Source organism: Hemiscyllium ocellatum, chromosome 23 (genome assembly GCF_020745735.1).
Source record: "Hemiscyllium ocellatum isolate sHemOce1 chromosome 23, sHemOce1.pat.X.cur, whole genome shotgun sequence".
NCBI lineage: Eukaryota > Metazoa > Chordata > Chondrichthyes > Orectolobiformes > Hemiscylliidae > Hemiscyllium > Hemiscyllium ocellatum.
Genome location: NC_083423.1, coordinates 59,974,653 through 60,046,741, shown reverse-complemented (window position 1 = coordinate 60,046,741; position 72,089 = coordinate 59,974,653). Strand labels below are relative to the sequence as shown.

The following is a 72,089-nucleotide window of genomic DNA, read 5'->3' as shown; positions in this document are numbered from 1 at the left end:
TGGGTTTAAAATCTGATTGAAGATTTGTAGCTCGGGTATCCGTTGTTGTGGTTCTGCTCGCCGAGCTGGAAGTTTTTGCTGCAAACATTTCGTTCCCTGGCTAGGGAACATCATCAGTGCTGTTGGAGCCTCGTTTGAAGCACTGCTTTGATGTTTCTTCCGGTATTTATATTGGTTTGTTCTTGCCGCTTCCGGGTGTCAGTTTCAGCTGCAGTGATTTGTATGTGGGGTCCAGGTCGATCAGTACTGACACCCGGAAATGGCAAGAACATCCATCAACAGACACATCGACCTGGACCCCACATACAAATCACTGCAGCTGAAACTGACACCCGGAAGCGGCAAGAACAAACCAATATAAATACCGGAAGAACAATCAAAGCAGCGCTTCACACGAGGCTCCAACAGCACTGATGATGTTCCCTAGCCAGGGAACGAAACGTTTGCAGCAAAAACTTCCAGCTCGGCGAGCAGAACCACAACACAAAGCTGGGTGGCAAGGTGAAATGTGAGGAGGATGTTAGGAGAGTACAGGGTGACCTTGACAGGCTAGGTGAGTGGACGGATGCATGGCAGATGCAGTTTAATGTGGATAAATGTATGGTTATCCACTTTGGTGGCAAGAACAGGAAGGCAGATTACTATCTAAATGGAGTCAAGTTAGGCAAAGAGGAAGTAAAATGCGATCTAGGTGTTCTTGGCATCAGTCAATGAAAGCAAGTATGCAGGTACAGCAGGCAGTGAAGAAAGTTAATGGCCTTCATAACAAGAGGAATTGAGTGTAGGAGCAAAGAGGTCCTTCTGCAGCTGTACAGAGCCCTGGAGTATTGTGTGCAGTTTTGGTCTCCAAATTTGAGAAACAACATTCTGGCTATTGAGGGATGCAGCTTAGGTTCACAAGGTCAATGCCTGGAATGATGGGACTATCACATGTTGAAAGATTGGGGCACATGGGCTTGTATACACTTGGGGTTAGAAAGATGAGAGGGGAATCTGATTGAGACGTATAAGATTATTAAAGGACTAGATACTCTGGAGGCAGAAAGCATGTTTCCACTGATGTTGAGTCCAGAACCAGAGGACACAGCTTAAAAATAATGGGAGGGTCTTTTAGAACAGAGTTGAGGAGAAACTTCTTCACCCAGAGAGTGGTGGGTATATGGAATACTCTGCCCCAGAAGGCAGTGGAGGCCAAGTCTCTGGATGCTTTAAAGAAAGAGATGGGTAGAGCTCTTAAAGATAGTGGAATCAAGAGTTTTGGGGATCAGGCAGGAACAGGATACTGATTGTCGATGATCAGCCATGATCATAATGAATGGTGGTGCTGGCTCAAAGGGCTGAATGGCCTACTCCTGGATCTATTGTCTATTGTCCCTTTATACTCTATCTCTTCCAGACATACTCTCACTCATTCAGTGTCTCGACCTGGTTCCTGAGATATCAATGAGTTCAACATGCGGCGAGATATTGAACAATTCTTCCGCCGCCTTCGCCTCCGTGCCTACTTTTACAACCAAGACTCCCGCCCACCCTCTGACGACCCCTTCTCCCGCCTCCAACACACCCCATCCACCTGGACACCCCGTGCTGGCCTCTTACCCGCCCTCGATCTATTTATAGCCAACTGCCGCCGCGACATTAACCGACTCAACCTGTCCATCCCTCTCACCCACTCCAACCTCTCACCCTCAGAATGTGCAGCCCTCCATTCCCTCCGCTCCAATCCCAACCTCACCATCAAACTGGCAGACAAGGGAGACGCGGTAGTAGTTTGGCGCACCGACCTTTATACCGCTGAGGCCAAACGCCAGCTCGCGGACGCCTCCTCTTATCGCCCCCTTTACCACGACCCCACCTCCCATCACCAAACCATCATCTCCCAGACCATCCATAACCTCATCACCTCAGGGGATCTCCCATCCACCGCCTCCAACCTCATAGTCCCACAACCCCACACCGCCCGCTTCTACCTCCTGCCCAAAATCCACAAACCTGAATGCCCCAGCCGACCTATTGTCTCAGCCTGCTCCTGCCCCACCGAACTCATCTCCGCATACCTTGACACGGTTCTGTCCCTTTTAGTCCAAGAACTCCCCACCTACGTTCGGGACACCACCCACGCCCTCCACCTCCTCCATGATTTTCGCTTCCCCGGACCCCAACGCCTTATCTTCACGATGGACATCCAGTCCCTGTACACCTCCATCCCCCATCACGAAGGACTCAAAGCCCTCCACTTCTTCCTTTCCCGCCGCACCAACCAGTACCCTTCCACTGACACCCTCCTTCGACTGACTGAACTGGTCCTCACCCTGAATAACTTCTCTTTTCAATCCTCCCACTTCCTCCAAACTAAAGGAGTTGCCATGGACACCCGCATGGGCCCCAGCTATGCCTGCCTCTTCGTAGGATATGTGGAACAGTCCATCTTCCACAACTACACTGGCACCACCACCCACCTTTTCCTCCGCTACATCGATGACTGTATCGGCGCTGCCTCGTGCTCCCACGAGGAGGTTGAACAGTTCATCAACTTTACTAACACCTTCCATCCCGACCTCAAATTCACTTGGACTGTCTCAGACTGCTCCCTCCCCTTCCTAAACCTTTCCATTTCTATCTCGGGCGACCGACTCAACACAGACATCTACTATAAACCGACTGACTCCCACTGCTACCTGGACTACACCTCCTCCCAACCTACCCCCTGTAAAAACTCCATCCCATATTCCCAATTCCTTCGTCTCCGCTGCATCTGCTCCCAGGAGGACCAGTTCCAACACCGCACAGCCCAGATGGCCTCCTTCTTTAAGGACCGCAGATCCCCCCAGACGTGATCAACGATGCCCTCCACCACATCTCCTCCACTTCCCGCTCCCCAGCCCTTGAGCCCCGCTCCTCCAACCGCCACCAAGACAGAACCCCACTGGTTCTCACCTACCACCCCACCAACCTCCGTATACAATGTATCATCCGCCGTCATTTCCGCCACCTCCAAACGGACCCCACCACCAGGGATATATTTCCCTCCCCTCCCCTATCAGCGTTCCGCAAAGACCACTCCCTTTGTGACTCCCTCGTCAGGTCCACACCCCCCACCAACCCAACCTCCACTCCCGGCACCTTCCCCTGCAACCGCAGGAAATGTAAAACTTGCGCCCACACCTCCTCCCTCACTTCCCTCCAAGGTCCCAAGGGATCATTCCATTTCCGCCACAAGTTCACCTGCACCTCCACACACATCATCTATTGCATCCGCTGCACTCGATGTGGCCTCCTCTATATTGGGGAGACAGGCCGCTTACTTGCGGAACACTTCAGAGAACACCTCTGGGACGCCCGGACCAACCAACCCAACCATCCCGTGGCTCAACACTTTAACTCTCCCTCCCACTCCACCGAGGACATGCAGGTCCTTGGACTCCTCCACCGGCAGGACATAACAACACGACGGCTGGAGGAGGAGTGCCTCATCTTCCGCCTGGGAACCCTCCAACTACAAGGAATGAACTCAGATTTCTCCAGTTTCCTCATTTCCCCTCCCCCCACCTTGTCTCAGTCGGTTCCCTCAACTCAGCACCGCCTTCCTAACCTGCAATCTTCTTCCTGACCTCTCCACCCCCACCCCACTCCGGCCTATCACCCTCACCTTGACCTCCTTCCACCTATCACATCTCCATCACCCCTCCCCCAAGTCCCTCCTCCCTACCTTTTATCTTAGCCTGCTTGGCACACTCTCCTCATTCCTGATGAAGGGCTTATGCCCGAAACATCGAATTTCCTATTCCTTGGATGCTGCCTGACCTGCTGTGCTTTAACCAGCAACACATTTTCAGCTGGTTCCTGAGTAGCCAAGCCTAAGTCACTTAGCCCCTCTGACAGACCTTAGTCCCACTCTCACTGTTGTCAGTATTGCTCTTCCTTGACTGTCCTGCATGGGCAGCCATCCCAGTCTCTGTCCTGACTGTTCATTGTGTGCCAACATGCCAGTCTCTGCCCTGTCTGTCCTCCATCCCAATGACAAGAGGAGCTACAGACTTAGTGTTACTAAAGTCTACAGCACACAAAAACTCCCTTCAGCTCATCGCATCTGCACCAGCCAAAAACAACCACTTAACCATTGTCATCCAATTTTCTGGCTCTTTGCCCATGGTTTGTCAGCCTTGTGATCATCTAAATGCTTCTTAAATTTTGAGGTTTCAGAAAACAGCCAGCTTTACAGACAGTGAGTTCCAGATTTCCGTCACTGTCTGGGTGTAAAAGTTTTTCCTTACATCTCCCCTAACGTTTCTGTTCCTTTCCTTTTAATCTATGGTTGTGATCATTAATCTGTCCACAAAGGAGAAAAGTTCATTTCTTTTTTTCTCTGTCTATACCTGTTAATCTTTACATTTCAATGTCTTCTCAGTCCCCTTGACTCCATTGAAAACAATCCTAGTCTATCCAATCTCTCTTCATAACTGAAACTCTCCAGCCCAAGCAACATCCTGGTAAATCTACTCTGCACCCTCTCCAGTGCTATTGCATCCCTCCTATAATATGGATTTCAGACTGCAAACACCAGTCCAGATGTAATCTAACCAATGTTTTATACACTTGCAACATTCTAGTTAGTCTACAGGATATGGGACTTAAAGTGACTGCACTACAAAAAGTAACCCTTTAATTGTACAACCATTTAAGGGCACCAAAATGTTGATACTGCAGACGAGTACTTTCCTCCTTTATTTTATGTGCAGATATGGACTGCGATGCCACAGCCCACAGCACTCTGTAATAAAAGATATACCTGTTTGTTTATAGCATTCTGTGGAGAGAATTTGTGGAATAATTCAATGGTTTTGATAATTCATGTAATGGTTATGTCACAAACAAAATAGGGGGATATTCATTACAAACAACAATCTCTTTCTTTTTCAGATGGATGGTAGATGCGAGAAGTGTATAACTAACATGAAACTTGTTGCCAAGAAGGTGAAGGAAAGCTCTGGAGAGGTACCACTGAATATTCTTTGCAGTCAGCTTGGGCCGAAGTTCATTTATAGAAATTTGTAAACTGGAAAAGACCTTTAGGTGGTTCACAAATCCAACAAATTGATGCACTATCTTTTATGTTCGTTAGCCACTTCATCACTGAAAGTCTGTGTACTTTCCCTCAAATATCTTCGGTCCCGTGGTCTGTTCTACCTTATTTTCTGTTGTACCTTCATAACCACAGAGTATCAGGTCATTCACAATCCTTTGCATTCTGGCAGAGTGTGGATTATTTCAACATTAGAGTGGTGCTGGAAAAGTACAGCAGGTTCTTCTGATGAAGGGCATTTGCCCGATACATTGATTTTCCTGCTCCTCGGATGCTGCCTGACCTGCTGTGCTTTTCCAGCAACACTTTAATCTTGACTCTGATCTCCAGCATCTGCAGTCCTCTTGTTCACCCTGTGGATTATTTCATGCTGCCTGCATGATGCTCTTCCAGAACAATGAAAAGACGTATACAGTCATTTCTGTCCATACATGGCGTCCACTGTCTGTTTAGAAAGCAACTGCTTTCATCAAATTGGATTTCCCAGGTTCCATTCTTCATAGCTAAGAAATGAAGGCTTTAGCCTTGTCGAATTGCAATAAGGTTTGGACAGGACATACCTTCAATGTTGTGAACAGCAGTATATGGCAAGGATTGGGGCCGGGTCCACTACCTTTATTGGTTTGAGTGTGAACATAGGATGTATAGTTAGTAAGTTTCCTTTGAATCTAGAGAACTGTTTAAGTTTTCAAGGATTGCTATCATGCTGCCAATCCAAACTGTTTTTTACTTTACTCCTATCTTTCAAAGGTATTGTATTTTATCTTTTCAAGCTCTATTTGGGGCTGGTTGAAAGATGTCAGTCCCAGAAATTATCTCCCCATCTTCGGGATGACATTCACGGGAGTACAGCCAAGAACTGTAAAAACAACTTTGTAATTTGTCGGGATCTGTCTATAGAAGATGACTTGGTGCGATGCAAAGCATTGTAAATCTTTGCTGGTGCAAGGAGGGTTATCCATTCAAGTTTTTGACTTTGAGATGAGGCCAGTTTGCTTAGTGTCTCCTATCTGAACTATAGATCTTCCTTCTTCCCATTGTAGCAGCTTAGTTTGTCTTCTAGATGTGAGCACCATTCTATCATATAACCTCATTTTTACCTTTGTTCTCAGGTCATGGTACTGAGCAACTTCACACATATATATAGCATTGGCATCAATCTGGCTGTGTGTATTTACTTGTTTATCAATCACGGGTTTCAGATATTTTCTTGTCAACGTGTTCATACACACATCCCTGGAGCAGTGGATATTGTTTTTATGGATTTGAGTAAGGCGTTTGACAAGATTCTGCGAGGTTAGATCACTTGGAATACAGGGAGAATTAGCCATTTGGAAGTAAAAATGGCTCAAATGTAGATGTCATAAGGTGCTGACAGAGGACGGTTTCTTAGACTGGAGGACTGTGAACAGTAGAGTCTGCCAAGAATTGGTGCTGGGTCCACTGCTTTTTATCATTTGTATAAATGATTTGAATGTGAATATTGTTAGTAAGTTTGCAGATGATACCAAAATTAGTGGTGTAGTGGACAGCAAAGAAGGTTACCTCAGAGTAAATGGGACCTCGATCAGATGGATCAATGGGCTGAAGAGTGGCAGATGGAGTTATTCTAGATAAATGTGAGGTGCTTTATTTTGGTAGGACAAATCAGAGCAGGCTTTATTCACATAATGGTGAGGATCTGGGGAATGTTGCTAAACAGAGACACCTTGGAGTGCAGGTTCATAGTTCCTTGAAAATGGAGTCCCAGGTAGACAGGGTTGTGAAGAAGGTTTTTATAGCAGTTGCCTTTATTGGTCAATGCATTGATTGTAGGAGTTGGGCGGTCATGTTGCAGTTGTACACGACATTGGTTAGGCCACTTTTGGAATACTGCATTCAATTATGGTTTCCCTTATATAGGAAAGATATTGTGAAAAATGAAAGGGTTCAGAAAAGATTTACAAGGATGTTGCCAGTGTTGGAAGGTTGAGCTATAGGGAGAAGTTGAATAGGCTGGAGCTGTTTTCCCTGGAGTGTCGGAAGCTAAGGGGTAACCTTATAGAATTTTACTAATTATGAGGGACATGGATAGGTGAACAGTCAAGGTCTTTTCCCCAGGGTAGAGGAGTCCAAAACTAGAGGGCATAGGTTTAAGGTGAGAGAGGTAAGATTTTTAAAATATCTAAGGGGCAAATTTTTCAGAGGGTGGTATGTGTGTATGAAATGAGCTACCAGATGTAGTGATGGCTGGTATAATTATGACATTTTTAAGTCAGCTGGATGGATATATGAATAGGATATATACCAAATGCTGGCAAATGGGACAAAATTAATTTCGGATATCTTGTCAGCAGGATGTGTTGGACTGAAGGGTCTGTTTCCATGCTCTACATCTCTATGACACTATTTTTATTCTGGGATGGTCATCAGGACTGACAACTGCAGCACATAAGCAAAGACTACCCTCTGCAGATGTGGACTTGGTGTCTTTGTGGTCTGCATACTGGGATGGCATAGTCCGTGCTATGGCAATCACATTTCAGTGAAGGCAATTCATAATTTAAATGCCTAACTGGCCCCTTGAACATTAAATTAAATGCATCTTCAGTCCTCTGGAAACATGAGAAGTCCTGCATACTAAAGCAAGCTTCCAGGATTGAGCCGTATCTGCCATTTTATGCGACACAAATCTTGGCCCATGCTTCTTGTGGATAACATAATTTCCCCTTCATATACCAAATATGATTCCAGAGGGCATATCACTATAGCAAGCCACAAAATTTAGAAGGAAGCAGTGCACAATGATAGGTCAGTGTCGGTGAAATATCTATGAGAATTGAACTGCAAAAGAACAGGCAGTGTACACATGTTGTGATCAACTCTGAATCACTTCAGGCATTGCCCTAGTAAACTACAGGCTGCTCAGTGGTTAAACTCAATGATGTTTCTGGGTGGCTAACAACTTGTTTCTGCGCTGTTTATAAATTTTGGGATGGCATATCAAGTGAGAATCAGGGATAGTTTCAAAAAGAGAAACTCAATAGACCTGATCTCTTGTTGTAGAGGTGTTGCCAGGGAGCATTAACCAGTTCAATCTTTGTTTCAATTTTAAGCAGCTTGATTCTGGTAAAGGCATTTCCCCTGAGAAATTAAACCAGAGAATGGCAGTTATCATCTTTTGTTGAGCTAAACATGCGCAGTGTTTGTAAAAGTGGATTCTTTCTTGATTATGTGTTTTATTGAGATATGTCTCTTGATTAATGTAAGCCATAACTATTAATTTAACCTGGAGCATTTAACCTATTAATTTTGTGGAGGAATAAGATGGTATTATTTTCTGGGTCTGTAGATTGTGAAGGAGCAAAAATGGCCTTTATTCTCTTTATTCATCTTTATTCTCGTCTTGTCAGATGTGGGAGTTTAGGGAAAGTTACTGAGGATTATATCTGCAATAAATGCTGTTGGTTGAAAATCCTATCAGATCGAATGGATGAGTTGGAGAGACTGTTAGAGGCAATGAGGAATTTACAAGAGCAAGGGGTCTGATGGATGGCTGTAAAAGGAAGGGGAAAAGTCACAGACACAGCCACATAGGTGGGTTAACTCCAGGAAAGGTAAGAGAGGTAGGCAGCTAGTGCAGGAGTCTTCTCTGGCTATCCCATTTCAAACAAGTATGCTGTTTTGGAAAATGTAGGGGTGATGGATTGTCAGGGGAATGTAGCATGAACAGCCAAGTTTCTGGTATTGAGACTAGCCCTAATGCAGTGACGGGTATGTTGGGTTCCAAGAGATTAATTGTGTTAGGGGACTCTCTAGTCCGAGGTACAGACAAATGTTTCTGTGGCCAGCAGCAAAAAATCAGAATGGTGTATTGCTTACCTGGTGTCAGGATCAAGGATGTCTCAGAGAGTGTGCAGAATCTTCACAAGGGGGAGAGGGGCCAGCAAGAGGTCATTGTCCACATTGGAACCAATGACATAGAAAGGTAAAAGGGTGAGATTCTAAAGGGAGATTACAGAGACTTGGGCAGAATTTAAAAAGGGAGGTCCTCGAGAGTAGTAATACCTGGATTACTCCCGGTGCTACGAGCTAGTAAGGATGGAATAGGAGGACAGATCAGATGAATGCATGGCTGAGGAGCTGGTGTATGGGAGAAGGATTCACATTTTTGGATCATTGGAATCTCTTCTGGGGTAGAAGTGACCTGTACAAGAAGGACAGATTGCACTTAATTTGGCAGGGAGCTAATATACTGGCAGGGAGTTTGCTAGAGCTGTTTGGGAGGATTTAAACTAGTAAGGTGGAGGGTGGGACCCATGGAGATAGTGAGGAAAGAGATCAATCTGAGACTGGTACAGTTGAGAAAGGAAGCAAATCAAACAGTCAGGGTAGGACAAAGCAGAGAACAAGCTAGGGCAGATAAATTAAACTGAATTTATTTCAATGCAAGTGGCCTATCAAGGAACATAGAACATAGAACATAGAAGGATACAGCGCAGTACAGGCCCTTCGGCCCTCGATGTTGCGCCGACCGAATCCTACCTAACCTATACTAGCCCAATAACTTCCAAATGCCTATCCAATGCCCGCTTAAATGACCATAAAGAAGGAGAGTTCACCACTGATACGGGCAGGGCATTCCATGAACTCACAACCCGCTGTGTGAAGAATCTACCCCTAACATCTGTCCTATACCTACCACCCCTTAATTTAAAGCTATGTCCCCTAGTAACACCTGACTCCATTAGCGGTAAAAGGTTCTTAGTATCTACCCTATCTAAACCCCTAATCATCTTATACACTTCTATCAGATCTCCCCTAAACCTTCTCTTCTCCAATGAGAACAGCCCCAAGTGCCTCAGCCTTTCCTCATAAGATTTTCCTACCATTCCAGGCAACATCCTGGTAAACCTCCTCTGCACTCGTTCTAAAGCTTCCACATCCTTCCTATAGTATGGCGACCAAAACTGCACACAATACTCCAGATGAGGCCTCACCAGAGTCTTATACAACTGCAACATGACCTCAGGACTCCGGAACTCAATTCCTCTGCCAATAAAGCCCAGTACACCATATGCCTTCCTCACAGCACTATTTACCTGGGTGGCAACTTTCAGAGATCTGTGTACATGGACACCAAGATCCCTCTGCTCATCCACACTACCAAGTAGCCTACCATTAGCCCAGTAATCCATCATCTTGTTATTCCTACCAAAGTGAACGACTTCGCACTTAGCTACATTGAATTCCATTTGCCACATTTCCGCCCAGCTCTGCAACTTATCTATATCCCGCTGTAACCTACCACTTCCTTCCTCACTATCCACAACTCCACCGACTTTTGTGTCATCCGCAAACTTGCTTACCCAGCTTTCAAGTCCTTCCTCTAGATCATTTATAAAGATAACAAAAAGCAATGGTCCCAAAACAGATCCTTGTGGTACACCGCTAGTAACTGCGCTCCAAGATGAACATAATCCATCAACTACTACCCTCTGTCTCCTTCCAGCCAGCCAATTCCTAATCCAAACCTCTAATGTATCCTCAATGCCATACCTCCGTAGTTTTAGCATTAGCCTACCATGGGGAACCTTATCGAACGCCTTACTAAAATCCATATACACAACATCTACTGCTTTACCCTCGTCCACTTCCTTAGTCACCTTCTCAAAGAACTCAATAAGGTTTGTGAGGCACGACCTGCCCTTCACAAAACCATGCTGGCTATCCCTGATCACGTTATTCCTACCCAGATGTTCATAAATCTTATCCCTTACCATTCTCTCTAAGACTTTGCCCACCACTGAAGTCAGACTCACTGGCCTATAGTTACTAGGGCTATCCCTACTCCCTTTCTTGAACAATGGGACCACATTCGCTATCCTCCAGTCCTCTGGTACTATTCCCGTTGACAATGACGACATAAAAATCCAGGCCAATGGCTCTGCTATCTCCTCCCTAGCTTCCCATAGGATCCTGGGGTAAATGCCATCAGGCCCAGGAGACTTATCTATATTCATCCTTTCCAATATTCCCAAAACCTCTTCCCTGCATATTTCCAGGGCATCCATTCTAATTATTTGTGATTCCATATTCACATCAGCAACAGTGTCCTGTTCCTGAGTGAATACTGATGAAAAGTACTGATTTAATGTCTCTCCAATCTCCTCCGCCTCCACACACAACTTCCCACTACTATCCTTGACTGGACCGATACCTACCCTAGTCATCCTTTTATTCTTGACATACCTATAGAAAGCCTTTGGGTTTTCCCTAATCCTACCAGCTAAAGACTTTTCATGTCCCCTTCTCGCTTCTCTTAGCTCCCTCTTTAGCTCCTTCCTGGCTACCTTATAACTCTCAATCGCCCCTACTGAACCTTCACGCCTCATCTTTACATATGCCGCCTTCTTCCCTTTCACAAGGGACTCCAATTCCTTACTAAACCACGGCTGCCTCACAAGGCCCTTTACACCATGCCTGACTGGTACATACCTATCGAGGACACGCAGTAGCTGCTCCTTGAACAATCCCCACATCTCATTAGTGTTCTTCTCTTGAAGCCTGTTTTTCCAATCCACACATCCTAAGTCATGCCTCACAGCATCATAATTTCCCTGCCCCCAGCTATAGCTCTTGCCCTGCGGCGCACGATTATCCCTCTCCATCACTAAAGTAAAAGTCACCGAGTTGTGGTCACTGTCCCCGAAGTGCTCACCTACCTCCAAATCTAACACCTGGCCTGGTTCATTACCTAGAACCAAATCCAATATAGCCTCCCCTCTTGTTGGCCTGTCGACAGGAAGGCAGATGAACTCAGGGCATGGTTAGGAATATGGGATTGGGATATCATAGCAATTACAGAAATGTGGCTCAGGGATGGACAGGACTGGCGGCTTAATGTTCCAGGATACAAATGCTACAGGAAGACAGAAAGGGAGGCAAGAGAGGAGGGGAGTGGCATATTTGATAAGGGATAGCGTTACAGCTGTACTGAGAAATACATGCGGCGAAATTATTTGGGTAGAACTGAGAAATAAGAAAGGGTGGTCACCTGATTGGGATTGTATTATAGAACCACTAATAGTCAGAGGGAAATTGAGAAACAAATTTTTCAGTTGATCTCAGTTATCTGTGAGAATAATAGGGTGGTTATGGTAGGAGATTTTAACTTTCCAAACATAGACTGGGACTGTCATAGTATTAAGGGTTTGGATGGTGAGAAATTTGTTAAGTGTGTACAATTTTCGGATTCAGTATGTGGATGTAGATGCAAAACTTGGCCTATTCTTGGGAAATAAGGCAGGGCAGGTGACTGAGGTGTCAGTGGGGGAGCACACTGGGGCCAGCGACTATAATTCTATTAGTTTTAAAATAGTGATGGAAAAGGATAGACCAGATCCAAAAGTTGAAGTTCTAAATTGGAGGAAGGCTAATTTTGACGGTATCAGACAATAGCTTTCAAAACTTGATTGGGGGCAAATGTTCATAGGTAAAGGGATGACTGGAAAATGGGAAGCCTTCAGAAATGAGATAACGAGAGTCCAGAGACAATATATTCCTGTTAGGGTGAAAAGGAAGGTTTGTAGCTATAGGAAATGCTGGATGATTAAAGAAATTGAGGGTTTAGTTAAGAAAAAGAAGGAAGCATATGTCAGGTATAAACAGAATAGATCAAGTGAATCCTTAGAAGAGTATAAAGGAAGTAGGAGTATACTTAAGAGGGAAGTCAGGAGGGCAAAAAGGGGACATAAGATAGCTTTGGCAAATAGAATTAAGGAGAATCCAAAGGATTTTTACAAATACATTAAGGACAAAAGGGTAACTAGGGAGAGAATAGGTCCCCTCAAAGATCAGCAAGGCGACATTTGTGTGGAGCAGCAGAAAATGGGGGAGATACTAAACAAGTATTTTGCATCAGTGCATGGAAGATATAGAATGTAGGGAAATAGATGGTGACAACTTGAAAAATGTCCGTATTACAGAGGAGGAAATGCTGGATGTCTTGAAACACATAAAAGTGAATAATTCCCTCAGACCTGATTAGGTGTACCCTAGAACTCTGTGGGAAGCAAGAGAACTGATTGCTGGGCCTTTTGCTGAGGTATTTGGATCTTTGATAGTCACAGGTGAGGTGCCAAAAGACTGAAGGTTGGCTAACGTGGTGCCACTGTTTCAGAAAGGTGGTTAAGGACAAGCCAGGGAATTATAGATCAGTGAGCCTGACAACGGTGGTGGGCAAGTTGTTGGAGGGAATCCTGAGGGACAGGATGTAAATGTATTTGGAAAGGCAAGGACTGATTAGGGATAGTGAACATGGCTTTGTGAGTGGGAAATCATGTCTCACTAACTTTATTGAGTTTTTGAAGAAGTAACAAAGAGGATTAATGAGAGCACAGCGGTAGATGTGATCTATATTGACTTCAGTAAGGCTTCAACAAGGTTCCCCATGGGAGACTGGTTAGCAAGGTTAGATCTCACGAAATAAAGGGAGGACTAGTCATCTGGATACAAAACTGACTCAAAAGTAGAAGACAGAGGGTGGTGGTGGAGGCTTGTTTTTCAGACTGGAGGTCTGTGACCATTGGAGTGCCACAAGGATCAGTGCTGGGACCACTTCTTTTCATAATTTACATAAATGATCTAGATGTGAGAATAAGAAATATAGTTATAAATTTGCAGATGTCACCAAAATTGGAAGTGTAGTGGACAATGAAGAAGGTTACCTCAGATTACAACAGGATCTTGACTAGATGCGCCAATGGGCTGATAAGTGGCAGATGCAGTTTAATTTAGATAAATATGAGGTGCTGCATTTTGGGAGAGCAAACCTTAGCAGGATGTATATACTTAATGGTAAGGTCCTGGGAATGTTGCTGAACAAAGAGACCTTGGAGTGTAGGTTGATAGCTCCTTGAAAGTGGAGTCATAGGTAGATAGAATAGTAAACAAGGCATTTGGTATGCTTTTCTTTATTGGTCAGAGTATTGACTACAGGAGTTAGGAGGTCATGTTGTGGCTGTACAGGATATTGATTTGACCACTGTTGGAATATTGCATGCAATTCTGGTCTCCTTACTATCGGAAAGATGTGAAACTTGAAAGGGTTCAGAAAAGATTTACAACGATGTTGTCAGGACTGAATTTGGAGATGCCGGTGTTGGACTGGGGTGTACAAAATTAAAAATCACACAACACCAGGTTATAGTCCAACAGGTTTAATTGGAAGCACACTAGCTTTCGGAGTGACGCTCCTTCATCAGGTGATTGTGGAGGGCTCAATCATAACACAGAATTTATAGCAAAAATTTGCAGTGTGATGTAACTGAAATTATACATTGAAAAATCGATTATCTGTTAAGCGTTTCATAGAACATAGAACATAGAAAAACACAGCGCAGTACAGGCCCTTCAGCCCTCGATGTTGCGCCTATCCAAGCCCACCCAACCTACACTAGCCCACTATCCTCCATATGTCTATCCAATGCCCATTTAAATGTCCATAAAGAGGGAGAGTCCACCACTGCTACTGGCAGGGCATTCCATGAACTCACGACTCGCTGAGTAAAGAATCTACCCCTAAACTCTGTCCTATACCTACCACCCCTTAATTTAAGGCTCTCATCTGTTAGAATACAGTGATAGTTTCACTTCTTTCATCTGTAAATTACAAAACCCTTTTTTTAAAGTTGCATTCTCGGGTTAGCTGTTAACAATGGTGATAGCTAGACAATATGTTGAAGGTGTTAGCCCCCTGTGTTCTCTGTCTATGACCTGATGTTAAATTGATTCTAATCTAAAAAGTGAGATAACAGAGTTTTCTATTAATTCATGCAGTTTTTGAGCTCGGAGTTCTACATGAATGTATGCAGTTTTTGAGCAAAGTGCAAAGTAACTCTGCAAGTACAAATTCAATTGGGATTTTGTCTGTCTGTGTGTGTCTGTCTGTCTGTCTGGGGTGGGGGTTGTGAGTATGAGAGTGTGTGTGTGTGTGTGTGTAGTGAGTGCAGAGTGTCTTAAGTCTGTGAGGGGGTGCATGTGTGAGTGTGGGAGTGTGTGTGTCTATAAGGGTGTGTATGGGTGTCTGTGTGCGCGTCTGCGTGTACCTGTGTCCATGTGTATGTGAGAGTGTGCGTGTGTAGGAATATCTGTGTGTGTATATAGTGCAATGGTGATCACCTGTAATGTGACATGAACCCAAGGTCCCGGTTGAGGCCCTCCCTATGGGTACCAAACTTAGCTATCAGCCTCTGCTCGGCCACCTTCCTCTGCTGCCTGTCCCGAAATCCACCTTGGAGGAGGGTCACCCGAAGGTCCGAGGCTGAATGTCCTGGAACACTGAAGTGTTCCCCAATTGTGAGGGAACCCTCCTGTCTGCTGATTGTTGTGCGGTGCCCATTCATCCGTTGTTGTAGCCTTTGCTCAGTTTCCCCAATGTACCATGCCTCCGGGAATCCTTGTCTCAACGTATAAGATAGACAACGTTGGCTGAGTCACATGAGTACCTGCCATGTACAAGGTGGGAGGTGTTCCCATGCGTAATAGTGGTATCTATGTCCACAATCTGACACATCTTGCAGCGTCCACCGTGACAGGGTTGTATGGAGTTGTCCTGAGAACCGGGCAGTTTGCTATGAACAACGATCTGTTTGAGATTTGGTGGTTGTTTAAAGGCAAGTAGTGGAGGGTGTGGGGAAGGTCTTGGTGAGGTGCTCATCCTCATTGATAATGTGTTGCAGGTTCCGAAGAACATGGCGTAATTTTTCAGCCCCTGGGAAGTACTGAACAACGAAGGGTACCCTGTCAGTTGCAGCACGTGTTTGTCTCCTGAGGAGTTCATAGAACATAGAACATAGAACAATACAGCACAGAACAGGCCCTTCGGCCCACGATGTTGTGCCGAACATCTATCCTAGATTAAGCACCCATCCATGTACCTATCCAATTGCCGCTTAAAGGTCGCCAATGATTCTGACTCTACCACTCCCACGGGCAGCACATTCCATGCCCCCACCACTCTCTGGGTCAAGAACCCACCCCTGACATCTCCCCATACCTTCCACCCTTCACCTTAAATTTATGTCCCCTTGTAACACTCTGTTGTACCCGGGAAAAAGTTTCTGACTGTCTACTCTATCTATTCCTCTGATCATCTTATAAACCTCTATCAAGTCACCCCTCATCCTTTGCCGTTCCAACGAGAAAAGGCGGAGAACTCTCAACCTATCCTCGTACGACCTATTCTCCATTCCAGGCAACATCCTGGTAAATCTTCTCTGCACCCTCTCCAAAGCTTCCACATCTTTCCTAAAGTGAGGCGACCAGAACTGCACACAGTACTCCAAATGTGGCCTAACCAAAGTTCTGTACAGCTGCAACATCACTTCACGACTCTTGAATTCAATCCCTCTTCAGTTCATTACGGTTCCTTGCTGTGGCACATCGGAACTGGCGGTCGATGAGTTGAACATCGTACCCCGTTCTTGTGAGGGCACCCTTGAGTACTTCCAGGTGTCCATCACATTCCTCCTCATCTGAGCAGATCCGGTGTATGCGTAGGGCTTGTCCATAGGGAATGGCTGTTTTAATATGTTTTGGGTGGAAGCTGGAGGAGTGTAGCATTGTGAGGTTGTCTGTGGGTTTGTGGAAGAGTGTGGTGCTGAGGTGTCCATCCTTGATGGATTTGCACGTGTCCAAGAATGAGACAGATACTCGAGAGTAGTCCATGGTGAGTTTGATGGTGGGATGAAACTTGTTGATGTCACTGTATAGTTTTATCAGTGACTCCTCGCCATGGGTCCAGAGGAAGAAAATGTCATCAATGTACATGGTGTACAAAGTTGGTTGGAAATCCTGCATAGAGAAGAAATCTTGTTCGTACCTGTTGTTCCATGGGGACCAAGTTTGTACCCCAATATGCCAGCATTTTTATGCACAGGTTCAAACAAGATTTCTTCTCTGTGCAGGATCTCCAACCAACATTGTACACCAGGTACATTGATCTCACTTTTTAGATTAGAATCAATTTAACATCAGGTCATAGACAGAGAACACAGGGGGCTAACACCTTCAACATATTGTCTAGCTATCACCATTGTTAACAGCTAACCTGAGAATGCAACTTAAAAAAAAAGGGTTTTGTGATTTACAATGAAAGAAGTGAAACTATCACTGTATTCTAACAGATGGAAGGCTTAACAGACAATCAATTTTTCAATGTATAATTTCAGTTACATCATACTGCAAATTTTTGCTATAAATTCTGTGTTACGATCGAGCCCTCCACAATCACCTGATGAAGGAACGTCGCTCCGAAAGCTAGTGTGCTTCCAGTCAGGGCTGAAGGATTTGAACTATAGGGGGAGGCTGAACAGGCTGGGGCTGTTTTCCCTGGAGCGTCAGAGACTTGAGGGGTGACCTTATAGAGGTTTACAAAGTCATGAGGGGCATGGATAGGATAAATGGACAAAGTCCATTTCCCTGGGGTTTGGGGAGTCCAGAACTAGAGGGCATAGGTTCAGGGTGAGAGGGGAAAGATATAAAAAAGACCTACGGGGCAAGTTTTTCATGCAGAGGGTGGTACGTGTATGGAACAAGCTGCCAGACAAAATGGTAGAGGCTAGTACAATTGCAACATTTAAGAGGCATTTGGATGGGTATATGAATAGGAAGGGTTTGGGGGAATATGGGCCGGGTGCTTGCAGGTGTTACTAGATTAGGTTGGACCGAAGTGTCTGTGTCCGTGTTGTACATCTCTACGGCACTTTGACTCTATGTGCCCTTTCTTACAACGAATGGGATCCTGTGCAAGTTTGATGTCGATACATGAATGCATCAAAGCCATCCTACAGATTAAAAGCTTCTCTGATCTCCATGGCAACACTTTTCACTGACAATCCACTTGCCAATCAATCAACACTCCCTGCTCATACTGTCTGTTTTTGCCCTCAAATTGACATTCTTGTGAATTTTCATCATGAGTGCAAGATTAAAAGCTTTGACAAAATTTGTAATTTTTCAGCAATTTTTTATTTCTGTCCAATTGAACCACTATATGTGAATTGATGGAATGTATGCTGTTCAAATGCAAATATAAAAACAAACCGGTGTTTGTATTTTAGTATGTGTACTGTACTATACTTTGCTATTGCACATCATATGCTCTCTACTGTGCCTTGCCTACAGTTCAGCTGGCTTTTGTTTTTACAGGAACAGATAAAAAATGCTTTGTGGGAAGGCTGTGGAAAGATCAGTCATCAAGAGCTGAAAGAGCAAGGTAATAAGTTTGTTAATTCTAACTGGAGTATAGCAGTTGAATTCATCAAGGCAGATACGGTAGGTAGTTGACAATAAATATGCCACTTTGAGCTTGACGGATTAAGCCTGGAGTTTTATCCCACTTCTTCTTTTTATCTGGTTGTAAAACTCTGCGCTCTTTTTAATGCTGTACTTTTGATGTGAACCAGCACCTATCATTGCAATGTCACTGAAAGAACACAGTGTGAGCCTGGACTGATAAGGCTCCATCTCAAGACTGATCGCTTACTGTCTTAACACACTTTGAACATGCCTAGATGTTCACAACATCCCTGTCTTGCCTTGCCTTTCATTGCCTATTAATGAAGGAAGTTTGTCATACCTGTTAGCAGTCATCAGACTTGCTGTATGGCACTGTTACATCAGTTTCACACTCAGAACATGTATCAGCAGCTTATAGTTCAAACACAATGTACGTTTTTTATGTTCCTATATGCTTTGACCATAACATTTAAACAGTATTTAGATATTCAACAGCATTGCCACAGCCTCCAGGGCTAAGATCCAAGAGCCAGAAAATGAGATTATTGGAGTCAGATCTTTGTCGACCAACGCTGACACAATGGGCTGAATAAGCTCCTTCTGAGCTATGGATATGCTGCACCTTCCCATTCTCAGCCCCATTCAGATTTTAATAAAAGGCTCCAAAGAAGCCTCCTCCCCAAGCTCACAGATCTGATAGCCCAGGATCAGAGTATCCCTAGATCATAAATGATCCTCTTTTCAGGCAAAGACCTGGAGGTTCTGTTGGATAGGAATGTTGTAGATCAAAATGTTCTCTTCCCGCTATCTCCCAGGAGCAGTAATGGTTATCACAACATCAGGCCATGCCTGCCAGTCCAAGGTTGCAACCAAGGTCAGAGCAACCTGTCATCTGGAGGAATATGTAACAATTTGGGAAGAAAGTCTATGCTGTATCATTCTCAGTATTGCTTTCAACATCTTGCCCACTCGCTCTGGTCAACCCCTACACCCAGTATCACCAAGCCTGCATGCCTACTTACTTTCCCTATCTTCACCAATATAGTGACATCCATCTCTCATTCAGAAGCAAAGCTGCTCCAGTAAGGCAGAAAAAAGTCATATTGGTGGAGGGCAACTGAACATTTAGCATGCTAACCCTTCCTGTGGAGAGCATCCCGACTCTGAACATCCTCAGTGGCTAACTGAGGAAACCCCCTCAGTTGAAAACCCCAAACTAGTTTCAGGGACTGCACTTGATTTACTAATTGGGATATCCTGAGCAAAGGCTGCCCTCTTGACTTCTCTGAGATCTTCTAACAACTAGACAAGCTTCCTGGGTTGGGTTTGCATTAAAGGACAAGGAATGATGGAAGAACTGAGTGTGGTATCTTTGGCTCAGGGACAAAGCCCAAAAAAGGCAGACAGTAGAAAGCTGGAATTTTGTATGTCCATTAATGCAGCCTGGTCTAAATTATGAGCTGAATGCATGTCCCTGAGTTCACAGTACCTCTGTTATAGTGTTACAATGACAGCTGCCAATGCAATATACAATTGCAGAACCTTGCTGTCAGTGGATCAGACATGTGCCAGCCTGTGACAACCCTCATATGGCACATATCGGGTGCTCCTGTCCATGGATATGGGGTTGTGTATGTAATGTGCCCTGGAATGTGCCCTGAGATATTGGGGGTCTGCTGTTCACCAGGCAGCTCCTTCAGGGCAAGCAGTAGCTGAGGTCACCAGGTACTTACTCTTTGATCAACACCTCGTTTATTTAACACATTTGGTAAGATAGGAAGTTGAATAGGATATGAAGCACAATAACACATTATTGTGTTATTCCAATAATTAAGTGCTTAACAAGCTATGATTCCCTCATACTTTGTAACTGCCTCTGACTTGCCATTGATATGTAGCAACATAATCTGATGCCAAGTCTCATCAGACATCTCATCTGATTCTCCCATTAGTTCAAGCCCCCAAGATTCCAACCAATACAGTTCACCCTTCTCTCATTGTCTCTCTCAACTATCATAGTAGATTTAAGGACTATGTGACATACTATCTCTTCTTTGCACTGTAAGCTTCTCTTTAAAGGGAAAATTAATGACCAACAAAGATCAACAAATCTCTGCCATATTCATTTAACTAAAGCAACAGTGACTTCTCCATCATCCGAACACTTGCAATAATCTATTCAGCCCAATTTCCTCCGGGTGCTCCGGTTTCCTCCCACAGTCCAAAGATGTGCGGGTCAGGTGAATTGGCCATGCTAAATTGCCCGTAGTGTTAGGTAAGGGGTAATGTAGGGGTATGGGTGGGTTTCGCTTCGGCGGGTCGGTGTGGACTTGTTGGGCCGAAGGGCCTGTTTCCACACTGTAAGTCTAATCAAAAAAAATCTTGAGTTGAAAATAGAAATATCCGGGTCGTAAGGGAGAAATAAAGCTACAAAATCATTTTCTGAACACTCCTGTCCAACTCCTTAATGAAACAAACTTTTAAACTGAACCAATCTGTTGTCTGACCTGGAGGTGATGTCAAAAAAGGACAGATGTAGTTCTAAAGGAAATGGGAGAAGCTCTTTGGTGCGAAGTGTCTTTCATGCCCTAATCCCTCTCCTGTTTTATTTTCTCCCAGAAACCTGATGTGTTTTGTGCTTCCTTGAATTACTGCAAGGCTGCTTAGTAAGAACCTACCTCCAATGGCACCCCCAAAGACAAGTCAAGTTTGGTCAATTACTCATCCGTTTCCAATAAAATCAGGAATCATTACAATGGAGGCCTAATACAAAGACGACAGTCAAGAACTTCAGATTTTGTCAAACTTAGTGTGGGATATCAAATTTTGTTCTGCCATTAACTCATCAGCCATTTTGAAGAAGTCTAGAATGACAAATATACTCTAATGGAAATTTATTACAGACTCCTTTCTTAAACTTGATTGTTGACTTTCTCTTGAAGCCTGTACTGAAACTGAATGCAAATAAACCAATCTGTATGGAATAAACATGGATGTTGTAGATCTGAAACAAACAAAAAACAGAAAATGCTGGAGATATTCATCAAGTCTGGCAGTGTTTGGAGAAAGCGAAACAGAGTTATTGTCACAAATCCTAGTGACCCTTAACTATGTTTCTGTGTCTCCATATGTTGCCAGATCTGCTGATTTCCTCTGCCTACAGGTTTTGGTCTTTTCTAGAATGTAATGCAGTCATGTTACATTTGATCAAATTTATCTGACATTTTTGCACGGGTAACCATAATTTCCATCTATCTTTCAGGATGCTGGTGAGAAACATTTCAGATAAGTAAGTTCTTTTCCTAAGGTTTCATACACGAGATGCAATTCGCACACACCAATTTCTGCAAACTGTTAAAGTTTCATAAAGCTTGTACAAGCTAGGTAACCCCTCTTATACTCTTTGCAGGCATGCAAACTTGAGTCAGAAGAGAGACTCCAAACAAAGAAAACACATCCCCTTTACACAAGTCAGTTGGCAATGCTACAGATGACCTGGTCACTACTCCATGGTCATATGCCACTCAAGACAACCCTCAGTCACATGTTATCCCAGGTACAGTGGAAGGATGAGATCATCCTCAGAGATAAAGCGAATGTCATAATCCTGGGGAATCATTATGCAGACTATTTCCTGACTCAGTGATTCCCCAAGACAACGCAGGTCCGACATACCTCTACTCAGAAAGCATTCCTGGATGGAAGAGATTGAATGATAGTTTAACTTGACAATAGCAGGGGAGAAATAGCAAATGACTGTCTAAATGAAGTGTAAATTACAATGGATGGTCATCCACATTCTGCATGCTATTTGTGAGACAGAATGTTACTCCCACCCACTTCCAAAATGTTCAGCTTTGCAGTCTGACTCTTTAATATTACATTAATGTCCAGAGAGACATTTAATCTTTTAACATTACATTTCCTCCTTTCATCATTCCACGGCAGCACAGTGGATTAGTGGTTAGCACTGCAGCCTCACAGTGCCAGGGTCCCAGATTCGATTCCAACCTCGGGTGACTGTCTGTGTGGAGTTTGTACATTCTCCCCATGTCTGCATGGGCTTGCTCCGGTTTCCTCCCACAATCCAAAGATGTGCAGGTCAGGTGAATTACTCTCGGAGAGTTGGTGTGGACTTGTTGGGCTGAAGGGCCTGTTTCCACACTGTAGGGAATCTAATCTAATAACTCCCCTAAATGTGGACTGAGAAGGTCTTAGTAGCTTATTCATAATGATCCTGCAGCCAGTGTTTAAACAAGTCAATGAGATGCAACATCCAATGAGTAGGACAGAAAAAGTTACTAGCCTGTGAAATAAATAGGATCCCCCAAGCAGCCACCCCAGCCATCCTTGTACCTTCTGAGGGTTCTGACTGATATCATCTAGCTGATGCTGAATGAATTGAATGGTGTGTGTTATGTTGTAAAATTCATCCATAACGTGGGTAATACATTTATTTCCCACAATTGTACAGACATCTCCTTGTTGGGCTAGTAAATAGTCAACAGCGTATCTGGCCTGTTGTGTCAATTCGTGATTAACTGCATTTAATCCCCTTATGGTACTGTTTCTGAGAATGGTCAACCCACAAATGCAGTCATTTCCGTTCTTTACTGTGATCGTCCCCACCTCCCCTGGTGTTCCTAGTAACCTCTAGTCCAGAGAGGACCACAGAGTTACTGGGTCCCTCCAGTCCACATGGAATCTCTCAGTAACGGATGGGGCTCCTATCCTGCAGTGGATAGGAGCATTTTGTAGGCATGGGATAGTGAGCTATAGCAATGTATGCACGGACATTCAATTAAATCAAGCTGAATACATTCAAATGTACCCCTTGGCAAGGGAGATTTTCCTGTTGCATGCTACACCCCTTGACATATCAAGCATGATCTGACATGCTTTTGAATTGCCTTGGCCAGTCATGGGTGCCACCAGGTTTGCAACATGATACACACCTTGGGTGGAATGAGTAGTATCAGTACAAAGGCAGTGAAAGAGACAAGGTGCATGAATCTTTCTTCCTGGTGGTGGAAATTTGAATAAAAGAAACACCTGAGTGACCTGTGACAAGCAGTGCCGTTCACATCAAAGGGCAATACTGTGTGATCAAACAGTGAAGGGGAGGGCAGGGATTAAATCAAGATAGAGTCGGAGGGGGAAATAATGCACTCCACTCCCTGCGGCGCCCACCTCTCCCTGAACAACTCCAGGGTGTTGGTGGAGACCGCGTGCTCCTTCTCCAAGGACACACAGGCTCTAATGTAACTGGGGAAGAGGGGCAGGCAGTCGGCCCTAACGACCCCCTCCACGGCCCTGCTGCCTGGACCTGTTTATGGCCAGTTTGGACAGGCCCAGGAGCAGACCCACGAGGAGGTCTTCAGACCTGCCCTCTCTCCTCCCTGCCAGGTGTCCAAAGAACAGGAGTGTGGGACTGAAGTGTAACCAAAAGCAGAGGAGGAGGTTTTTGAGAAAATCAAAAAGGGAGTGCAAACTCTACAAAGGCAGTCAATAAGCATTGGTAACAAGGTATCAGGTATACATACTTGATTAACTGGAGTGATCCAGAGGCATCCTGACACAGATTGAGAGCTTTCATGCATTTTCCATATCTGTTTTCTGAATCAGGTGTGTCCCATGCCTTTGTTTTTGAGGCAGGGTTTCAGTTGGGTGCATGCCGGTTAATACGAGAGATGGGACGTTCCTCTGGAGAAGCACTGAGGAAAGTTACCAGGTTAACGGTCGAGCAGTAGAAAAAGGTCACAAGGGGGTTCTTAAGAAGGGCTACCTCATCAAGCTTGTGTAAGGTATTGGGTCTGGTGGGAAGTGAGGAGGGCTATGATAGGGTGTGATGAAAAGAAGGTCAAAGGTTTCTGCAGAGTCATATTGGACGTGGCTGTCACAAGGGAGTAGACAGCTGGCAGAATTTGTGAGCAAGGCAACAGGGTCAATGTGAGTTGAGTAATAAGCCACTGGTCTCTTGCGATCTCCATGCATCTGGGTTGAAACAACGGTTGCTCAATCCTCTAGATACTGGCATACAGCTGGAAAGGTTTTTCATACAGTGGTCTCCTGAAGGCCTGGGCACTGGCAAGGCTGCTTTTAATTTGTTGAAAGTTGACTTCTGGTCTTCCTCTAGGATGGAAGTCTGAAGGGGTTAGTTAGTTGGTAAATCAACATTACATTGCCACGAAGACAAAAAAATACCACAGCAGCTCCCCATATTTGAGGGAATGGCTGGTTAAGCCCTGGACTCAGTTACACATTGACTATGCAGGCCTTTCATGGGCTCAATGTTCTTCGTCATTGTGGGTGCTCACTCAAAATTGGATGTGCATAGAGTTCATTCATCAAACACAGGGAAAGTGTCTTCTGGAATACACGCACTGGATGTGTTGATCACAGATAACACATCACTCAATGGTGTACACTACGATATGTATGCACGGACCCACACGTGGACAAACAGATATCGTTCAGCGACAAACTCTCACTCACATTTTATTATTCCAAAGACATAGCTTATTCATAAAAAAAGTTTAAAAGCATGCATGGTCACTGGAGGAGGAGGAGGAGCTGCCAGACACATTGACAACTCTGGAGCTGCAGTTAGATTCACTTTGGAGTATCGGAGCTGAAAATGTGTTGCTGGTTAAAGCACAGCAGGTCAGGCAGCATCCAAGGAACAGGAAATTCGACGTTTCGGGCCAGAGCCCTTCATCAGGAATCCTGATGAAGGGCTCTGGCCCGAAACATCGAATTTCCTGTTCCTTGGATGCTGCCTGACCTGCTGTGCTTTAACCAGCAACACATTTTCAGCTCTGATCTCCAGCATCTGCAGACCTCACTTTTTACTCACTTTGGAGTATCCACAAATCTGAGGGAATCATGGCAGCAGGCAGGTTCATGGCACTGTGGCTCGCTCTGCTGCATAGGAGGCAGGAAGAAAGAGTGGCGGAGCTATATTGATCGCGAATTCAATTGTAAGTGGAATCGATAAGCATTTCTGTGGCCACAAACGAGAGTCCAGGATGGAATGTTACCTTCCTGGTCAAGGATATCTCAGAGCAGCTGCATGACGTTCTGGGGACGGAGGGTGAACAGCCAGCTGTCATGGTGCACCAACAATATAAATTTAAAAAAAGGGTGAGGTCCAACAAGCTGAATTTAGGGAGTTAGGAGTTAACCTAAAGTGTAAGAACTCAAAAGTAGCAATCTCAGGATTGATGCCAGTGCCACATGCTAGTCAGAGCAGGAATGTCAGGATAGCTAAGATGAATGTGTGGTTTGAAGGATAGTGCAAGAGGGAGGGATTCAAATTCCTGGAACATTGAAATCAGTTCTGGGGGAGATGGAACCAGCACAAACCGAATGGTGCGCACTTGGGCAAGACTACAAGCAAGATCCTAGGGGAAATGTTTGCTGGAGCTGTTGGGGAGAATTTAAACTGTTATGGCAGTGGCTTGGGAACCAATGCAGGAAGTCAGAGGGAAGTATAATGGGGACAGAAACAACGAGGAAAAGTGAAAGTTAAAAGCAGAGAAACCAAAAACAAAAATTTAAGAGGGTCACATTTCATTAAAGGGCAATAAATGTCAACAAAATGAGCCTGAAGGCTCTGTGTCTCAGTGAGAGGCGCATTTGCAATAAGGTGGATGAATTAACTGTGCAAACAGTTATTAATGGATATGATGTAATTGAGTTCACAGAGACCTGATTCCAGAGTGACCAAGGAGGGGAATTCAACACCCACGGTTATCCAATTTTCAGGAAAGACAGAAAGGAAAGTAAGGTAGGGTAACGTTACTGGTTAAGGAAGAGATTAACACAATAGTAAGGGAGGACATTAACCTGATGATGTGGAATCTGTGTGATTCCAAAGGGACACCAAAGGGAAAAAGGCATTAGTTAGAGTTGTGTACGGTCCACCAAACAGTAGCTGTGATAGAACATAGAACACAGAACATAGAACAGTACAGCACAGTGCAGGCCCTTTGGCCCACAATGTTGTGCCAAGCATTTATCTTAATGAAAGATCAACCTAAACTACACACAACTCAATTTACTGACATTTTTGTGCTTGTCCAGCAGACGCTTGAATGTTCCTAATGTCACTACCACCGCTGGCAATGCACCCACCACTCCCTGCGTAAAGAACCTTTCTCTGACATCTACCCTATACCTTCCTACAATCACCTTAAAATTATGTCTATTCATGATAGCCATTTTTGCCCTGGGGGAATGTCTCTGACCATCTATTCTATCTATGCCTCTCCTGCACTTCTATCAAGTCACCTCTCTTTGTTCGTCTCTCCAGTGTAAAAAGCTCTAGTTGGTTGGTCCGGGTGTCCCAGAGGTGTTCTCTGAAACGTTCCGCAAGTAGGCAGCCTGTCTCTTCAATATAGAGGAGGCCACATCGGGTGCAGTGGATGCAGTAAATGATGTGTGTGGAGGTGCAGGTGAATTTGTGGCGGATATGGAAGCTTCCCTTGGGGCCTTGGAGGGAAGTAAGGGGGGAGGTGTGGGCGCAAGTTTTGCATTTCTTGCAGTTGCAGGGGAAGGTGCCGGGAGTGGAGGTTGGGTTGCTGGGGGGTGTGGACCTGACAAGGGAGTCACGGAGGGAGTGGTCTTTTCGGAACGCTGATAGGGGAGGGGAGGGGAGGGAAATATATCCCTGGTGGTGGGGTCCGTTTGAAGGTGGCGGAAATAACGATGGATGACACGATGTATATGGAGGTTGGTGGGGTGGTAGGTGAGGACCAATGGGGTTCTGTCCTGGTGGCGACCGAATGGGCGGGGCTCAAGGGCAGGGGAGCGGGAAGTGGAGGAGATGCGGTGGAGAGCATCGTCAACCAACCAACCCAACTACCCCAGGCTCAACACTTCAACTCTCCCTTCCACTCCACCAAGGACATGCAGGTCCTTGGACTCCTCCATCGCCAGACCACAGCAACACAATGGCTGGAGGAAGAGCGCCTCATCTTCCACCTAGGAACCCTCCAACCACAAGGGATGAACTCAGATTTCTCCAGTCTCCTCATTTCCCCATCCCCCACCTTGTCTCAGTCCCAACCCTCGAACTCAGCACCACCTTCCTAACCGCAATCTTCTTCCTGACCTCTCCGCCCCCACCCCCACTCCAGCCTATCACCCTCACCTTAACCTCCTTCCACCTATCGCATTTCCAACGCTCCTCCCCCAGGTCCCTCCTCCTCCCTACCTTTTATCTTAGCCTGCCTGGCACACTTTCCTCATTCCTGAAGAAGGGCTCATGCCTGAAACATCGATTCTCCTGCTCCTTGGATGCTGCATGACCTGCTGCGCTTTTCCAGCAACACATTTTCAGCTCTGATAGCCAGCATCTGCAGTCCTCATTTTCTCCTCTCTTCATAAGACAAGCCTTCCAATCCAGACAGCATCCTGGTAAATCTCCTCTGCACCCTCTCTAAAGCAACTAAATCCTTCCTACAATGAGGCAACCAGAATTGGATACAATATTCCAAGTGTGGTCTAACCAGGGATTTTATACAGCTGCAGCAAAACCTCGAGGCTCTTAAATTCAATGCCCCTGTTGTTAAAAGCTAAAACACCACATGCCTTTTTAAAAACCCTATCAACTAGGGTGACAACTTTAAGGGATCTATGTACATGGATCCCAAGATCCTGCTGCTTCTCCTCACTGCCGAAAATGCTGTCTTTAACCCTGTATTCAACAGTCAAATTCGACCTTCCAAAATTAATCACTCCACATTTATCCAGGTTGAAGTCCATCTGCCACTTCTCAGCCCAGCACTGCATCCTGTTGTTGTCTTGTTGTAGCTGCAACAGCTCTCGACACTATCTACAAAACCATGAACCTTTGTGGCATTGGCAAACTTACTAACCCATCTTTCTTCATCCAAGTCATTTATAATAGCTACAAAGAGCTGAGGCCCAAGAACAGATCCCACCGCTGCTCACTGACCTCCACGTGGTATTATTTCCATCCACTACAAGTCCTGGTCTTCTTTCACCAGCCAATTCTACATCCAGACAACCATGTTTCCCTGTATCCCATACCTCCTAACTTTCTGAATGAGCCTATCATAAGGAACATTATCAAGTGCCTTACTGAAACCCATATACACCACATCCACTGCTTAACCTTCACCAACTTGTCTTGTCACATCCTTAAAAAACTCAATAAGGTGCGTGAGGCATAGCCTGCCCTTCACAAAGCTATGCTGATTATTTTTAATCAAACTATGCTTTCCCAAATAGTCATAAATCCTATCTCTCAGAATCTTTTCAAGTACCTTGCGTACCTTGGTCTGTAATTCCCAGGGATTTCCCTATTCCCTTTCTTGAATAGAGCAACAACATTCACCTCCCTCCAATCATCTGGTACTACTGCTGTGGAGAGTGAGGATGCCAGAAGTGCAGCAATCACATTCTTCACTTCCCACAGAAGTAACCTTAGATAAATCGGGTCTGTCCCTGGGGCCTTATCTATCGTGATGCTTCCCAGAATTTCTAGCACATCCATTTTCGTATTGTCAAAGTATTGTCACTATCAACCAGCTCCCCCATTCTAGTGAATACTGAAGCAATAAACTCATTTCAGGCCTTACCTATGTCCTCAGACTCCAGGCACAAGTTCCCTCCACTATCCACGATCAGCCCTAACCTTTCTCTGATCATTCTATTATTCTTCATGTAAGTGTAGAACGCTCTTGGCTTTTCACTAATCCTCCCCACCAGGGAAAACAGCCCCAGCCTGTTCAGCCTCTCCTTATAGGTCAAAACCTCCAACCCTGGCAACATCCTTCGAAATCTTTTCAAGTTTCACAGCATCTTTCCAATAGGAAGGAGACCAGAATCGCACGCAATATTCCAACAGTGGCCGAACCAATGATCTTTTTCGTGTCCCTTCCTAGCTCTCCTCAGTTACCATTTTGAGTTCTTTCCTAACTACCCATTAAAACTTGACTGCACCTTGGATATCCATGTCTCCATTGTGGCCACAACATCATAGCTCCAAGTACTGCTCTGAGTTGATCACTCCTATCCCTGAAACACACACACACTTTAACTCATCCCTTTGCCCTATCAAGTGTGTATCCTTTCTCCCCTCTCCTTCCTCCTCCTCTCCTCCCCTCCTCTCCCCCTCACCACCCTCTCACCCTCTCTCCATCCCCTCCCCCTCCTCTCCCCATCTCCTCCTCTCCCCTCCCCCTCTCCTCTCCCCCCTCTCCTCTCCCCTCCCCCTCTCCCCTCTCCCCCTCTCCCCTCCCCTCTCTCCCCTCTCCCCCCTCCTCTCTCCTCTCCCCTCCTCTCCCCCTCTCCTCTCCCCCCTCTCCTCTCCCCCTCCCCTCTCCTCTCCACTCTCTCCCCTCCCCCTCCCCTCTCTCCCCCCTCTCCTCTCCCCCTCCCCTCTCCTCTCCCCCTCCCCCTCTCTCCTCTCCCCCCTCCCCTCTCTCTCTCCCCTCTCTCCTCTCTCCCTCTCTCCCTCTCCTCTCCCCCCTCTCCTCTCCCCCTCCCCTCTCCTCTCCCCCCTCTCCTCTCCCCCTCCCCTCTCTCCCCTCTCCTCTCCCCCTCCCCTCTCCTCCCCTCTCCCTCCCCTCTCCTCTCTCCCCTCCCCTCTCTCCTCTCCCCCCTCTCCTCTCTCCTCTCCCCCCTCTCCTCTCCCCCTCCCCTCTCTCCTCTCCCCCTCCCCCCTCTCCTCTCCCACCTCTCCTCTCTCCTCTCCCCCTCCCCTCTCCTCCCCTCCTCTCCCCTCTCCCCCTCCCCTCTCCCCCCCCCCTCCCCTCTCTCCTCTCCCCCTCCCCTCTCTCCTCTCCCCCCTCTCCTCTCCTCCCTGTCCTGTCCCCCCCCTCCCTCTCCCCCTCTCCTCTCCCCCTGTCCTCTCCTCTCCCCCTCTCCCTCCCCTGCTCTCCCCCCTCCCTCGCTCTCCCCCCCCTCTCCCTCGCTCTCCCCCCCCCCCCCTTCGCTCTCCCCCTCGCTCCCTCCCCCTCCCTCCCCTCGCTCTCCCCTCCCCCTCGCTCCCCCTCCCTCTCGCTCCCCCTCCCTCTCCCCCCTCCCCCACGCTCCCCCTCTCCCCTCCCCCTCGCTCGCTCCCTCCCCCACTCCCACTGCTCTCCCCCTCCCTCTCCCCCCGCTCTCCCCCCACGTTCTCCCCCCTCACCCCCTGCTCTCTCTCCCCCGCTCTCCCTCCCCCTCCCCCCCGCGCTCTCTCTCCCCCCCCCTCCCCCCCTCTCTCCCTCCCCCTCTCTCCCCACCTCTCCTTCCCCCTCTCTCCCCCTCCCCCCCCCTCCCCCCCGCTCTTCCTCCCCCTCTCTCCCTCTCCCCCCTCCCCCCGCTCTCCCCCCCTCCCTCCCCCCGCTCGCCCTTTCCCCCAGCTGTCCCCCTCCCCCGCTCTCCCCCCTCCCCCTCCCCCCGCTCTCCCCCCCAGCTCTCCCTCTCCCCCCCCGCTCTCCCTCTCCCCCCCCCCCCCGCTCTCCCTCTCCCCCCCCGCTCTCCCTCTCCCCCCCTCTCCATCTCCCCCCCCTCTCCCTCTCCCCCCCCCCCCCCGCTCTCCCCCTCCCCCAGCTCTCCCTCTCCCCCTCGCTCTCCCTCTCCCCCCACCTCGCTCTCCCCCCCGCTCTCCCTCTCCCCCCCGCTCTCCCTCTCCCCCTCGCTCTCCCCCCGCTCTCCCTCCCCTCCCCTCCCTCTCCCCCCCGCTCTCCCTCTCCCCCTCCCTCTCCCCCCCGCTCTCCCCCCGCTCTCCCTCTCCCCCCGCTCTCCCTCTCCCCCTCGCTCTCCCCCCGCTCTCCCTCTCCCCCTCGCTCTCCCTCTCCCCCCCGCTCTCCCTCGCTCTCCCTCTCCCCCTCGCCCTCTCCTCCCCCCCGCTCCCCCTCACCCTCCCCCCCTCCCCCTCTCTCCCCCTCCTCCTCTCCCCCCTCCCCTTCCCCTTTCCTCCCCCTCTCGCCCTCTCTCTCCTCTCCCCTCCCCCTCTCCTCTCTCCCCTCCCCCTCTCCTCCCTCCCCCTCTCCTCTCCCCCTCCCCCTTTCCTCTCCCCCTCTCCTCTCCCCCTCCCCTCTCCTCTCCCCCCCTCCACCTCTCCTCTCCCCTTCCCCTCCCCTCTCCTCTCCCCTCCCCCTCTCCTCTCTCCCCCTCCACCTCTCCTCTCCCCTCCCCTCCCCTCTCCTCTCCCCTCTCGCCCTCCCCTCTCTCCCCCTCCCCTCCCCTCCCCTCCGCTCTCTCCCCCTCCCCTCTCTCCCCCTCCCCTCTCCCCTCCCCCTCCCCCCTGTCCTCTCCTCTCCCCGTCTCCCTCCCCCTGCTCTCCCCCCCACCCTCGCTCTCCCCCCCTCTCCCTCGCCCTCCCCCTCCCCTTCGCTCCCCCCCCTCCCCCTCCCCTTCGCTCTCCCCCTTGCTCCCTCCCCCTCCCCCTTGCTCCCTCCCCCACGCTCCCCCCTCTCCCTTCCCCCTCGCTCGCTCCCTCCCCCACTCCCACTGCTCTCCCCCTCCCTCCCCCCCCCGCTTTCCCCCCCCTCCCCCGCTCTCTCTCCCCCCTCACTCTCTCCCTCCTCCCCCCCCCGCTCTCTCTCCCTCCCCCCTCCCCCCCCCCCCCGCCCGCTCTCCCTCCCCCCCCCGCTCTCTCTCTCCCTCCCCCCCCCCCTCTCTCTCTCCCTCCCCCCCCCGCTCTCTCTCTCCCTCTCCCCCCTCTCCCTCTCTCTCTCTCCCTCTCCCCCCTCCCCCCCCTCCCCCCTCTCCCCCCCCTCCCCCTCCCTCTCTCTCCCCCACCCCCGCTCTCTCTCCTCTCCCCCACCCCCGCTCTCTCTCCTCTCCCCCCCCCCCCCCCCCCCCCCCCCCCCCCCCCCCCCCCCCCCCCCCCCCCCCCCCGCTCTCCCCTCCCCCCCCCCCCCCCCCCGCTCTCTCCTCCCCCCCCCCCCGCTCTGAGCCGTTGTCCTGGTGAGGAGGCCGCCCCCTCCTGTCCCACAATGCCCCGCTCACCATGGATCAGGGTAATGGTGGTTTTCTTCCCGCTCTCTCTCTGTCTCTCTCTCGGTTTTCTCTTGCTCTGGGCTCTGGCTGTGGGCCCGGCGGCTTCTCTCCGGCAGCCGCTGCGGCCGCGACTGTAAACGGTGCTGAATGTGTTCGACCTCCGGCCGAGCGGGACCGGAGCGGCTCAGGAGAACCGACCGCGGCCTAGACCGAGCCGAGTCCCCGCGGTAAAGTGCCTGTCGCAGTGCTTCCCGTCCTCCAGCACTGCAACCCCCACCCCTACCCTCACCCCCACCCCTACCCCTACACCCACCCTGATCCCTACCCCCACCCCTACACCCATCTCCACCCCCACCCCTACCCCTACCCCCACCCCTACCCCTACCTCCACCCTGATCTCCCCACCACCACCCTCACCCTGATCCCCCCTCACCCTGATCCCCCCCCACCCTCACCCTGATCCCCCCTCACCCTGATCCCCCCTCACCCTGACCCCCCCTCACCCTGATCCCCCCTCACCCTGATCCCCCCCCACCCTCACCCTGATCCCCCCCTCACCCTGATTGCCCCCCCTCACCCTGATTGCCCCCCCCATCCTGAACTCCTCTCTTCACCCTGATCTCCCCTTCTTCCCCCCCCCTTCTTTCCCCCCCCCTTCTTTCCCCCCCCCTTCTTCCCCCCCCTTCTTCCCCCCCCTCTTCTCCCCACCGTCTTCAACCCCCGGCTTCCCTCCCGTCTCCCCCCCCGTCTCCCCCCCCCATCTTCCTCCCTGCTGTCTTCCCCCCGTCATCCCTCCCTCCTGTCATTCCCCGTCTTCCCCCCCTCCCGTCTTCCCCTCCCCTCCCGTCTTCCCCTCCCCTCCCGTCTTCCCCTCCCCTCCCGTCTTCCCCTCCACCCGTCTCCACCCCCGTTCCCCCCTGTCTCCCCCCCGTCTTTCTTCCCCCCTCTTCTTTCTTCCCCCCCTCCCGTCTTCCCCCCCCTCCCGTCTTCCCCCCCCTCCCGTCTTCCCCCCCCTCCCGTCTTCCCCCCCTCCCGTCTTCCCCTCCCCTCCCGTCTTCCCCTCCCCTCCCGTCTTCCCCTCCCCTCCCGTCTTCCCCTCCCCTCCCGTCTTCCCCTCCCCTCCCGTCTCCCCCCCCGTCTTTCTTCCCCCCTCCGTCTTCCCCCACCTCCGTCTTCCCCTCCCCTCCCGTCTTCCCCTCCCCTCCCGTCTTCCCCTCCCTCCCGTCTTCCCCTCCCTCCCGTCTTCCCCCCCCTCCCGTCTTCCCCCCCCCATCTTCCCCCCCCCCGTCTCCCCCCCCCGTCCCGTCTCCCCCCCCCGTCTTCCCCCCCTCCCGTCTTCCCCCCCTCCCGTCTTCCCCCCCCTCCCGTCTTCCCCCCCCTCCCGTCTTCCCCCCCTCCCGTCTTCCCCCCCCTCCCGTCTTCCCCCCCACTCCCGTCTTCCCCCCCACTCCCGTCTTCCCCCCCACTCCCGTCTTCCCCCCCGTCTTCCCCCCCACTCCCGTCTTCCTCCCCTGCCGTCTTCCCTGTCTTCCCCCCCACATCTTTCCCCCCCTCCCGTCTTTTCCCCCCTCCCGTCTTCCCCCCCGTCTTTCCCCCCTCTCCCGTCTTTCCCCCCTCCCGTCTTCCCCCCATCTTTCCCCCCGTTTTCCCCCCTCCCGTCTTCCCCCCCTCCCGTCTTCCCCCCCGTCTTCCCCCCCGTCTTCCCCCCTCCCGTCTTTCCCCCCCCGTCTTCCCCCCCGTCTTCCCCCCCTCCCGTCTTCCCCCCCTCCCGTCTTCCCCCCCCGTCTTCCCCCCCCCCGTCTTCCCCCCCCCCCCGTCTTCCCCCCTCCCGTCTTCCCCCCTCCCGTCTTCCCCCCTCCCGTCTTCCCCCCTCCCGTCTTCCCCCCTCCCGTCTCCCCCCCTCCCGTCTCCCCCCCCCCCCCTCCCCCCCCTCCCGTCTCCCCCCCTCCCGTCTTCCCCCCTCCCGTCTTCCCCCCCTCCCGTCTTCCCCCCCTCCCGTCTTCCCCCCCTCCCGTCTTCCCCCCTCCCGTCTTCCCCCCCTCCCGTCTTCCCCCCGTCCCGTCTTCCCCCCGTCTTCCCCCCCTCCCGTCTTCCCCCCCTCCCGTCTTCCCCCCCTCCCGTCTTCCCCCCCTCCCGTCTTCCCCCCCTCCCGTCTTCCCCCCCTCCCGTCTTCCCCCCCTCCCGTCTTCCCCCCCTCCCGTCTTCCCCCCCTCCCGTCTTCCCCCCCCTCCCGTCTTCCCCCCCCTCCCGTCTTCCCCCCCTCCCGTCTTCCCCCCCCCCGTCTTCCCCCCCCCTCCCGTCTTCCCCCCCCCTCCCGTCTTCCCCCCCCTCCCGTCTTCCCCCCCTCCCGTCTTCCCCCCCCTCCCGTCTTACCCCCGCTCCCGTCTTCCCCCCCCCGTCTTCCCCCCCCCCCCGTCTTCCCCCCCCTCCCGTCTTCCCCCCCCCCCGTCTTCCCCCCGCTCCCGTCTTCCCCCCGCTCCCGTCTTCCCCCCGTTCCCGTCTTCCCCCCGTTCCCGTCTTCCCCCCGTTCTTGCCCTTCCTCCCCTCTCCATTCTTCTCCCTCCCCATGCACTTCCCTGTCCTCCAGGCTATGGTGTTGTGTTTAAACAAACATTCATTTATTTAAACATGTTTTATTTTATTTTCAAAAGATAAAGATCTGCAAGGCACAGATGGTTCTGGATGTCTGAGTGGTGTTGATGTTCGAAGACGTATCCCCATCAAGTTAATCTCTAAACAGTCTAACCGAAATAGGATCTCATCCCGCATTCAGAGAAATATGAGCAGAAATTCTACAAAGTCTCTAACTGCAGATGAAGGTGACAACACGATAGCTTCATTGCAAAATCAGGTTAAAAGGTGGTGTGGACCCTGTTAGATACACATGCCTGGGGAGAATTACAGAATAATTCAGCTCACCCCTTGCCCTCTCCCTGTGACTGAAAGGGCCACCTTATCCCTTTGGCAAAAATTGAATCTGCCTCCAAAATCTGTTAAGCCAGGGCATTCTAGATCCTAACCACTCACTATTCTTTCCCTATCCACTTTAAATTTTCTGTTCTTGAATCATTTCACCAATCAAACACGGATTATCAAACTGGATCATCAAACTCACCCAATTCCTGTAGCCCATGCCTAATCAACCTAGCCTACACATCCATGGACACTTTATCCAATTTAGCATGGCCAGTCCACCTAACTTACACATTTTATGGACTGTGGGAGGGGAACGGAGATATGAGAGAAAGTACAAAATTCCATACAGACAGTCTCCCAAGTGTGGAATTAAACTTGGCTCCCTGGCGTTGTGAGGCAGCAGTGCTAACTACTGAGCCATCGTGCCACCCTACTTGGAAAAGACCTTTTAAGAATGTTAACACCTCTGTCAAATGTCCTCAACTTTCTCCAGAAAAAGAAGCCCATTTTCATCAATCTGTTTGTGTTTTGAAGTCTTCAAACACATCCTGAAGTGTTGTACCCTGCATAAATTTGAATGCTCCATTTGAGGCCAAACCAATGTTTGTGATTATAAGAATCTTATCCAGTATTTCTGTATCAGATGATGTTAAGAGAACTGAATTTCTCCAGTATCAGTATTCTTTAGTTTTCTGTATTTTTTTCTGAAATTTTCCTTCTTTATATTTCCAATTAGTTAGTGATCTACAGAATACACCCATTGGAGTAATGGGGCACTGTCATTACTTAATTCCTGTACTTACTGATCTATACAGGCCAAGGGATGTCTTGATTTGAAAATTCTCAAACCTATATAATTCCAAAACTCTCCAGGATCTCTCTAGTTCTCTAATCTTGGGCTCTTATGCAATTGCAATTTTAATCAACTCACTGTTGGTGGTCTTACTGTCAGTTGCCTTAGTCTTTTAAACTGGAATTTCCACCTTGCAGTTCTATACCCCTCTTAGCTCTTTTCATAAACCCTTAATACCAACCACTTTGCCCAAGTCTTTAACCATATTGACGAAAATTATTTGCATGCCTCAGTATTTTGTTTCATAATGTTCCTTGAAGCACCTTGGAATGGTTGTGTGAAATGGGAGGTGCTGGATGAGTACAAGTTGATAAAGAATGTAGATAGAGTGGTGCTGGAATATTCCTGATGAAGGAATTTTGCCCGAAATGTTGATTTTCCTGCTCCTCGGATGCTGCCTGAACTGCTGTGCTTTTCCAGCACCACTCTAATCTAGAATCTGGTTTCCAGCATCTGCAACCCTTGTTTTTACCTCGTTGATAAAGAATGTAATTGTAACAACATCAGGTGGGTAAAATAAATGTGGATACAGGCTGAATATAATAAAATCAGTAATTGGCAGAAGATTGGCACTAATTGATGGGCAGAATAATATTTTCTGCACAGTAATAATTCTGTGACAGGATTGGTTTAAGGAAGAATGGGACCGATTAGGGACCAATGAGAGAAACACCACATGGAGATAAGAAGCACAGCTGAGATAATTGCATTTATATTTGTCAAGGAAGATGATGTTGCCCAATTGATGGCAAAATAGGCAGTAATTCAAATGCATTTGAAAGTTTTGAATATAAATTTGTCAAGGATTCTTTTTAAAAATGAGTATGTAATACCTTACTTTCCTTGTGTTACACTGTTTGAACTGGTGGGCAGTTTGCATCTTGTGTTTTCTACCACCTCTGGATGACCTCTGACCTCTCTCCAGGACCTCCTCACAGCAATGAGATAAGATTGGAGGGCATTCAGAAATGGAGAATCGATTATAAGACATAAGAGCTGAAATAGACCATTCAGCCAAATTTGTTCTACTATTCAGTGAGATTATGTCTGTTTTGATTGTCCTCAGCTACAGCTTCTTGCCTTTCACCCGTAACCTTTGATTTCCTTAGTGATTAAATATCTATCAATCTCAGCTTTGTATATACTTTGCAACCCAGAATTGACATCCCTCTGCAGTAAAGAATTTCATAACTTTGGTACCCTCAGAAGAACTTCCTTTTCTTCCCAGTCCGAAATGTGCGACCCCTTATTCTGAGATTATGCCCTCTGGTTTGAGATTGTCCTACAACAAGAAGTAACCTTTTAAGCATTTACCCTGTCAATTCCCCCAAGAATGTTTCAATAAAATCTCTTCTCTTGCTCCTAAATTCCAATAAGCATAGGTTGAGTAGGTTGGGCCTATCTTCCTAAGACTGTTCTCCATAAGAGGTCAAACTACTAAAATTATCTGGGTTGCCTTTATGCTAGTATACACTTCTTAGAAAAGTGGCCCAGTTTCACTATTCCAACTATGGTCTGACCAGTCCCTACCTTTACACTCCGTTTCCTTAAAATAATGAGCAATATTTCATTTACCTTCCCTGTTATCTGCTGAACTTGGATGCTAACTTCTTGTGACTAAAAGAACTCCCATATCCCTCTGTTATTTTGCTTTCTGCAGTTTTTCTCCATTTAAGGAATATCCTGTTGTCCAATCTTGCTGCCAAAGTGCGTAACCTCTCATTTTCCACATTATATTCCATTTGTTGAGTTTTTGCCCACTCTCTGTTAATCTGTATATATCCCTCTGCAGGTATATGGTTTTGTGTCATCCCAACCAATTGCCTTCCTTATTTTTGAGTTATTGGCAACCTTGGTTATACAAGATTCATTTTCCTCATCAAAATTATTGCGAGGTATTGTACATAATCGTGGCTATAACACTGTTTCCTGCTGCACTTGACTAGTTACAGATTGCCATCCTAAAGTGACCCCCTTATCCCAACTCTGTTTTCCATTAGTTAGCCAGTCTGTCCATGTTAATGTACAACCCCAACACCAAGGGCTCTTAGAAAGGGTGTGTGCACAGTACATTATCAAATATAATCTTAATGTGTGATGCATTATCAAATGCCTTTGAAAATTCAAATATGTTGCATCCACCGCTTCCCCTTTCACTTTATCTCCTTTATCTTTATCCCCTATTACCACTTCAAAGAATTCTGGTAAATTTATCAGGCATGATTTTCTCTTAGCTAAGCCATGCTGACGATTTGTTCGTGTGTATTTTGAAATGCTCTGCTATTTCAATTTATGTATTATAACTGACCTGCTTTCCTTTCATTCCTTATAGAATGATCTACTCTTTCTTCTATTTCTTACTTTCGTATTACTTAGTTAATCCAAAATTTGTTACTTTTTACGTATGGGGGTCATGTTCTATTGTGAAATGTTTGCTTTTGATATCATGTAGAAGGATTTGACTATAACGATGATGGGAGCTATGAATGCAAATCTGGAGAGGTGTTTGGAAGCCAGCATCGATTTCCTCTGCAGTTTTTCTGGGATTTTAAGGTAACTTTCTTAAAAAAAACTGTACATGTTGATTTTGAAATATTTTCATAAATCATGATGTTTAAACATGCTTTACAGATAAATTTGCTTGGAGAGAAAGATGACACTCCCATTCATTTCTGTGATAAATGTGGATTGCCAATTAAGATATATGGACGCATGGTGAGTGACATCCTCTGAATACTGTAGTAGATTTTTAGTTAAGAGAAATATGATTTTTTTTTTCCTTCTTCTTTCATATGTTGCATTTAACTAGTTACTTGGGAGCTGTTCATCGAGATTACAATTGTCTTGAAAAGTATGAACTCCAATTCTTTAATTTTATCTAGCAGGTTTAGACAGCTATTAGTTTTCCTGCAGATAAGCTTGTTTGTAAGCTAACACTTAAGCAATCTCATTTAACTATGAATTAATCTTCTGTCATAGGGTGAGTGTAGAGGAGATAATCTGCTCTCTTATTAGAGGGAGAGATGGTTGGTGATGATTTTAACCTGAAATTGTGTTGCTGGAAAGGCGCAGCAGGTCAGGCAGCATCCAAAGAGCAGGAGAATCGACGTTTCGGGCATGAACCTTTCTTCAGGAGAAGGGCTCATGCCCGAAACGTTGATTCTCCTGCTCCTTGGATGCTGCCTGACCTGCTGTGCCTTTCCAGCAACACATTTTCAGCTCTGATCTCCAGCATCTGCAGACCTCATTTTCTCCTAGATGAGTTTAACCTGACAGTCTCCATGCCTTGGTCAAGATTTAAAAAGTGCGGCTGTCACAATGGCCTCAGCAATATAGAAATTGAATGTGTGCTGTTGATGTCACTGCATCACAAACCAACCATCCAGCAAACAGAACTACTGAATGCCCAGACATTTCCCTCTCTGCCAAAATGTCTCTAATAAAATCTATCTGTCATTTAACTGCCCATTCTTTTAGCCTATCAGTGTCCTAAAAAAGTCAATTGCTATCATCTTCACTGCTACACCTCCAATATAGGTTAAGTGGTAAGTAAATGTCACCAGATTAGTATTCCAGAACCTCAGGTTAATATTCTAGCAATGTAGCTTCAAATTCCACCGAGACAAATGGTGAAATTTGAATACAATAAAATTATAGAATTAAAAATTAAACCGCTAGTGATGATGCAATTGTCAATTGCTGAACAAATCCATTTGTTCACTAATGTCCTGTAGAGAAGGAAATTTACCATCCTTTGTCAGGGTGAGACCTAGAGCAATTTGGTTGACTCAGTAACTATCTTTGGAATGACCAAACATATGCTCAGTTCAGAGGCAGTTAAACATTGGCAATAAATGCTGGCCCACTTCCCATGAAAACTTTTTTAAAGAATTTGTGTTATCAGCAAATATGACATCCTACTCTCTAAACCAATATTCAGTATGTCAGTTTAAAAACTTGTATTAAAGCTGAATTAGCTCTGACCATGGGACTGGAATTGCTATAAGCATTGCAGCAAAGGCAATGCAAGCTAAAGCTTTGGAAAATCTTGAGACCACAGACAATAGGCGGGAGAGTAATGATCACCAAGTTGTCACTGGAGCTGTAGGAACTAATTCAATCCTTACTGTAGAAAAAGCATTTTGATCTGTGTGAGATGTCTCACCATAAGAATTAGGGAAAATCAGTGATAGCCAAAGTGACACTTCCTGCAGGAGCAAAACTGACTTTGGACATAATAACTGAAGGTGGCAGAACTCAAAGGAGTTGAATCTGATAGCATCTATAAACTGAAGGGGAAGCAAGTTAAAGTCAACATAGATTCTGATGAATCAGTCACAGAAAACATTGAAAATTAAAGCAAGAAGTCCTAGGGTGTATACAGTTTAATCTTTAATTTATGTAATGGACTTTAATTGGGAAGAAATATCACCTTTACATGTGCACCAAATCAAAACTAAGTGCTTGTAAAAAGAAAAATCAAATCAATTGATTTGATGAGCTAAAGGGCCTTTTTCTGAGCTGTTGACACCTGCCTATGGGCATTGGAAAACACAATCTGCAGTCCTTCAGTCTGAAAAGCCACCAATTTCTATAACCTACCTTTTTTTGAGCTTAATCTTCTTTCTATCCAAGCTGATACTGATTCTTCTCTTCCATGAGCCTCAATGTTTTTAAACAGCCTTTTTTGAGATATTTTGCCAAATGGTCTCTTAAACCTGTGTTGACAAGTGTTGTTCAACAAATTTTGCTATTGCTAGTTCATTCTTTTCAAATTAGATGTGACAAATTGTTGCTTTCTAATTGAGTGAGAATTTTTAATCAGGTGGACATTAAGACTCTTACGCTGCAGTTCCAGCCCTGTCAGAACAGGAAAATTCTGCAAAAGAAGACAATTCCTAGCATTAGTTTTGTTTTAAGAAGCAAAATCAAACAAGACAAGTGAAATACTGTAGATGCTGGGAATCTGATATAAAATTAAAAATTGCTGCCAAAGTTCAGGTTCAGCAGCAGCATTTATGCCAAGAAAAACTGAGTTAATGCTTCAAGTTGCTCAGCTTTCAAATTAACATTGAAATGGCATTGTCTCAGGTACAGTTTTGGTATCCTTATTGACAGAAAGATATGGTTGCCATTGGGGAAATACAGCAAAGATTCATCAGGCAGGTTCCTGCAGTTGGAGACTGGGAAAGGATAATGGGTGTCCGATGAAGAACAGACTATGTGCACATTTTCGGGATTTATATGAAATGCATGTGATCTCATTCAAATATGCTACATTATTTTGCATGGGTCGATAGTGTAGATGTTTCGCCTGGCTGGGGATATCTAAATCTGGGGTGGGGGGGGCACTCTCAGAATGAGGGCAGATCATTTAGGGCTAAGATGAGAAACATCTTTACTCAGAGAGTGGTGAGTCTTTGAAGTTCTGTACCTCAGAGGATTGTAGAAGCTTAGTCGATGAATATGCTGAAGGAAGTGATAGGTTTCTGAAGTAATTGTACAGAGGCCAATATTTTGTCACAATGTCACCCCCCATTTAGACATGGGAAGTCCTTAAAACTGATCTAGCTTCCTCAGAGCTAGCTCTCAGAGTGAACAGAACTTCTGACATTCCTGTTTATGCCTGTCAGCCAGGCGCTCCCTGATTAGACCAGATTAGTAGCCTCAATCAGGAAACATATTCAATGAGGGGCCACTTGGCTGACCTCGTTATAATTACTGCAGCTTCTACATATTAAAAGCATCTCTGGATATTGCAAGATGGTGGTATTAAGACAGAAGATTAGCCAAGATTTCATTGAACGACAGGGTGAGCCTGAGGAGCTGAATAACCACTTGCTCCTTTTTCTTATGTTCTTAGGTCTAGCTCTATTCGTGGAACATGGTAAAAAAGGTTCCCATTGAAGAAAGTTAAACCATGTTGAAATTTTCTTTTCTAGTTACTCCATTACAACTGGCTTCTGTGATGACGAGTCACTGCAGCTAGAAGTATTTTCTGGCAGAATTGTTGTAATGTGTGGTGCCCAATTGTTTATCTCTGTTCTTATCCATCAATACCAGTGCATCTCTTGTAAATTGTTACAGGATTCTTCCATCATGTTTGGTAATTTTAACCATTTGATGAATGTGGTGAGCTGGTTGACTCCTGATCAGTCCATGTATAGTGCTACCAGTGTTGGGATAAAAGGGGGTTAGTCCTGGACTTCACTTGAACCATGCTGCAAAGTGGCGAATTGAAAAGCTGTTTAGGGGAAAACTCAGGAGAGGGGATACTCAGGTCAAAAGATATGGAGACTCTGCAGTTCATATTTCGAATGAGGCTCCAAGAGATAGAGCATTCAATGATTAGAAAACAGAAGCAAAGAGGATAAAAGAAGGGAAAGAAATAGTAAAAAGGCAAAATTAATAGCACTTAACTGTGCATAGTGTTCAAGACAAAATAAATGAATTAATGCTATAAATAGAAGTTAATGATTATGACCTTCTAGTTATTACAGTAGATTTGAGATACAATAATAGTGAAAGCTTGCTAGAACACCAGTCAAAGTACACCCGCATTTCAGTGAAAGTCTAAGGAAGGATAAACTGGCATTGGCAACAGTGTAAAGAAGATGCTCCATTCATTCAAGTTATGGAGGGATTTTCTTATGAGGGCGTGTTGAGTAGTTTGGGCTTGTACCCTTGCTAACAAAGACCACGAACACCACCATGTATCCTGATCAACATATTTACCCTCGGGCTTGCTGCAGTGTACCAGCAAAGCTCAGTGCAAGCTCGAACAGCACTTCATTTTCTGATTGGGAACCCTGGAGCCTTCTGGACTGAATATAGAGTTCAACAATTTTAGGGCCTGAACATCTCTTCCTATGTGCTTACCCTAACCTGGGCCTTGTCAATACATGAGCTACTTCCACAAACAACCCTATGTCAGCTACTGATGGTCCTCATTACCAGCTGCTGAATCTCCCAAGCTGACCTTTAGCCATTCCTTTGTCTACTCAGTCACTGTTCTCTTTCTCTCTGGGCTCCAACACGTTTTTTTGGAAGTCCTATCTTTCGGAGCACCACCCCTTCATCAGGTAACTAATGGGGCAGGATCATAAGACACAGAATTTATAGCAAAAGATCACAGTGTCATGCAATTAAAACAATATGTTGGGCAAACCTAGATTGCTGTTAAGTCTTTCATCTTTTAGAATGGGTTGCAGGCTTTGGTTTAATAATATTTAAATCCCAGAACTATTTTTAAGTCACATTCTCAAGAAAACCATTCTAAAAGATGAAAGACTTAAACAGCAAACTAGTTTGTTCATTATATCATTTTAATTGCATGACATTGTGATATTTTGCTATAAATTATGTGTGATATGATCCTGCCCCATTAGTTACCTGATGAAGGAGCAGCACTCCAAAAACTAGTACTTCCAAATAAATCAGTAAGGCTATAACCTGGTGTTGTGTGATTTTTAACTTTGTCCATCCCAGTCTCGTAAATCCATTATCTCTTCCCCCCCACCCCAACTCTTCATGCTTGAATCCTGCCATTCCTTCTTCCATGTCTCAATGAACATAGAACATAGAAAGATACAGCGCAGTACAGGCCCTTCGGCCCTCGATGTTGCGCCGACCGAATCCTACCTAACCTATACTAGCCCAATAACTTCCAAATGCCTATCCAATGCCCGCTTAAATGACCATAAAGAAGGAGAGTTCACCACTGCTACTGGCAGGGCATTCCATGAACTCACAACCCGCTGTGTAAAGAATCTACCCCTAACATCTGTCCTATACCTACCACCCCTTAATTTAAAGCTGTGTCCCCTAGTAACACCTGACTCCATTAGCGGTAAAAGGTTCTCAGTGTCGACCCTATCTAAACCCCTAATCATCTTATACACCTCTATCAAATCTCCCCTAAACCTTCTCTTCTCCAATGAGAACAGCCCCAAGTGCCTCAGCCTTTCCTCATAAGATTTTCCTACCATTCCAGGCAACACCCTGATAAACCTCCTCTGCACTCGTTCCAATGCCTCCACATCCTTCCTATAGTATGGCGACCAAAACTGCATACAATACTCCAGATGAGGCCGCACCAGAGTCCTATACAGTTGCAACATGACCTCAGGACTCCGGAACTCAATTCCTCTACCAATAAAGCCCAGTACACCATATGCCTTCCTCACAGCACTATTTACCTGGGTGGCAACTTTCAGACATCTGTGTACATGGACACCAAGATCCCTCTGCTCATCCACACTACCAAGTAGCCTACCATTAGCCCAGCAATCCATCTTCTTGTTACTCCTACCAAAGTGAATGACTTCACACTTAGCTACATTGAATTCCATTTGCCACATTTCTGCCCAGCTCTGCAACTTATCTATATCCCGCTGTAATCTACCACTTCCTTCCTCATTATCCACAACTCCACCGACTTTTGTGTCATCCGCAAACTTGCTTACCCAGCTTTCAAGCCCTTCCTCTAGATCATTTATAAAGATAACAAAAAGCAATGGTCCCAAAACAGATCCTTGTGGTACACCGCTAGTAACTGCACTCCAAGATGAACATAGTCCATCAACTACTACCCTCTGTCTCCTTCCAGCCAGCCAATTCCTAATCCAAACCTCTAATGTATCCTCAATGCCATACCTCCGTAGTTTTAGCATTAGCCTACCATGGGGAACCTTATCGAACGCCTTACTAAAATCCATATACACAACATCTACTGCTTTACCCTCGTCCACTTCCTTAGTCACCTTCTCAAAGAACTCAATAAGGTTTGTGAGGCACGACCTGCCCTTCACAAAACCATGCTGGCTATCCCTGATCACGTTATTCCTACCCAGATGTTCATAAATCTTATCCCTTACCATTCTCTCTAAGACTTTGCCCACCACTGAAGTCAGACTCACTGGCCTATAGTTACTAGGGCTATCCCTACTCCCTTTCTTGAACAACAATGCTTGCAACGATATTTCTTTTAGATTACTTACAGTGTGGAAACAGGCCCTTTGGCCCAACAAGTTCTCAGTGACCCTCCGAAGAGCAACCCACCCAGACCCATTCCACTACATTTGCCCCTTCACCTAACACTATGGGCAATTTAACATGGCCAATTCACCTAAACTGCACATTTTTGGATTGTGGAAGGAAACCGGAACACACGGAGTAAACCACGCAGACATGGGGAGAATATGCAAACTCCCCACAGACATTTACCTGAGGCAAATTTGTCTGGCGCTGTGAGGCAGCAGTGCTAACCACTGTGTCACAGTGCCACCGATATGACCTGCTGTTCAGTGTTCTAAGTTTATCAGTCTTACCAGTCAGGCTCCTTGCATTTAAATAGGTACAATTTAGCCTTCCAGTTCTCCCATATGCCTTATCATGCCTATGTCTTCTTTGTCTGCTGGTGTGTCCGAACATTTCTTCGACATCTTGCTCGCAGCTTTATATCAGCTGTGTTCCTACCCCCCTGCCAAATTAGTTTAAAACCAACAGCATGAGCAAAACTCATGCAAGGATATGAGGTTCATTCTGTTTCAGGTGCAACCCATCTGTCCCAATGATCAAAAATCCAAAGCTCTCCCTTCGACCTATGCCATCCATTTTTATGCATATTAATCTGACCTATCTGCCTAATCCTATACTCAGTAGCACGTTGCACTGGAAGTTATCTTGAGATTACAGCCATAGTAGGTCTCCTCTTTCATCTGTAAATTTTGGTTGCAGGACCTAATTTATTTTTTTATCCATGTCATTGGTATCCAACATTTACAGCAACTGTTGGCTGTTCACTCTTTCTGTCTTCAGAATGCTGCTATGAGACGTATCTGACCCGAGCACAGGGGGCAACATACCATTCGAGAGTCTCGTTTGTGGCCATATAACCACTCATAATCAGTTCCCCTGAGAATTAAGTCTCCCTTAGTAAAGCGGTCGCAGTTTCTTCCTCCCCTACTGCAAGAGTTTGCTGCATTCCCTTGAGAGGCAATCCCACTCCCCACCCCCAGTATCCAACTTAGTATATCAATTTGAAAGGGGGATGGCTGCAGGGGACCTCTGAACTACCTGCCCATGCCTACTGGTTTTCTTAGTGGTTACCTAAGCTTTTCTACCTGTCCAGCCCTTACATTTAGCAAGCTGGTCACATCACCTGAATTATCTATGATGTTCTTAACCTTGTAAATGCTCCATAGTGAGTCTGTCTGCTGCTGCATCTGCTCCATGCAATTGATTAGGGGTTGTGGCTGAATGCACTTCCCACATACGAGGTCACCGTGGAGACTGGGAGTGTCCCTGATTTCCTATAAATCACAGAAAGAGCATTCCACAGGACCGAATTCTCCTGCCATTATGATCCTTACCAACTACAAACGATAAACTGAACAAATTACTCAACCTTGCCCACTACTTACCAAAACAGATTTCTCTCTCTCCTTTTTGCACTAGAATTGTCATATAATCTCTGCAGTGTGGAAATAAGTCCACATCGACCACACGAAGAGTAACCCACCCAGACCCATTTCCCTCTGACTAAAGCACCAAACACAATGGTCAATTTAGTATGACCAATTCACCTAACCTGCACATCTTTGATTTGTGGGAGGAAGCCCATGCAGACAGTCACCCAAGGCTGGAATTGAACCCGGCTCCCTGGTGCTGTGAGGCACCAGTTCTAACCACTGAGCCACCGTGCCACCTGTAGCGGTAACCTGAATTTTCCTAATGAAGTATACAAAAATAAGGACTTTACACTTTGTCTCCCACCCTGTACTACTTACTCAGTCCTTAAAGCTGGTTCCAAATCAGCCAATCACTTCACCACTTCCCCTGATTGTTTCTATCTCACAAGTACGCCTCCTCTCACACGTACGCTCCCTCTCTTTCACACTGTCTCTCTCTCATGCACTCACAGCATTCTCACACATGCACGCGCACACCCCCTCTCTGACACCCGCACCCATGCTATCGCGTGCCCTCGCTCTCATGCGCCCTCGTACTCTCTTTCAAACTCAGTGTTTTGCTGTATCCCACTCTTCTGCTCTCGCTTTCACCCTTTCTCTGTTTCGCTCTCTCTCTGTCACTCTTCCGCTCTCTGTCTTTTACAGACAAGCTCACTCTGTTCCAAGTCTAGGATTAAGTTGAAACAGTGAACCCAAAACTGATTTTGCTGTAAAGTCTTGCCATTATATGATGTACGGAACAAATGGGTATTTAATGTGTTGCCTCAAATGTGTATTTCTTCACAGATTCCATGCAAACATGTGTTTTGTTTCACCTGTGCGAGTTTGCAAGAGAAAAAGGGTGACAAGATGTGTCCTGGGTAAGACGTATTCTGATTGTATTGAGCTTTTCACTGCACTGTGCCTTTCTTGGTATTGAAAATATTTTAAACTATTTTACTTCATAACACCTGGCCTTTAGCAGCACAATTCCTGGCTCAGTAATATTGCCAGTTATTTCTCAAATGTTTTGATCAATTCATGCTATATCATGTAGACTATCTGAGCAGTACACTTCATGTACAGCCATTGGCAGTCCATATTATTTTAATCAACCTGTTATGACACCCCTCTGGGACAAGTGAGAGCTGAACCCAGGCCCTCTAGCTCAAATGTGGAGGTGTTGGACTGGGGTGGGCAAAGTCAGAAGTCACAGGGCACCAAGTGTTAGATCTCATATTTTTCATTTAGAATCTGAGTCGTGGGGTGGTTTCAGGTAACATTTATTATGATTTACTGCTTCATTTCTCCAGAGCAATAAGGCACACAAACGCTTCAGAATGTCTTAATGATACATTTTAAACTTGGAATATGCATGCCACCCAACCTCCCTTTTATTACTATTGGTCAGCGGTATGAGTTATCCCTTTGTAATTGGCTGTCTGATACAGCATTTTATACAGGTCAAGCTTGCCTCAACTACTTACGTGCAGTACACAGTTTAACTGTTGTTAGTCCTTAACCCAATGGAAATATTGCCACACTCAGCAATTTCAGTGTATTTCCAATTAAGCAAATCATATCACTAAAGGACAAAGAGATTGACAGGCTTGTGGTCCACCCTTGGTCATTCCTGATGTTTCCCAAACTTGTTTCTCTTCCTTCTTGAGGTTTTTCATATTGGACACTGCATTCAAGTAACCTTTGCCAGCTGCACTGTGTCAACAATTGACTGGATACTTGCCTATCATTTCAGGACCATATTCATTTCTCCTGGCTGCTTTTAGTATCTCAAACTGGTGCGAATCTTTTCCTTTGATGCTTTTAGTGATTTTTTTTGTATATAGGTTGATCCACAACTACTTCAAAATCTATTTGAACTATCTTAACTAAAACTTACTCTTAGTGTTGTAATAGATTGATTACATAATTCAAGAGAAACAACTAATTAGTGTGAAATGTTCTTATATATGTCTTGTGTGAAATTTTCTTATGTATGTTATGTGCAAGCAACTGCAACTGCACAAACAGGAACTTTGAGTCTACAGAGTTGCTGTTCTACTTGCGAAGACTACATTGAGCTAATATAATCCCAAGTTCTCGAATTGCTGTCAGCCTGTTCTGTTGCATTAGCCATGGGCATATCTAGCATCAGGTTATAGTCCAACAGATTTTTAAAATAACAAACTTCTGAAGCACTGCTTTGTCAGGTGATGTTTCAGATCTGGGGCGATACAGTGGTTCACTGGTTAGCACTGCTGCCTCATAGCATCAGGGATCCAGGTTCAATTCCATCCTTGGCTGACTGTCTGTGTGGAATTTGCAAATTAGATTAGATTACTTACAGTGTAGAAACAAGCCCTTCCACCCAACAAGTCCACACCAACCCTCCGAAGAGCAACCCACCCAGACCCATTTTCCTACATTTACCCCTTCACCTAACACTACGGACAATTTAGCATGGCCAATTCAGCTAACCTGCACATTTTTGGACTGTGGGAGGAAACCAGAGCACCCAGAGGAAACCCACGCAGACACAGGGAGAATGTGCAAACACCACCCAGACAATTGCCTGAGGTGGGAATTGAACCTGGGCCTCTGGCGCTGTGAGGCACCGTGCCACTATGCCGTGTGTCTGCGTGGGTTTCTTCTGGGTGCTCCAGTTTTCCCCCAGAATCCAAAGATGTGCAGGTAGGTGGATTGGCCATGCTAAATTGCCTGTCTTGTCCAGACATGTGCTGGTTTAGGTGGGTTCATCATGGAAATGTTGGGTTGCAGCCATAGGGTAGAGGATGAGTCTGAGTGAGATGCTCTTCGGAGGGTCAGTGTGGACCCAATAGGCAAAATGGCTTGTTTCCACACTGAAGGGATTCTCTGATAAAAGGGGCGGCACTAGGTTGTTTCCAGAGTTGAAGGAGTTAATTTACAAGGGGAGGCTGAGAAGACTGTGATTATGTTCATTGGAATTTAGGAGAATGGGAGGGGGCGGAGGTTGGATCTTACAGGAACATATAAAATTATGAAGGGAATAGATAAGATAGAAGCAGGGAAGATGTTTTCACTGGCAGGTGAAACTAGAACAAGAAGGCTTAGCCTCAAAATTAGGGGCAGCAAATTTAGGACTGAATTGAGGAAAAGCTTCTTCACCCAAAGGTTTGTGAATCTGTGGAATTCCCTGCTCAGTTGAGGCTTCCTCATTGAACGATTGAATGTTTTTAAAGCTAAGATAGGTAATTTTTTAAACAGTAAAAGAATTAATGGTCATGGTGAGAAGATGTGTAGGTGGACCTGATGCCATTAAACGATCAGCCATGATCTTATTGAATGACAGAGCAGGCTCAAAGGTCCAGATGGCCTACTCCTGCTCCTGAGTTCTTATGTCTCAGTAGTTAGCACTGCTGCATGACAGTGCCAGGGACCCAGTTTCAATTCCAGCCTCAGAAGACTATAGAGTTTGCACATTCTCCCCATGTCTGTAAGGGTTTCCTCTGGGTGCTCTGCTTTCCTGCCACAGTGTAAAGGTGTGCAGGTTGGGTGGATTGGCCATACCAAATTGCCCTTAGTGTCCAGGGATGTGTAGGTTGGGTGAATTAGCCATAGGAAATCAGGTTTTATAGGGGCTGAGTCTGGATGGGACATTCTTCTGAGAGTCGGTGTAAATTTGTTGGGCCAAATGGCATGACTCCACACTGTAGGGATAATCTGATTCTGTGTTTATCTATAAAGAGATCTGGGTGTACATACACAGTGGTCACTGAAAGCAAGTATGTGGGTGCAGTAAACAGGAAGGATTATGTATGTTGGCCTTCATTGCAAGAGGGTTTGACTACTGGAGCAAGGAAGTCTTAGTTCAGATGTAAAATGCCTTGATGAGACCTACACCTAGAGTTTGTGTGCAGGTTTCCTTACTAAATAACAGATAAACTTCCCAAATGGGTAACCTTCGAGGTTTATAAAATCAAAGTTAAAAATCACACAACATCAGGTTATAGTCCAACAGGTTTAATTTGAAGCACACTAGCTTTCGGAGTGACGCTCCTTCATCAGATGATTGTGGAGGGCTCGATCGTAACACAGAATTTATCGCAAAATTTGCAGTGTGATGTATCTGAAATTATAAAATGAAAAATTGATTGTCTGTTAAGCCTTTCATCTGTTAGAATACAGTGATAGTTTCAGTTCTTTCATGTGTAAATCACAAAACCCTTTTTTTTAAAGTTGCATTCTCGGGTTAGCTGTTAACAATGGTGATAGCTAGACAATATGTTGAAGGTGTTAGCCCCCTGTGTTCTCTGTCTATGACCTGATGTTTAGATTGATTCTAATCTAAAAAGTGAGATAACAGAGTTTTACATAAATTCATGCAGCTTTTGAGCTCAGAGTTCTACATGAATGTATGCAGTTTTTCAGCAAAGTGCAATGTAACTCTGCAAGTACAAATTCACCACACAAAATATATGTGTGCATGTGGGTCTTTGTCTGTCAGTGTATGTGTGGGGGGGTTGTGAGTGTGAGAAAGTGGATGTGTAGTGAGTGCAGAGTGTCTTAAGTCTGTGAGGGGATGCATGTGGGAGTGTGTGTGTCTGTACGGGTGTGTGTGGGTGTCTGTGTGCGTGTCTTTGTGTACCTGTATCTGTGTGTGTGTGTGTGTGCGTGTGCGCGTGTGCGTGTGTGTGTGTGTGGTGTAATGTGACATGAACCCAAGGTCCCAGTTGAGGCCCTCCCTATCGGTACCGAACTTAGCTATCAGCCTCTGCTTGGCCACTTTCCTCTGCTGCCTGTCCTGAAGTTCATCTTGGAGAATGGTCACCCAAAGGTCCAAGGTTGAATGTCCTGGACCACTGAAGTGTTCCCCAACTGGGACGGAACCCTCCTGTCTATTGATTGTTGTGCGGTGCCCATTCATCCATTGTCGTAGCCTTTGCTCGGTTTCCACAATGTACCATGCCTCCGGGCATCCTTGCCTGCAACGTATAAGGTAGACAACATTGGCTGAGTCACATGAGTACCTGCCATGTACACCTCCCACCTTGTATCACCACTATAACAGCTAACCCGAGAATGCAACTTTAAGAAAAAGGGTTTTGTGATTTACACATGAAAGAAGTGAAACTGTATTCTAACAGATGAAAGGCTTAACAGACAATCAATTTTTCAATGTACAATTTCATTTACATCACACTGCAAATTTTTGCTATAAATTCTGTGTTACGATCGAGCCCTCCACAATCACCTGATGAAGGAGCGTCACTCCGAAAGTTAATGTGCTTCCAATTAAATCTGGTGTTGTGTGATTTTTAACTTTGTACACCCCAGTCCAACACCGGCATCTCCAAATCATGTATAAAGTCAAAAGCATGGAGAGGGTGAATATCCAAGGTCTTCTGGGAGTTTGGGGGAGCCCAAAATTATAGGTTTAAGGTGACGGGAAAGATTTAAAAAGTACATGAGGGGTAGCTATTTCATGCAGATGTTGGTGTGTGTATAGAACAAACTGCCAGTGGAGGCAGATACAATTATAACATTTAAAAAGCATCTGGATAGGTACATGAATAGGAAGTATTTAGAAGGATATGGACCAAATGCTGGCAAATGAGATTAGCTCAGATCGGGATGTCTGGTCGGTTTGGATGAGTTGGACTGAAAGGTCTATATCCATGATACACAGCTCTGAGTGCAGTATAAGTTTACCAGACTGATTATTGGGATGGCAGATTTGTCATACAGAGATCTATTGGATGGTTGACTTCAGAACAATGAGAGGAGATCTCAGTCAATGTGTAAAGTTCTGACAAGGCTAAACAGACTGAATGCAGACGTAATGCTTACCCTGACTACTGAATCCAGAATAAGAAGAGTGATCTCAGGGTACTCAGGCTATTTTGGACTGAAATAAGAAATTCCTTCACTTAGAAGATGGTGAACCTGTTGAATTCTGTACCACAGAAGGCTATGGATGTGGTTGATGAATATATTTGGGAAAGGAATAGATTTTTTGGAGACTAAAGGTGTTCAAGGAATTTGGGAAGCAAATAAATATAGCGTTGTTATAGAGGATCAGCTCAAATCATATCTAATAGCAAGTAGGCTTGATGGACCAAGTGTATCTTGGCATTTCTCTGGTCGTGTTTGGTAACAAAGACTTTGGCATTAATAGCTGTTGTATGTCTAAAGTTTCACTGTCTCTGGTAGGATTTCCTTAACAACAGGAGGTAGGTGATTTAGGCAGATCAGATTTTTTTCTGCTACAGACAACAGGAAAATACCTCTCATGGTCCCTTGTTGACAGTAGTTGCAATTCTATGTTCCTGATGATGGAGAATTTATTTTTCTTCCTAAATTCAATGGATGATTATCTTGCTGTGAGCAAAAGCCCACCATGTTCAAAGGCTGCCATAATGTTAAGGACCTGGATGGAGATGGATTTGTTAAGTATGTGCAAGAAAATGTTATTGTTCAATATGTGGATGTACCAACTGGAGAATGAGCAGAATTTGACCTTCTCTTAGGAAATAAGGCAGGCCAGTGACTGAGGTGTCAGTGGGGAGGCACTTTGGAGCAAGTTGTCAAAATTCTATTAGTTTTAAAATAGTTATGGAAAAGGATAGACCTCATCTATAAGTTAAAATTCTAAATTTATATGAGGCTAATTTTGATGTTATGAGGCAGGAACTTTCAAAAGTTGATTGGAGGCCTTTAAAAATAACATAACGAGAGTTCAGAGACAGTATATTCCAGTTAGTGTGAAGGACAAGGCTGGTAGGTGCAGGGAATGCTAAATGATCAGAAAAATTGAGGCTCTCATCAAGAAAGTGAAGGAGATATATGTTAGGTACAAACAGCTAGGATCAATTGGATCTCTTGTTGGGTATAAGGAGTCTACTTAGAGTAATAGAGTAATACAAGATGGAAACAGGCTCCTGGACCCACGTTGATGCATGGTGACTTAAGAGGGAAATCAGGCTGAAGGGAGAGCTATAGAGCAATAAGCCTAACATCTGTGGTAGGTAAGTCAAATTAAAATCCTGAGAGATAAAATATACGTGCATTTGGCAAGGCAGGGTTTGATTAGGACTGTCAGCATGACTTTGGGCATAGGAGATCATGCCTCACAAATTTGAAGAAGTTCTTTGAAGAAGTGACCAGAAGATTGATGAAGGGCGGGCAGTAGATATACCTATATGGATTTCAGTCTGGCCTTTGATAAGGTTTCACATGGTAGGCTGCTCTGAAACGTTAGATCGCATGGAATCCATGGAGCTGGCAAATTGGATACACAATTGGCTTGATGGTAGGACACAGATGGTAATAATGGAAGGATGCTTGTCGGACTGGAGGCCTGTGACTAGTAGAGGCCTTGGGCCGGTTGCTGTTTGTTATCATTGTCAGTGATTTGGATGAGAATGTACAAGGCACGATTAGTAAATTTGCACATTACACTAAAATAGGTGGTATCCAGGACGGTGAGGAAGGTTATCAGAAATTGCAGCAGGGCTTTGATCAGCTGGTGAAGTGGCCTGAGAAATGGCAAATGGAGTTTAATATGGATAAGTATTGCATTTTGGGAAGTCAAGTCAAGGTAGGAGTTTCATGGTGAATGGCAAGGCCTCAAGGAGTGTAGTGGGACAGAGTGAGTTTGGAGGTCAGGTACACAGTTCACAGGTAGAGGAGTCACAGGTAGAGAGGGCAGTGAAGAAGGCTTTTGGCACATCAGTCTAGGCATCGAATATAGAAATTGGGAAGTTATGTTGCAGTTATACAGAACATTGATGAGGTCGCACTTGGAGCATTTGTTCAGTTTTGGTCACCTTGCTATAAGAATGATGTTATTCAACTGGAAAGAGTGCAGAAGATATTTACAAGGCCAGGACTAAAGGGTCTGAATTATAGACAGAGGTTTGACAACCTCGGCCTTTTTTTTTAGAGTTTAGGAGACTGTGGGACAATCTTCTAGAAGTGTATAAGATCATGAGAGGCATGGATAGGGTGAATGCACTCAGTCTTTTTCCTAGGGTTGGGGAATTGAGGACTAGAGGGCATCAGTTAGAGGGGAAAGAATAAAAGGGAAGCTCAGGGGCAACGTTTTTACACAGAGGGTGGTACTCCTATGGAATGAGCTTCCAACAGGAGTGGTTGAGACAGGTACATTAACAACATTTGAAAGGCATTTGGACAAATACATGGATAGGAAAGGTTTAGAAGGATATGGGCTAAGTACAGGGAAATGGAGTTAGTGTAGATGGACATTTTGGTCAGCAGGGACCAGTTTGTGCTGAAGGTCCTGTTTCCGTGCTGTAGGACTCTGACTCTATGGGATTATGGAAATCCAGAGAGATTCTACTAATACGTTAAGGAAAAAAGAGTGACCAGGGAGAGAATAGGGTCCCTTAAAGATCATCAAGGCAGTTTACGTATGGAACCAATGGAGATTGGTGAGATACAAAAGACTGAAGGGTGGCTAATGGAACATAGAACGGTATAGGCCCTTCTGCCTTCGATGTTGTGCCAGCCTTTAATCCTACATTATCCTAACGTGGTGCTATTATTTGAGAAAGGTGGTAAAGAAAAGCTAGGGAATTGTAGACTGGTGAATGTGAGGTCAGTTGTCGATGGAGGATTCTGAGGGACAGGGTGTACTTGCATTTTGAAAGGCAAGGACTAATTATGGAGAGTCAGCTTGGCTTTGTGAATGGGAAATTTTGTCTCACTAACTTGGTTGAATTTTTTGAAGAAGTGACAAAGAACACTAATGAACACAGAGCGGTAAACGTCTTTATGGACTTAAGCATTCAACAAGGTTCTGTATGGTAGACTGTTAGCAAGATTAGATCACATGGAGTCCAGGAAGAATTGGCCAATTGGATACAAAATTGGTGTATTGGTTGGAAATAGAGGGTTGTTATTCAGACTAGAGCCCTGTGAACAGCGGTATTTCGCAAGGTTTGGTACTGGGTCCACTGCTTTCATAATTTATATAAATGATTTGGATGTGACTATCATAGGTATGCTTAGTAAGTTTACAGATAATGCCAAAATTGAGGTGTATTGGCCAGTGAAGAAGATCATCTTCATACAACAGGCCCTTGTTCAATCAAGCCAATGGACCAAGGAGTGGCAGATGGAGTTTAATTTAGATAACTGTGCGGTGTTGCATTTTGGTAAGGCAAACCATAGCAGGGCTTATACAGTTAATGGTAGGGCCCTTGGAGAGTGTTGCCAAGCAAAGAGACCTTGGTGTATAGTTCCTTGAAAATGAATAGATAGGATCGTGAAGAAGGCATTTGGCAATCTTGCTTTCGTTGGTCGATGCATTGAGTATAGGAGTTGGAATGTCATGTTGCAACTGTACAGGACATTGGTGAAGCTACTTTAAGAACTGTGTTCCATTCTCGTCTCCCTACTAAAAGAAACATGTTGTTAAACTTGAAAGGGTTCAGAAAAGATTTACAAGAATGTCATTAGGATTGGAGAGTTTGTTCTTTTGGGAGAGGTTGAATAGGCTGAAGCTTTTTCCCCGGAACACTGGAGGCTGAGGGGTAACCTAATAGAGGTTTATAAAATGATGAGGAGCGTGAATAGAGTGAATAGCCAAGGTCTTTTTCCCAGGGTAGGGGAGTCCAAAACTAAAGGGCATGGGTTTAAGGTGAGAAGTTAAAGATTCAAAATGGACCAAAGGGGCAACTTTTTCGTGCAGAGGGTGGAGCATGGATAGAATGAACTGCCAGAAGAAGTGGTGGAGGCTGGTACAATTACAATATCAACTGGATGGGTATTTGAATAGGAAAATTAAATTAGATCAGTTTAGGATATCTGGTCAGTGTACATGAATTGTTTCAGACCTGTATGATGCTGTGACTTTAGTTAGAATCCATTGAGGCCACAGACTTGTTTTTTCAATAATTTGATTGCTTGTTATAGAACATAGAACAGTACAATACAGGAAAAAGCCCTTTGGCCCAAACGTTGTGCTAAACATGACACCAAATTAAACTAATCCTTTCTGCCTGCCCATGGTCGACATCCTCCATTCCTTGCTTATTCATGTGTTTACCTGAAAGCTCCTTAAATGCCCCAATTGTATCTGCCTCCAACTCTACCCCTGGCACTCCGTTCGAAGCACCTACCATTCTCTGTGTTAAAACAAAAACTTACCCCTCACTTCTCCTTTGAACTTTCCCCTCTTACCTTAAATGCATGCCGTCTAGTGATGGACATTTCAACTCTGAGGATAAAGGTTCTGTCAATCCTAAATATTTCCTCTTGCTTTTAATTTATGTCATAGAACACTACATCCCCTTCGGCCCTCGATGGTTCCACAGGTCGGTGCAACAATCTGAAGCCCATTTACACTATTCCATTCTCGTCCATATGCCTATCCAATGACCTTTTAAAAACCCTGAAAGTTGGCGAGTCTACTACTGTTGTAGGCAGTGCGTTCCATGCCCCTAATACTCTCTGAATAAAGGAAATTAGATTAGATTAGATTAGACTTACAGTGTGGAAACAGGCCCTTCGGCCCAACAGGTCCACACCGACCCGCCGAAGCGCAACCCACCCATTCCCCTACATTTATCCCTTCACCTACACTATGGGCAATTTAGCATGGCCAATTCACCTAACCTGCACATCTTTAGACTGTGGGAGGAAACCGGAGCACCCGGAGGAAACCCACACAGACACGGGGAGAATGTGCAAACTCCACACAGTCAGTCGCCTGAGTCAGGAATTGAACCCGGGTCTCTGGCGCTGTGAGGCAGCAGTGCTAACCACTGTGCTACCGTGCCACCTTATATGTCTTAATTAAGTCACCTCTCAACCTTCTTCTAATGAAAACAGCCTCAAGTATCTCAGCCTTTCCTCGTAGGACCTTCCCTCCTAACCAGGCAACATTCTAATAAATCTCCTTTGAACTCTTTCCAAAGCTTTCTCATCCTTCCTATAATACAGTGACTAGAACTGTGCACAATACTCCAAATGTGCCGCACCAGAGTTTTGTACAGCTACAACATGACCTCATAGTTCTGAAACTCAGTCCCTCTACCAATAAAAGCTAACACACCATATGACTTTTTAACACCCCTATTGACCTGGGTGGCAACTTTCAAGGATCAGCGTACCTGGTCATCTACATTACCATGAATCTTGCCATTAGCCCAATAATTTGCATTCCTGTTACTCCCTCCAAAGTGACTCACCTCACACTTTTCTGCATTGAACTCCATTTGCCACCTCTCAGCCCAGCTCTGCAGCTTACCTATGTCTCTCTGTAACCTGTAACATCCTTGGTCACCATCCACAACTCTCCCGATGTTAGTGTCATTCACAAATTTACTAACCCATTCTTCTGTGCCCTTAGCCAGGTCATTTATGAAGATGACAAAAAACAGTGGACCCTCAAACACATCCTTGCGGTACTACCTACAACAAAGCTAAAGGCTCTGCAATCTCCTCCCTGGCTGCCCTGAGAATCCTAGGATAAATCCCATCCAGCCCAGGGGACTTAATGTTTTTACACTTTCCAGAATTGCTAATACCTCCTTTATGCGCCTCAATCCCACCTAATCTAGTAGCTTGTATGTCAGTATTCTCCTCGACCACATTTTTCTAGTGTGAATACTGATGAAAAGTATTAATTTAGCACTTCCCCTACTCCTCTGACTCCATGCACAACTTCCCACGCAATATGCTTGATTGGCTCTGATCTTACTCTAGTCATTCTTGTATTCCTGATATACCTGTAGAAAGCCTTAGGGTTTTACTTGATCCTATCCGCCAACAACTTCTCATGTCCCCTTCTGGCTCTTCTTAGCTCACTCTTTAACTTGTAACTCTCAAGTGCCCTCACTGGGACATCACATCTCTAAATGAGCCATCACATGTCTCTAATGCCTTGGAATTCTCTTTAACGCTACTTGCCAAGGACATTTCATGGCACCCTCTTGTTCTCCTAATTTCCTGCATGAGTTCTTTCTTGCTTTCTTTATATTCCTTCCTGCTTTCTTTGTGTTGCTTGTTGCTGTTTTCTCATGAATGGTCATTCATCTGTGGAATCCTGCCACAATGTTCTGGATGCTAGTATGGAGAGTATCAGTCGCTCCTGTGGATATTGAAGTCCTCACTGCTACCACAAAAGAAAAATGATCATCCTTCATGGAGGACATTAATGCCAGTGTTGACGTGACTGTAATTTCTGGAGAGGACCCTCCTGGGAAAAATGGGGTGGGAAAAGACAATATTATCCTATTGTTGAGATGTGTCTAGGTTAGACTTGTTAGAATTTATTCTGTCAGAGGGACAAGTACAGAACATTGATTTTAGATCAAAACCTTGACATCTCCTGGATTATGCCATTGTTCAATTCAGAGACCAAAATGATGTTTATCGCTTGATCCATGTGTGGTCTGATGCATGATGGATAAACTTGGCAAACCATGTCAATCCCACAAATTTGTCCTCACTAACATCTGAGGCTCATACCAAAATTGAAAGAACGATATTGTGGTATCAAGCAACCGTTCATATAGTCATACTCATGGAAGCATACTTATACTATCCCAGACACCCCATCACTGGAGAATAGCAGAAGTGCTGTATGCTGGCAAGGAGGAAGTTACCTTGGGAGCCTTTAACAATGACTCCAGACCCCATCAAGCTCCCCTTCCCACCACACATCCTTAGCTTGTGAATCAGTACACCTCCACGTTGAACACCAGCTGAAAGAAAGTGACAAGGATGTAGACTGTTCACTGGGTGAGGGACTTCAGTGGCCCATCACCAAGAATGACTCAAAAGCACCATGACTGTCTGAGCAGGTCAAATCTTAAAAGACACAATTGCTAGATTTAGTCTGCAGCAGATAGTGAATGAACCAACAAGAGGAAGAAATACACTTGATATCATCCTCAGCAATCTGCCTGTGTCTGTACCAATATAGGTAAGAGTGACACAGTCCCTTTTGAGACAAAGTCTTATCTTCATTTCGCAGATAGCGGCCATCGTGCTATGTGGCATTAGCAGCTTGCTGAATGGCATAGACTTCAAACTGTTTTAACAGTTCAAGACTAGGCAAATGTGACAGTGTTCAGACGTAATCAGCCAACAGGTCTTTTTATGAATGGCAGGCAGTGATGCCACAAGGATCAGTGCCAGGACCTCTGGTATTCATAATATATACTAATGATTTGAATGAGGGAATTAAATGTAATATCCCCAAATTCGCAGATGACACAAAACTAGGTGGGAAGTTGTGCTGTGAGAGGACAGAGCGATGTTGCAATGTGATTTAAATGAGCTGAGTGAGTGGGCAAATGCACGGCTGATGCAGTATAATGTAGATAAATGTCAGATTATCCACTTTGGTAGCAAAATCTTAAAGGCTGCAACTTGCGATGGGGGGGTATACAGCAAGACTTGGGTGGCCTTGTAAGTCAGTTACTGAAAGTAAGCATGCAGGTAGTAAAGATATCAAGTGGTATAAAGGACTTTATCACAAGAGACTTCAGGTATTAGAGCATTCCTCTTCATTTTGCTCTCCACATCCCAGATATTTCAGCTAACCTTGAGAAGATGATTTTGGGGCGGCCTGCTCAAGAAGCAATATACAATCTGTTCCAGCCAACCTTATTAGCCAGTGTCAGACCTGGATGTCTTCCTGCAATTATACAGGGCCTTGAGTGCAGTTCTGGTCTCCTTGTCTGAGAAAAGACATTCTTGTTACAAAGGTAGGGCAGCAAAGATTTATCAAACTGATTCCTGGGATGATAAGACTGATGTATGAGGAGAGGTTGAGTGCTTTAGGATGAATTCGCTGGAGTTCAGAAAGGTAGAGGTGCCATTGCAGAGAAACCTATGAAATTATAACAGGACCAGACAGGGTAAACACAGGAACTGTGTTCCTGATTGCGGGGCATCAGAACCTGGGGTCACAGTCTAAGGATACATAGAGTCATAGAGATGTACAGCACGGAAACAGACCCTTCGGTCCAAACCGTCCATGCCAACTAGATATTCCAACCCAACCTAGTCCCACATGCTAGCATCTGGCCCATATCCTTCTAAACCATTCCTATTCATATACCTATCCAGATGCCTCTTAAATATTGCAATTGTACCAGCCTCCACCAAAAATTTGGCAGCTCATTCCATACATGTACCACTTTCTGCGTGAAAAAGTTGCTCCTTAGGTCTCTTTTATATCTTTCCCCTCTAGTTCTGGACTCCCCCACCCCAAGGAAAATACTTTATCTATTTACCCTATCCATGCCCCTCATAATTTTGTAAACCTCTATCTGGTCACCCTTCAGCCTCCGACGTTCCAGGGAAAATAGCCCCAGCCAGTTCTGCCTCTCCCCATAGCTCAAATCCTCCAACCCTGGCAACATCCTTGTACATCTTTTCTGAACCCTTTCAAGTTTCACAACGTCTTTCCGATAGGAAGGAGACCAGAACTGCACACACTATTCCAACAGTGGTCTAACCAATATCCTGTACAGCCACAACATGAAGCCCCAACTCCTACTCAATACTCTGACCAACAAAAGAAAGCATACCAAATGCCTTCTTCACTATTCTATCTACCTGCGACTCTGCTTTCAAGGAGCTATGAACTTGCACTCCAAGGTCTCTTTGTTCAGCAACACTCCCTCAGACCTTACCATTAATTGTGTAAGTCCTGCGAAGATTTGCTTTCCCAAAATGCAGCACCTCGCATTTATATGAATTAAACTCCATCTGCCACTTCTCGGCTCATTGGCCCATCTGGTCCAGATCCTGTTGTAATCTGAGGTAACCCTCTTCGCTGTCCTTACACTTCCAATTTTGGTGTCATCTGCAAACTTACTAACTGTACCTCTTATGCTCGCATCCAAATCATTTATGTAAATTTCAAAAAGCAGAGGACCCAGCATCGATCCTTGTGGCACTGCAATGGTCACAGGCTGAAAAACAACCCTTCATTACCACCCTCTGTCTTCTACCTTTGAGCCAGTTCTGTATCCACATGGCTAGTTCTCCCTATATTCCATGAGATCTAACCTTTTAACCAGTCTCACATGGGGATTCTTGTCGAACACCTTACTGAAGTCCCTATAGATCACATCTAGATTAGATTAGATTACTTACAGTATGGAAACAGGCCCTTCGGCCCAACAAGTCCACACCGACCCGCCAAAGCGCAACCCACCCATACCCCTACATTTACCCCATTACCTAACACTACGGGCAATTTAGCATGGCCAATTCACCTGACCCGCACATCTTTGGACTGTGGGAGGAAACCGGAGCACCCGGAGGAAACCCACGCAGACACGGGGAGGACGTGCAAACTCCACACAGAGAGTCGCCTGAGGCTCTGCTCTGCTCTGCCCTCATCAATCCTCTTTGTTACTTCTTCAAAAAGCTCAGTCAAGTTTATGAGACATGATTTCCAATGCACAAAGCCATGTTGACTATCCCTAATCAGTCCTTGCCTTTCCAAATACTTGTACATCCTGTCCCTCAGGATTCCATCCAACAACTTGCCCACCAGCGACGTAAGGCTCACTGATCTATAGTTCCCTGGCTTGTCCTTATTACCACGTTAGCCAACCTCCAGTCTTCCGGCACCTCACCTGTGACTATCGATGATACAAATATCTCAGCAAGAGGCCCAGCAATCACTTCTCTAGCTTCCCACAGAGGTCTAGGGTACACCTGATCAGGTGCTGGGGATTTATCCACTTGTTTGTTTCAAGACATCCAGCACTTCGTCCTCTGTAATATGGACATTTTGCAAGATGTCACCATCTATTTCCCTACAATCTATATCTTCCATATCCTTTTTCAGTAAATACTGATGCTAAATACTCGTTTAGTATCTCCCCCATTTTCTACGGCTCCACACAAAGGCCGCCCTGCTGATCTTTGAGGGCCCTATTCTCCTCAAAGATTCGGGCCCTATTCTCTCCCTAGTTGCCCTTTTGTCCTTAATATAGTTGTAAAAACCCTTAGAATTAAGGAGAATCCAATGTGCCAAAGCTATTTCATGTCGCCGTTTTGCCCTCCTGATTTCCCTCTTAAGTGTACTCCTACTGCCTTTACACTCTTCTAAGAATTCACTCGATCTATCCTGTCTATACCTTACATATGCTTCCTTCTTTTTCTTAACCAAACATTTAGTCATCCAGCATTCCCTATACCTCCCAGCCTTTACTTTCACCCTAACAGGAATATACTTTCTCTGGATACTCGTTATCTCATTTCTGAAGGCTTCCCATTTTCCAGCTGTCCCTTTACCTGCGAACATCTGCCCCCAAACAGCTTTTGAAAGTTCTTGCCTAATACCGTCAAAATTGACACATCTCCAATTTAGAACTTCTCAACTTTTAGATTTGGTCGATCCTTTTCCAGCACTATTTTAAATCTATTAGAATTAATTGCAACATTTAAGAGGCATTTGGATGGGGATATGAATAGGAAGGGTTTGGAGGGATATGGGCCGGGCGCTGGCAGGTGGGACTAGATTGGGTTGGGATATCTGGTCGGCATGGACGGGTTGGATCGAAGGGTTTGTTTCCATGCTGTCCATCTCTATGACTCAATGGTTGGTGGCCCCAAAGTGCTCCCCCACTGACACCTCAGTCACCTGCCCTGCCTTATTTCCCATGAGTTTTACATCTCCTGTAGTAGGTACATCCACATTCTGAATCAGAACATTTTCTTGTACATGCTTAACAAATTCTTCTTCATCCAAATCCTTAACATGAGAAATTTTTTCCTGAGAATGGTGAGCCTGTGAAATTCACTACCGCAGAAAGCATTTAAGGTTAAAACATTGTAAGATTTCAAGAAGAGTTGGATATATCGCTTGGGGCTAATGCAATCAGAGGATATTGGAGCAAAAGCTGAAACAGGCTATTATGTTAGATGATCAGCCATGCTCATCATGAATGGCGGTGAAGGGCTGAGTGGCCTACCCATGGTCTTGTCCTAAATTGAAGTTGTCATTTGTCACTGAGACTGCAGGTTTTCTTTAACAGCAGAAAAAGTTTGATGTGCAGAAAAAAAGAAAAAGCAGACCATGATGTCTAAATCACAATACAGTTAGAGTGATCTCAAAACACATCGCAAAACAATTTTTTAGAAGGATTCCTAACACTATCCATTAGAGTCTTAATTCCAGATAAATTACACCCCCGTCTCAACTCTTTACTCTTCTGATTAATTGATTTCCTGACTGTTTCCTTGCCATGAATTGAGACAATTCTGGAATCCTTGCCAAATCTCCAAAAATGATTTTTTTCCATAAATCTGAAAGCCTAAACTTTCTCAGTTCTAATAACCAGTTAATTTCTAACCAACTTCCCTGGTCTGGAAGTTTCACAAACTTAACTCTTATGGTGAGGTGACCTTTTCTATCTACTACCCTGAATCATCCTCTAAACTAACTTTAAGTTAAGTATTGGTGTGTTATGAACACATACTTGCTGCTTGAATTTAGAAAAACTTGCTCACCCTAGATTGTTCTGAACTGAAACCAAACCTTGTATGTTTGCCTGACCTCTATGCCACTTTCCTGTGCTATCACCATGGTACTGCACGGTGGCTCAGTGGTTAGCATGCTGCCTCACAGCGCCAGAGTCCCAGGTTCAATTCCAACCTTGGGCGACTGTCTGTATGGAGTTTGCACATTCTTCCCGTGTCTGTGTGGCTTTCCTCCGGGTGCTCTGGTTTCCTCCCACAGTTCAAAGATGTGCAGGTCAGGTTAAATTGCTCATGGTGTTAGGTGCATTAGTCAGAGGATCGGTTGGACCAAAGGGCCTGTTTCCACACTGTAGGGAATCTAATCTTTTATTAGTATCCAATTTCTGTATTGAATATGTTCAATGATTGAGCTTCCACAAGCTTCTGGAGTAGTAAATTCCAGAATCTGACTCCCCTCTAAGGAAAGAAATTCTTCCATCTCGAATGGTCAACCTCTGATCCCAAGACTATGTTCCCCTATTCTAGACTCACTAGCTAGGTCCTGCCCATGCCCACCTCACTGAGGTTATCATTCATTCCTTGAAATACTAGAGAATATTGGCCGAGTTTTCCCCATTTCTTATAAAACAATCTCACTATCCCCAGGGTTCAATTGGCGAACCTCTGTTGGGCTCCCTTTATGGCAAGGAAGTGGACCAAAGCTGTACACAATACTATTCCTCTTTGCCATTCCACATTTCACTTATCAATTTATGGTATATAGCTTCACTTTAATAATTTACTTGACCTGCATTGTACACTCGCTCGCTGGCTCTCACTTGCTCTTTCTACCCCCTCATCCAAGGAGCTCTGGTTTTGATTCCTTTGACTTGTGCCCTTATTGGAATATATCCTGAAACAGCTCGTGAAACTTCGCATGCAATGATCACTCACCTAAGTGTTCCCCACAGTCATTTGATCAACTCAGTTCAACTCCTTTCCCACTAGCAGTTCCAGTAATACCTCCTCCTTAGTTGGACTGAGAACGCCAATCAAGAAAGTTCTGTTGAACTCAATCCTGAAATTCCTTCCCCCATTACATTACCCTATCCTGTGATACTCCCCCAGATGATATTTGAAGGTTAAATCACGTTGAATACAGGGAGAGCTAGCCATTTGGATACAAAATTAGTTCGAAGATAGGAGACAGAGGGTCATGGTGGAGGGTTACTTTTTGGACCAGAGGCCTGTGATCAGCAGTGTGCCTCAAGGATTGATATTGGATCCATTGCTTTTTGTCATTTATACAAATGATTTGGATGTGAATTAGTAATTTTGCAAATGACACCAGAAGTGGTGGTATAGTACAGAGGCAAGAAAGTTAGTGAGGTGATTCACTTTGGTAAGAGTAACAAGAAGATGGAGTATTGGGCTAATGGTCGGATACTTGGTAGTGAGGATGAGCAGAGGGATCTTGGTGTCCATGTACACAGATCTCTGAAAGTTGCCACCCAGGTAAATAGTGCTGTGAAGAAGGCATATGGTGTACTGGCTTTTATTGGTAGAGGAATTGAGTTCCGGAGTCCTGAGGTGATGTTGCAGTTGTATAAGACTCTGGTGTGGCCGTATCTGGAGTATTGTGTGCAGTTTTGGTCGCCATACTATAGGAAGGATGTGGAGGCACTGGAACGGGTGCAGAGGAGGTTTACCAGGATGTTGCCTGGTATGGTAGAAAGATCGTATGAGGAAAGGCTGAGGCACTTGGGGCTGTTTTCATTGGAGAAAAGAAGGTTTAGGGGTGACTTGATAGAGGTGTACAAGATGATTAGGGGTTTAGATAGGGTTGACCATGAGAACCTTTTTCCACGTATGGAGTCAGATATTACGAGGGGGCATAGCTTTAAATTAAGGGGTGGTAGGTATAGGACAGATGTTAGGGGTAGATTCTTTACTCAGCGAATCGTGAGTTCATGGAATATCCTGCCAGTAGCAGTGGTGGACTCTCCCTCTTTATGGGCATTTAAACGGGCATTGGACAGGCATATGGAGGAAAGTGGGCTAGTGTAGGTTAGGTGGGCTTGGATCGGTGCAACATCGAGGGCCGAAGGTCCTGTACTGCGCTGTATTTTTCTATGTTCTATGTTACCGCAGAGTACAACAGGACCTTAAACAGACGGGCAATTGGGCTGAGGAATGGCAGATAAATGTGACATGCTGCATTTTGGTAGGGCAAATTAAAGCAGGAATTAGAAACTTAATGGTAAGGTTTGCTGAACAACTAGACCTTAGGGTTGCAGGTTCATAATACCTGTGAAATGGAGTCATGGGTAGACAGGGTGGTGAAGAAGGCATCTGGTACATGACTTTATTGGTCAGTGTGTTGTGTATAGCAGTTGAGGTGACATGTTGCTGCTGTACAGGGCATTGGTTTTGGAATACTGTATTCCATTCTGGTCTCTCTGCAATAGAAAAGATGTTGTGAAATGTGAAATGTGAAAGGTTTCAAAAATGTTTTACAAGAATGTTGCTAGGTTGAAGAGTTTGAGCTAAAGGGAGAGGCTGCATAGGCTGAGGCTACTTTCCCTGGAGCATCAAAAGCTGAAAGATATCCCTATAGAAGTTTATAGAAGTTATTTATGAGGGCATGGATAGGGCGAATAGTCTTTTCCTCAGTTTAGGGAAGTCTAAAACTAGAGAGCATAAGATTAAGGTAAATGGGGAAAGACTTAAAAGAGACCCAAGGAGCATCTTTTTTCTCACAGGCTGGCAAGTGTAGGAGGTGATGGAGGTGGGTACAGTTTTACAGCATTTAAAAAGCATCTAGATAGGTAAATGAATAGGAAGGATTTAGAGGGGTATGGGGCAAATGCTGGCAAATGGAACGCAATTAGGATATCTAGTTAACATGGACAAGTTGGACCAAAGGTTCTATTTCTCCGCTGTACATCTCTATGACTCTGACACTAGTTAAACTCACCCAAAATCGCAATCTATATTTTTGAACATCACTGTATTCTCCTCCACATCATTTATATAGACACACATGTGTACGAACAACAGGGATCCCAGCATTGATCCGTGAGGTTAACAGATTTCATGTTAAAGATAACCCTTCCATTTCTATTCTTTGTGTTCTATGACTAAGCCAGTTCTTCACTTATTTTACCAGCTCACCGTGGAACCCATTTGACTTCATCTTTTGCATCAGTGTGCCATGAGGGACCTTGTGAAAGGCCTTGCTGAAGTCCATGTTCACAGCATCTAATGCTGCGCCCTCATCAATCATCATTGTCACTTCGTCAAAAAACTTGAATCACATTGTACCCCACACGAAGCCATTATGCTAATTGTTCATACGTCCATATTTTTCCACAACTGAGTAAATCCTATTCCAAAGAATCTTTTCCAATAATTTCCCTACCATTGATGGAATGTTCACTGGCCAATAATTTCCCAGATTATTCTTGTTGCTCTTCTTAAACAAGGAACAACTGTTCTCCAGTCCTCTAGGACCTCTCCTATGACTACAGATTTTGTACAAGGTCCCAGAAATTTCTTCACCAGCTTCCCTCAATATTCTAAGATAGATCCTATCAGATTCTGGGAACTTGTCTATCTTAATGCTTGTTAAAACATCTGACACTTATTTTTATGACCCAGAATATCAATATATCACTGCCGAGAATCAATAGCACCATGACCATCTCCTTTGTGAATACCAATGCAATGTATTCAAGGAACAAAGAAAATTACAGCACAGGAAAGACCCTTCGGCCCTCTAGGCCTGCACCAATCCAGATCCTCTAGCTAAACCTGTTGCCTGTTTTCTAAGGATCTGTATCTCTCTGCTCCCTGCCCATTCATTTATGTATCTTAGACACCTCTTAAATTACACTATTGTGCCTGTCTCTACCATCTCTGCTAGCAATGCCTTCCAGGAACCCATCATCGTCTGCGTAAAGAACTTTGCTCGCACATCTCCCTTAAATTCTTTCCCTCTCATCTTGAATTCATGCCCCCCCGCCCCAGTAATTGAGTCCCCTACTCTGGGAAAAAGCTTCTTCCTATCTAGCCTATCTATATCTGTCATGATTTTATAGTCCTCAATCAGGTCCCCCTTCAACCTCCATCTTTCTAATTAAAATAATCCTAATCTACTCAATCTCTCTTTATAGCTAGCACCCTCCATACCAAGCAACATCCTGGTGAACCTCCTCTGCACCCTCTCCAAATCATCCACGTCCTTTTGGTAATATGGTGACAGAACTGTACGCAGTATTCTAAATGTGACTGAACTAAAGTCCTATACAACTGTAACATGACCTGCCAACTCTTGTACTCAATACCCTGTCCGATGAAGGAAAGCATGCCATATGACTTCTTGATCACTCTATCGAACTGCATTGCCACCTTCAGGGTATAATGGGTCTGAACACACAGATCTCTCTGTACGTCAATTTTTCCCAGGGATTTTCCGTTTAGTTTGCTCTTGAGTTGGATCTTCCAAAATGCAGCACCTCGAATTTTTCTGAATTGAACTCAATCTGCTATTTCTCTGCTCAACTCTCCAATCTGCCTAGATTCTGCTGCATTCTCTGCAAGTCCCCTTCACTCTTTGCTACTCCACCAATCTTAGTATCATCTGCAAACTTGCTAATCAAGCAAATAGTCAAAGACTTCACCCCTTCCTCCAGCTGTACATCTAAGTTTCCTCTTTTATCCTTGAGTAAATCTCTAGCTGCCTTCTTGCTCCTTATATACACATATAACTCCTTCGGATTTTCGTTAATCCTGTTAACCAAAGACATTTCATGGCCCCCTTCAGCCCCTAATTCACTGTTTGAGTTATTTCCTGCTATCTTTGTGTTCTTTGAGGGCTCTGTCTGTCATCAGTTTCCTTAACCTTGTGGATGCCTCCTTTTTCCTTTTGACTGAGCTCTCAATTTCTCTTGTCATCCAAAAGTCCTGAATCTTGCTGTCCTTATCCTTCACTTTCACAGGAACATGCAGATCTTGAAACCCAATCAACTGGCTTTTAAAAAAATTTCTTATAGTCCAGCTGGTCAGTTTCAGCTGTCCATCTGTGATGTAGAAAAATATATTAAATTATCTCTTTTAGAATCTTAATGCAGATCTTGGTTAGACTTTTAATTAATACCTTTAAACCCACTCTGTTCTAATAATTTTATTAATTCACCTCATGATTCAATTACACCATTTAAAAGATTTAATGTCTCAGCTAATTTAAATCAATATCTTTAAAAATGTAAAAGAGAAATTCTCAGGCAGCAATCGCCTCTTTCCCTGTGATACTTTGATTTTATTTCCTATTTATTGGAAACGCCTATTCTCATCTCACTTACTTCCCATTGCCGCTTTTAACTGACATTCTCAGCTCCCTCCTTGCAGGGCATTTTCTGGCTAACTGAATACAATAGATTAAATTGTGGCATAAATGCTTATTACAACAAATGGTTTTGGTTATTAAAATATAATATTATAGAAACTGACAGAACCTATTTTCATTTCTTTAGGTGTAGTGACCCAGTTCAGCGCATCGAGCAGTGTTTACGAGGCTCCCTATTCATGTGTAGTATTGTCCAAGGCTGCAAGCGGACCTATCTTTCTCAGAGAGATTTGCAGGCACATATCAATCATCGACATATGAGAACTGGGAAGGCTGTCATTAGATCACAACCGGAGCCACTCCATCCTGCAATGGGACCTCCAGCAGAAATAGCTGAGCGCTTTCTGATGCCACAAGATAAGCACCATATTTCGCATCTTCCTCCTAAACAACATGCCATCTTGATGCCGCCACCCCCTCTTCAGCATGTGTCACATGATCACTATAGCCAGACTCATGAGGATATTCGTCCACCGCCCACTGAGATGCCTCTTCCTCCACCACCGAGGTCAGTGAATCAGGAAACCTTTCGAATTTCAACTGTCACAACAAGAAAACACAGCAATCTGATCACTGTTCCTATTCAAGATGACTCTTCAAGTACAGGAAGTCGCGAGCCCCCAACAGCTGCACCTCATCATCATCCTGAATACCAGAACAATCCAGTGGTATCTCATCCACATCACATGCTGCCTCCACAGCAACACTATGCCCCTCCTCCTCCCCCTCCCCCACCAATAAGCCATCCCATGCCTCACCCAGCACAGGCTGCTGCCAATCCCCACATGGTGTACAACCAGGCTCCGCCTCCACCTTTGTCAGCTGCTCCACCTCCAATCAACCCACCACCAGGACACATCTTGGCTCCAATGCCACCATATCTGAACCATCCACCCCATGGACCACCCCCTCCTCAGCATACTGGTCCTCCTGTCAACACCCCCCCACCCCCTCACCACTATTCTGCCTCCACAATACCACAATATACAGAAGACCAAGGAACACTTAGTCCTCCATTTACTCAGCCTGGAGGGCACAGTCCAGGTATTGGTGTTTGGCCTGCTCCCAGAGGTCCTCCTCCACCAAGGATTCAAGTCCCACCTCCACAGGCTCCATTGCCTGGACCACATCACCCTGATCAGACACGATATAGGCCGTATTATCAGTAAGTCATTAGATGGATTGAATGGAAGTACTTCATTGTTCCAGGATGTAACATTGCTTCTGCAAATGCAAATTTCTTGACCTTTTTGAAGGGAACCTGCTTCTGGAGAGATTTTGATGCAATAAATTATTCACAAAGTTGGAACTGTCTGTGTGTCAACAAACTTGCAATTGAGTTTTCATGTCCAATATGTACTAATTGCATTTTTTAAATGAAAATGAGAATACTAGCATCTAATATAAGTTGTGGAATTTGCCGCAAATGTGAAGAAGGTCTAAGTAAATGAGGGAATTGTATGAAGATTCTGCTGGAACTGACAGTTAACCTGGTTAACTGATCTCAAGGTAGAGGAACAAGTGACCGTGAATTTTTTTTATTAACCATTTAGAGAGCATGTGTTACAAAATGTAATATTTTAAAACGTATCTTCCACAGCCTTTCTTTGGCTCATTCATGCTTCACACTGTAATCGACATCTACAAAATGTTCTGTAAATAGATCAAAAAATGTAATAAATTCAGTGTTGTAAATTTATTAACCTCATTGTAAAACCTTAAATGTTGACAGCAGTAAGGTTGTAAAATTAATGCCATTTAATAGGCGAGCAGGTTTTTTTTTTGATTATCAATGTTTTAAATGTACAATCTACCTGCATTAGAATATTAAAGTGATTGCTGACTTTTCAGGGGTTTGCAGTCTCTGGACCGTGTAACATTGTGGCCTAAGTCAATATTTTGTTCACTGTCCTCAGCCTTCCAGCTTAGATAATGTTTCATGAATGAAAACGATTCAATTTACTTGAAAAGGTTAGAGTAAACTTCAGAAAAGGCTAATGGCAGTCCTTTCGATTTGTATTAATTTCAATTAAAAGTACTATACATCATGTGATATATGGAATCAATAAGGAGGATTTATCTAATTAGTTATTCTTGAAATCTGCTACCAAAGATGAGTGAGATATGGTCTCAGTTGGCCTCTGTTTTAAGTAGTGCTTGTCTTAATTAACAAGTGCCATGACTCAGTGGGAAGTGCTTTGAAAATCAAGCACTATTATCTCCAGATTATTCACAAAAGTTAAAAGATTTGATTTAAAGATTCCCCCAGTTTATCTGCTTTCCAGACCCAGCTTGTTAGAAAGCATGAATCAGATTTCTGTACTTAAAACAAGAATTACTATTTATTGCGAGTAATTAGACTACAGGTAAGCAGTTAGAAACTGTCAGCAAATAATGATACAAATTAAATCTAATGTTTTTATAAACTCCTCCTTACAGATAGACAGAGACAGATTTTGGGTGGAGAAAAACTGGGAAGAAAATTCAGTGGTTTCTCTTCAGGGGTTGCTGAGATTGTCCATATTGTGTATATATATAGTTTATAATATTTGGAAAGCCAAAATCATTCTCTGGATACTGACTTGCAAGAGAGACAACTGGATTACTTAGAAAAGGTTTCTGATTAAAGAGTCACATCCTACAATTGAAGGAAAATTGAATTTGTTTTCTTCAGATTTGAAGTGGGTTTTGACTATAGGG

At 45.3% G+C, this 72,089-nt stretch overlaps 1 protein-coding gene across 2 annotated transcripts; it reads left to right on the top strand.

Annotated features, from left to right (window-relative positions):
- Positions 1-32,271: 32,271 nt before the first annotated feature.
- On the top strand, positions 32,272-71,276 carry cbll1 (Cbl proto-oncogene-like 1, E3 ubiquitin protein ligase). 2 transcript variants are annotated; one of them, XM_060843293.1, is made up of 6 exons: positions 32,272-32,343; positions 34,975-35,142; positions 38,545-38,645; positions 38,724-38,807; positions 47,351-47,424; positions 69,517-71,276. In XM_060843293.1, exons 1-6 carry the CDS (start codon positions 32,334-32,336, stop codon positions 70,556-70,558), a joined length of 1,479 nt encoding a protein of 492 aa, XP_060699276.1. In that variant the 5' UTR covers positions 32,272-32,333; the 3' UTR covers positions 70,559-71,276. The 2 variants fall into 2 exon arrangements, with proteins under 2 accessions (XP_060699276.1, XP_060699277.1); XM_060843294.1 differs by lacking the exon at positions 32,272-32,343 and adding an exon at positions 32,450-32,550 and having other exon boundaries at positions 69,517-71,275.
- Positions 71,277-72,089: the final 813 nt, after the last annotated feature.

Bases quoted from the DNA above. Each gene is read 5' to 3' on its own strand.
- cbll1 (XM_060843293.1), top strand. The intron at 35,143-38,544 runs GTGACAACACGA...GATATCATGTAG, and splicing joins GTCTCTAACTGCAGATGAAG to AAGGATTTGACTATAACGAT. The intron at 38,808-47,350 runs GTGAGTGACATC...ATTTCTTCACAG, and splicing joins TTAAGATATATGGACGCATG to ATTCCATGCAAACATGTGTT.